The sequence below is a fragment of the Hordeum vulgare genome, chromosome 5H (genome assembly GCF_904849725.1).
Source record: "Hordeum vulgare subsp. vulgare chromosome 5H, MorexV3_pseudomolecules_assembly, whole genome shotgun sequence".
In the NCBI taxonomy this organism is placed as follows: domain Eukaryota; kingdom Viridiplantae; phylum Streptophyta; class Magnoliopsida; order Poales; family Poaceae; genus Hordeum; species Hordeum vulgare.
Window position 1 is genome coordinate 541750970 of NC_058522.1, and position 72089 is coordinate 541823058.

General features: G+C 45.8%; 3 protein-coding genes across 3 annotated transcripts; 2 read left to right on the forward strand and 1 right to left on the reverse strand.

Moving 5' to 3' along the window:
• Positions 1-23844: 23844 nt before the first annotated feature.
• On the forward strand, positions 23845-26400 carry LOC123452580 (peroxisomal membrane protein 13-like). The gene is made up of 5 exons (XM_045129256.1): positions 23845-24017; positions 24761-24997; positions 25078-25346; positions 25738-25830; positions 25924-26400. Exons 1-5 carry the CDS (start codon positions 24011-24013, stop codon positions 26128-26130), a joined length of 813 nt encoding a protein of 270 aa, XP_044985191.1. The 5' UTR covers positions 23845-24010; the 3' UTR covers positions 26131-26400.
• A 1017-nt stretch (positions 26401-27417) lies between these two features.
• LOC123452579 (peroxisomal (S)-2-hydroxy-acid oxidase GLO1) lies at positions 27418-34368 on the forward strand. Its single transcript, XM_045129255.1, has 9 exons — positions 27418-27526; positions 28100-28278; positions 32308-32432; positions 32703-32749; positions 32846-32923; positions 33005-33196; positions 33283-33415; positions 33516-33721; positions 33818-34368. The coding sequence occupies exons 2-9, from the start codon at positions 28136-28138 to the stop codon at positions 34004-34006; spliced, it is 1113 nt and encodes a 370-aa protein (XP_044985190.1). The 5' UTR covers positions 27418-27526; positions 28100-28135; the 3' UTR covers positions 34007-34368.
• A 34639-nt stretch (positions 34369-69007) lies between these two features.
• Positions 69008-71146, reverse strand: LOC123452582 (pathogenesis-related genes transcriptional activator PTI6-like). The gene has a single exon (XM_045129258.1). It carries the CDS (start codon positions 70310-70312, stop codon positions 69440-69442), a length of 873 nt encoding a protein of 290 aa, XP_044985193.1. The 5' UTR covers positions 70313-71146; the 3' UTR covers positions 69008-69439.
• Positions 71147-72089: the final 943 nt, after the last annotated feature.

Genomic DNA, 72089 nt, shown 5'->3' on the forward strand with positions numbered 1-72089 from the left:
CTTTACTCGTTCCGTAATACAAGATCCCGCAACTTACACTAAGTCACATTGCTTGCAAGGCTTGTGTGTGATGTTGTATTACCGAGTGGGCCCCGAGATACCTCTCCGTCACACGGAGTGACAAATCCCAGTCTCGATCCATACTTACTCAACGAACACCTTCGGAGATACCTGTAGAGCATCTTTATAGTCACCCAGTTACGTTGCGACGTTTTATACACACAAAGCATTCCTCCGGTGTCCGTGAGTTATATGATCTCATGGTCATAGGAACAAATACTTGACACGCAGAAAACAGTATTAACAAAATGACACGATCAACATGCTACGTCTATTAGTTTGGGTCTAGTTCATCACATGATTCTCCTAATGATGTGATCCCGTTATCAAGTGACAACACTTGCCTATGGCCAGGAAACCTTGACCATCTTTGATCAACGAGCTAGTCAACTAGAGGCTTACTAGGGACAGTGTTTTGTCTATGTATCCACACAAGTATTGTGTTTCCAATCAATACAATTATAGCATGGATAATAAACGATTATCATGAACTAAGAAATATAATAATAACTAATTTATTATTGCCTCTAGGGCATATTTCCAACATTTAATGGTGCCTTAAATATCAGAGGTTAACTTATTACTATTGGTTGAGGGATTTCCATAATAATTGCCATAAGACTTGCCCTAACCATAGAGGAGTTATCGGGATATGGCCTAGCATTGAAATTACCTCTATAGGCACTGTCATTAGAATTATTTCATGAGATAAAATTCACATTAATGGAATTGTCACTTTGATCAATAAAAGTATACAAGGGAATTTCATTATTATCAATACGAGCATTTTATTAGCAACCAAATTCATAAGATTATCAACTTTTTCACTCAAAGTAGCGATTTCCTCAACATAGTTTACCTTCTTACCAATTGGAGCTCTTTCAGTATGCCATTGAGAGTATGTGGTAATGATGTTGTCCAGAAGTTTGGTGGCGTCTCCTAAGGTCACCTCCATGAAGGTACCACCTGCGACGGAATCTAGAAGATTTCTAGATACAAAGTTTAGTCCATCATAGAAGTTTTGGATAATCATCCACAAGTTTAAACCATGAGTAGGGCTATTTCTAATCATCATTTTCATCCTATCCGAAGATTGTGCAACATGTTCATGATCATGATGTTTAAAATTCATAATGTGATTTACAAGGGAGATAATCTTAGCAGGAGGAAAATACTTGGTAATAAAAGCATCTTTACATTTATCCCATGTTCCAATCCTATTATGTGGTAAAGATGAGAACCAAGATTTTAGTTGTATCTCATAAATAAAAAGGAATAATTTTAATTTAACTATATAATTATCCATGTCCTTTTTCTTTTGCATATCACAAAGTTCAACAAAGGTATTAAGATGAGCAGAGGGGTCCTCATTAGGACCTCCCGAAAATTGTTCTTTCATGACAATATTAAGCAATGCAACATTTATATCGTAAGCCTCCACACTAGTGTCGGTGGTATAGGAGTACTAATAAAATCATTGTTATTAGTATTTGAGAAGTCACACAACTTAGTAGCATCTTGAGACATGGTGACCGAGCAAGCAAAGTAACAAGCAGGACAAATAAACTAGCAAGTAAAGCGAGTAAAGAAGTAAACTAGCAACTAGCAAAGATAAATATTTTCGTTTTTTATGAAGCAAGAACAATATACAGAAAATAAAAATAAGAACACGTGAATGATAATTTGTGTGAAGTTACTTGATAGTAGGTTGATGATACTCCCCGACAACGGTGCTAGAAATCCTTCCTAATGCTTGTGATTTGCGTTAGGTTTTCCTTAAAGAGGAACGGATGATGCAACACGATATAGGTAACTATTTCCCTCAATAGAGAACCAAGGTTTATCGAACCAATAGGAGTAACAACCCATCCCCGGTTGCAACGGATACACACAAAAGAGCAAACACTTGCACGCAACGCGGGCAAGAGGGTTGTCAATCGCCTTGGATTCGTTATTTACAAACTAGTAAGTAGTGTGGTTGGTAGTAGATAATTGTAAATTGTAAAATAAAATAAAGAGTAAATAATAATAGAGAGGTATTGTAGCATTTGTAAACCTATAAGTGAATAGGCCCGGGGGCCATAGTTTTCCCTAGTGGCAACTCTCGTGAAAGTAAGCATACGGTTCGTAAACAAATTACTGTTGACCACTTGATTGATAAACACATAGTTATGTGATATTCACAGCAATGATCATGTGTATATAGGCATCACGTCCATTAGCAAATAGGCTGACTGTTGCCTGCACCTGTTACTATTAGTCCACCCATCGACCGCTATCGAGCATGCATGTAGAGTATTAAGTAAATAGAGAAGTGCGTGGAGAACAATGACACGATGTAGACAAAGAGAATTCAATTAATATGAACTAATCCGATCGTTTCATCCTTAGTGGAAACAATACAAAGACGTATATTGTCCCTTTCTGTTACTAGGATAAAGAAATCCATCACATTGAACCCACTATAAAGCACCCCTCGCACTAAAGAAATATCAATCTACTTGGCCAAAGCAAATCAATAGATCAGAGAATTTACGAAGCTATAATGATCATGCACATAAGATAGTATTCAGATAAGACTCGAATATTTATCATGTATAATCTGAACATAACCCACAATTCGTCGGATTCCAACAAACGCATCGCACGAAAGAATTACATCGGATAGATCAAAGTGAAGATGCGATCATCATTGTATTGAAGATCATGAGAGAGAGAGAGAGAGAGATAGACAGATAGACAGACAGACAGACAGACAGATAGATAGATAGATAGATAGATAGATAAGAGAGAGAGAGAGAGAGATAGCCATCTATGTACTAACTACGGACTAGTAGGTATGTCGTGAACTACTCACACATCGCCATGGGAGCAACAAGGATGATGTAGAGTCCCTCCGTGATCGGTCCCCCCTCCGGTAGGGCATCGAAAGAGGGATCCAGATGGGCACACGGTGAAACGAAGACTTGCTATGGCAGAAAAAGTGTTTCGGGTTGCTCTCTAGGGTGTTTGGAATATCTATGAATTTATAGGACGAACAGGTACGCGAGGAGGCAGCCAAGGGGAGCACGAGGCAACAGGGCGCGCCCTACCCTCCTGGTCGCACCCTATTGGTCCGTGCCTCCCTCGTGAGGCCTCTGTCCTCCTAACAAAGTTTCCAGGTCTTCTTTTGTCCAGAAAAAATCATCAAAAGTTTCATGGCAATTGGACTGTGTTTCATATTGTAAACCTCAAAAGCCCAAAACATGCAAAACAGAGCAATTAGCACTTGGCGCTAGGTTAATAGGTTAGTGCTCAAAAACAATATTAATTGGTAAATAAAATCCCAAAAAGTATATAGAAAAATAATATAATAGCATGGAACAATAAAAAATTATACATACAGTGGACAGGTATCAATAGTCAAATTGATAGATTAATTATTTTATTTAATTAAATCAAATGGGCGAACTAGGGGAGTGGGTTCGGATATTAGTGGCTCAGGATTTAATCTAAATGCTACAGTAAGCGGCCCCACCTCTGAGTGGATGTTTAGTAGCTAAGCTAATTAGTTAATGATCGGGCCTACATGTTAGCGAGCAAGCCGGTTCAAACGCGGAGGCGTGTGCTCCAACGACCAAAATAGCGATCACGTCTCACCGGAATTGTTTGTAATCGTGCCATAGTGGGTCAAAATGAGCATTGCGGGGGTCGTTCGAAATTTGCCTATGTAGTGCGTCGATCTATGGAAAGCTTCGCGAGCAGGGGTGATCGGAGGTGACCCAACAATGATGAGATGCTATTTAAATTCATAATGTGATTCCTAAGGGAGATCATCCTAGGCAATTGATGACGAGATCGGTAATCATTCTTGCAATTTTATATGAGGGCGACGCATGAGCTAACATACTTTTCGTAGTTGGAACATATGAAATTATGATTGGACCTCTAACGACAATTCGAACTACTAGAAATCATTAAGGTAAAACCCAACCACAGCCTTAAGTATCAAGTCCTCTTTACTCCCATGCGCGCACAACTCTCTAACTCGGATGTAAGTTTCTGTCACTCTTGCCACCCATTATAAGAGATTCATGAACATATTGCAACAACCTTCAGTGTGGATCTTTCACGTGTGCGCCTCACGGAAAGCACCTTAGTACAGCACCATAATAAAACATACACTCAAACTGATCAAGATCATCAATCAACCCAAAGAAAAACATCGATCTACTCAAACATCATAGGATAGCAATCAATCATTGATTAATACTATGTGGCATGAAACACCATGTTCAAGTAGGGGTTTACAGCGGGGTGTGGGAGAGTGGACCGCTGAAAATACATGAGGAAGGTGATGAAGACGGTGATGTTGATGAAGACGATCTCCGTGGCGATGGTTCCCCCAGCGGCAGTCCGGCACCACCGGAAAAGAGGGGGAGAGAGTCTCCCCCTTTAGGCTTCCTCCTCCATGGCCTCTACCAAGATGGGGAGAGGTTCTCCCCTGTAGTCCTTGGCCTCCATGGCTCCCGAAGGGGCGAGAACCCCTCCAGGATTTGATCCCTCTCTATGTTTCTCTCCTATTTGTGCTACTGTTTTCTCCCCAGATTGGTTTTTCATCGATACAGAGAGGTGAAGTGGAGGAACTTATCATCTAGAGTGATTTCTGGAGGTTTCTATATTTATATGATTTTTGGGCATTGGAATCACACCAAGATGGGCCACGAGGTGCCCACTAGACATCAGCCCACCAAAGGGGGGCTGGCATGGCCTGGTGTCTAGTGGGCACCAGGGGACCCCCTCTGGTGGTTCTTTGCTCGAGTACTTCTCTTTTGCTCCAAAAAAATCATCAAAAAGTTTCGTCCAATTCCGAGAACTTTTATTTTTGCACAAAAAACAACACCACAGTAGTTCTACTGAAGACAACTTTAGTCCGGGTTAGTACTAAATAAATCATATAAAGTGAAGAAAAACCATATAAAAGTATTGTAAACATAGGCAAACATGGCATGAATACTTTTTAAGTTATCGATACGTTGGAGACGTATCAACATCCCCAAGCTAAATTCCTACTCGTCCTCGAGTAGGTAAATGATAAAAGAAAATTTATGAAGTGTGAATGCTAGCATAGTGCATAAGTTTGATCAATGATAATTTCAATCACTTTTCCTAGCATCATAACAACAACTCTTTCTCATAAAAAAAATCATGATAAAGTAGCAACCGATTCACATGTTATGGTTCAAAGAACGCAGTCTCTTGAAACTTAACAACCCATGTTCTTAGTCACTAAACAATTGCAATTCAACTTATTCTCAACAAAGTCTAAGTAAGAGCTCCACATACTCAATCATCATATAGCCTTCTATGAGTGCTAGTAGTCAAAGCATATTTTTAGAACAAATGGCATCCATCAAATACAGATGAAGATAGGGGCTTAACATTTTGCCTCCCAATAATAAGTCATGATCAAATATATTTGACTGGCCATATGTGCCTAGATCTTTCCCCACCACATGATGCTTGTCAACTAGAGAATAATTGAGGTTGAAATGAGAATGCATACTATTGACTCTTGCATAAAAGTAAATACTAAAAGGTAAAAGATAGGCCATTCACACAGGGAAGAAGAGGTTGTCATGCGCTTTTTGGTTTTGTATGCACAATCTCTTAATGCAAAAGAACATCACGTTATATTGTCCCTTATGATAGCAACATTTGTTATGTCGTCCGTTGCTTTTATTACTTTGCCATCACATGTTCGTACAATGCTCAATTTTCTCTTACACTAAATGATCAAACACATTTAGAAGCAATTTTTATTGCCTTCTTGCACCGATGACAACTTACTTGAAGGATCTTATTCAATCCATAGGTAGGTATGATGGACACTCTGACAAGAAACTAAGTTTAAGGGTTTTTGGATGCACAAGTAGTATCTCTACTTAGTACGAATTTTTGGCTAACAAAAGATCCTAAGCAAACACCACATGTTGGAGGATCCATAACAATATAACTTCTATGCAAATATACACAACCATAACTCATTACGTTGTCTTCTTGTCCAACTTCAACTAATTTGCTCAAGTTTGAAAAAAATTAATAGGTATTCACAATCATAGAACATGTCCAAGATAATATATTTATATGTTAAAGTTCTCTTCCTTATACCAATCATTCATGAATTAATTGTATGACCAAAATTTTGATTTACAAGCTTCAAAAGATTTCACTTTCTAAAAACAATGTGAGGCTAATATAGGCATGGCATGAACATATAATTTCAACTTCATGTTACTCAGTTCATTCAACAATTTACTCATAGGATATAAGTGAAGCACAAGAGCAAACAATAAAACTACTCTCAAAAGATATAAGTGAAGATCAATGAATAGTTAAACAATAAATTAGCTATGTGAGGACTCTCTCTCAACAAAGATTTTCAGATCTGATAATTTTATTCAAACAACAAACTAACAAAAATGCATTTCAAGAATAGCACATATCATGTGGACAAGTAAAAATTTAGGCTCAACATAGGCTAACCGATAGTTGTTGATTAAGAGAGGTGGGATGCGTAGCATCCCCAAGCTTAGATGCTTGATACTTCTTGAATTTTTTTACTTGGGGTGCCTTGGGAATCCCCAAGCTTGAGCTTTTGTGTCTCCTTAATTCCTCTCATTTCATGGTTTCACCTAAGTCTGAAAAACTTCATCCACACAAAACTTTAAAAAGAACTCGTGAGATAGGTTAGTACACATAAAAGTAAATCAACTCTTTATGTACTTCCAAGACAAGTTGCATAATAATTTTCTAACATTCGGTACTGTATACTATCATTTCCACAATTTATATCTACCAATATAAGCCATGGAAACTATAGGATTAGTAGATAACGAAACTATGACAACAATCTGTCCAGCTAGAATAGTGTGCAGTAATCTATATAAAAAGTGTACTCTGTAAACATGATAAATAATTCGTATGACAATACTGTGTAAAAATTTCAAAACTTTCCATGTTCCAGTAAAATATGACAATTCAAATACTACATCATAATTTTTTGTTTTTGTACATCATACATCACATATGCATATCAAGCATTCTAAAGGCAATTCTTGGAACTTTTAATTGAAAATCAAGATTATAAATGACATCCAACAGAGAACAACAAAATAAAATAACTCCCCAAGCAAAACACATATCATGTGATGAATAAAAATATAACTCCAAGTAAGATATACTAATATTGTTGGAGATGAAAGAGGGGATGCCTTCCGGGGCATTCCCAATCTTAGACGCTTGAGTCTTCCTCGGATATTATCTTGGGGGTGCCTTGGGCATCCCCCAAGCTTAGGTTCTTGCTTCTCCTTATTCTCCCCATATTGGTATCTCACTCAAAACTTGAAAACTTCAATCACACAAAACTTAGTAGAACTTCGTGGGATGGGTTAGTATGATAAATATAGATCATTCCCTTAGGTACTATCAAGACAAGATTCATATTTATTGTCACATTATACCTACTATATTATATCATTCCCATAATTTATATCACTAAACATAAGCTATGGAAACACTAAAACAAGAAAACTATGCATGCAAAATAGAATATGTGAAAAACAGAACAGTTTGTGAAGATATGCATTAAAACCAGACTTACCTGACTCTAACAATTCTGAAAAATTATGAAAATGTAGATAATTTGCATACAAAAACTATGTAAAAATTTCAGAAATTTTGACGCTCCAGTAAAATCAGAGAAATTATAGACCGGACGTAAAAGTTTCTCTTTTTGCACAGATTCAAACAAGCAAGTATCCACACTATCCCAAAGGCTTTACTTGGCACTTTATTGAAATAAAATCTATAAAACATGATTAACACAGTAGATTAATCATGTGAACACTCAAAAACATAAAGGGTAAATATTGGGTTGTCTCCCAACAAGCTATTTTCTTTAATGCATTTTAGTTAGGCCTGGTGACTTCATTGATGCTCACATAAAGATAGTAGACGAAACATGCAAAAGAGCATCATGAACATTATTTTTATGGTATAATGGTATTTTCAAGGATATAATTATTTTTATCAGAAACTTTCATGAAATGTTTTACATTGTTTCCATGAGCATGAACACAAGTGTTCAAGGTCGACCCTCACTTTGCCAATGCACAACTTTCCAACCGCTTCTCTTATAAAAGGCAAGTAATTTTTTATGTTTCAAATTTTTAAAAAATGTTTGGTGCACCCACAAATAAATAAATAAAACAATAAAACATAAACAAAACAAAAACAAGTTATACTTATGATAGGAGAAAACAAGCATACACGAAAATATTAACTCCACGATATTGCTCCCCGGCAACGACGACAGAAAAGAGCTTGATAATCCCCAAGTGCAAGGAATCATCGTAGCACTTTCCAAAGATGGAAGTGGTAAGTATGGAGTGTAGAACCCACAAGGAGCTAAAGATAAGGTCAATGTTCCCTCAAGTTCTATCTGCCACCGATACCACTCTTTGTACACCAAGTGTTTGCTTCTATCTAGTAACGAGAAATAAAATTACGTTGTGGGCATAAAGAGATAGATTTGCATGATATTGAAGAACTAAAATATGAAAATATTTGCTGCATTATATAGATTTAGAATATATTATAATATATTAAAAATAGCGAGTGTGAAATAATGATGGTATGGTATGCGGAATCATCATAGGTCATTGATGACGAGATCGGTAATCATTCTTGCAATTTCGTATGAGGGGGATACATGAGCTAACATACTTTCTGTACTTGGAACATATGAAATTAAAATTGGACCTCTAGCAAGCATCCGCAACTACTAGAAATCATTAAGGTAAAACCCAACCATAGCCTTAAGTAGCAAGTCATCTTTACTCTCATACGCACACAAGTCTCTTACTCGGGTGTAAGATTCTGTCACTCTCGCCACCTGATGACCCACAAGTGTAGGGGATCTATCGTAGCCTTTTAGATAAGTAAGAGTGCCAAACCCAACGAGGAGGTGAAGGTATTGACAAGTGATCTTGAGCAAGGAATAACTGCAAGTACTGAAAGGTAACTTTTTTTGGGTTTTCTAGTATAAGTAACAAGGAAATAAATGCAAGTAAAGTAAATGGTGTCGAGGTGCAGCAAGTGGACAAGTCCTTTCGAACACAAGGGATAAGTCGAGGGACTAAACTTACAAAGACTAAGGCGTTCCTGAGGACACACGGGAGAGATAGTCAAGTGCTTTCGCCATACTCTGTCTAGTACTATGTTTTGTATTGATAAGTGTTATGTGGGTGGATCTTAACTAGTGCACCATCTAGGCTAAGACAAGTACACTCTTATGATTAATCCCTCCTGCAAGCATCCGCAAATACAAGAGAGAAATTAAGGCAAAGCATAACCATGGCAATAAGCTTTAGGATCCAGTACTCCCTCATGCAAAAGTATGCAAACTGGGGTTCAGGTTTCTGTCACTGTGGCAACCCACCATAAGCATTCTTTATACACGATGCATTCCCCTAGGTCCTTCAAAAGGCAAAGTTTTATGTAGTCGACGTTCACATAACACCACTAGAAGAATAACACCATAACTTAAATATCAATCAACACATATTACTTCAACATCATATGACTACTAGCATCTAGACTTTTCCCATGTCCTCAAGAACTAACGGAACTACTCACAAGACATAAAAGAGATCATGATCAGAGGTGATGAAAATATGATTAACAATCTGGTCATAACAAGAATCCTCCAACAAAACTCAATAGCATTCACCACAAAAGAGTAATCAACACCGGTAGAGTAGAGGGGATGAATAGTGGAAGCTACAACTGCGATTGCAATGGTGAAGTAGATGGGATGAAGGTGGAGATGGTGTTGGTGTTGCTGATGATGGTGATGATGATGTCGATGATGCCCGTGACGATGGTGATGACAATGAGGACGATGTGCCCTTCCGGGAGGAATTGTCCCCGACGGAATCTGCCCGTCGGAAAGGTCTTTTATTCTGTGTAGGTTTCCACCGCACAGCGGCGGCGGAACTACGAAAACTTTTCTATTCCCGTAATTTTTAGGTCAAGAGGAACATAGAGGCCGAAGGAGAGCACCGGAGGCGGGACCCACCACCTAGTCGGCCTCTGATGTCAGCTGTGCTTCCCCGGCAACGGCGTCAAGAATAGTCGTGCCGACGGCACCAGGAATCCTTCTGCTGCGGCTACGCCTTAAGGGACTTTCTAGGCAAATATGCAAAGGACTTCCCCCGTGGCCTTGGAGCCTTGCGTTGGTGTTCCCTCGAAGCGGAAAGGGTGATGTAGCACAACGGTGGTAAGTATTTCCCTCAGTTTGAGAACCAAGGTATCAATCCAGTGGAGGAGTATCACAAGATCCTGCACAAACACAAAAAGCTTGCTCCCAACGCTATGAAGGGGTTGTCAATCCCTTATAGATTGTTCGCCAAGTGAGAACTAAAAGCAAAAAAGAAACAAAGCAAAGTAAAAGCGGAGGTGTAAACGATGGATGTGAATAGACCTGGGGGTTGTAGTGTTTACTAGTGGCTTCTCTCATGAAAGAAAGTAGACGATGGGTGAACAAATTACCGTCGAGCAATTGATAGAACCGCACAAAGTCGTGACGTCATCTATGGCAATGATTATATCTATAGGCATCACGTCCAAAACAAGTAGACCGATACTGTCTGCATCTACTACTATTACTCCACACGTCGACCGCTATCCAACATGCATCTAGTGTATTAAGTCCAAAAGAACAGAGTAACGCCTTAAGCAAGATGACATGATGTAGATGGACAATCTCATATCAACGACAGAGCCCATCCTGTTACCCTTGATGGCAACTACTTAATGTGTGCCTTGCTGCCCCTACTGTCACTAGGAAAGGTCACCACATGGTAGAACCCAAAACCAAGCACTTCTCCCATTGCAAGAATCATAGATCTAGTTGGCCAAACAAAACCCAAGACTCGGAGAGACTTACAAGGATATCAAATCATGCATATAAGAAATCATCAAAGACGCAAATATATATCATAGATAATCTGATCACAAATCCACAATTCATCGGATCTCGACAAACACACCGCCAAAGAAGATTACATCGGATAGATCTCGATGAAGATCATGCAGAACTTTGTATTCAAGATCCAAGAGAGAGAAGAAGCCATCTAGCTACTAACTACGGACCCGTAGGTCTGAAGTGAACTACTCATGAGTCATTGGAGGGGCCATGCCGATGATGAATAAGCCCTCCAACTCCAAAGTCCCCTCCGGCAGGGCGCCGGGAAGGGTCTCCAGATGAGATCTCGCGGAAACGGAAGCTTGCGGCGGCGGAAAAGTATTTTCGAGGCTCCCCTGATTTTTTTGCTGTATTTTAGGGAATATATAGGCCAAAGATCTAGGTCAGGGGGCGCTCAGGGAGGCCACAAGACCTGCCACCGCCGCCTCCCCCTGGTGGCGGAGTGGGGGCTTGTGGGCTCCCTGGAGCCCTCCTGGCTTGGCCCACAGGCCCCCTGATCTTCTTCCGTTTGGAAAAAAATCATTTCGGGGATTTTATACCATTTGGACCCCGTTCCAAAATCAGATCTGAAAAGAGCCAAAAACACAGAAAAACAGGAATTGGCACTTGGCACTGAACTAATAAGTTAGTCCCAAAAAAATATAAAAGGTACATAAAACATCCAAAGATGACAAGATAACATCATGAAACCATCAAAAAATATAGATACATTTGAGACGTATCTGCCTCCTGGCGCGGCCTAGGGGGGCCCGCGCCATCAGGTCGCCTAGGTGACATGTGGCCCCCTCCGACCCTTCTTTGGCATGTCTTCGGGATCTGTTCAGAAACTTCTTCCCTCAAATTTTCAGCGCAGTTGGAGATGTTTCGATATTGCAACTCTTTGTGCTATTTTATCCGCTGAATTCTGTGTCTGCTATTTCGGCACCGGAAAGTTGTAAACTCTGTAAAATAAGCCAAAACACTATAAGTACATCGTCATGATGTGAAATATATCAATGAATAGAGACAATTTATGATACAAAATGGTGATGCATTTTGGACATCTCAACTCCCCCAAGCATAGACCTCGCTTGTACCCAAGCGAACTCTGAGCTTGGTAAACCTGTCCACAAGTTTAGAGAGTGAAGTGTCGATAAATAAGAATACGCACAAGAAGCATCATAATTTATCTACTAAACTCAACCATCCTCAACAACAATCTCAACTCATAAGGCCCTTATGAAAGAGTAATATCAATTACAATCAAAAGTAGAGCTAAGAAAACTCATCAAACCATGGCAAACATGTCCTTGGTCAAAGAACAACTAGTAACTTTTAACTTCTGCTCTTCCTCTTATATTTTGATAGGATCAATTGAAGCTTTTTGAAAGAACATGTTATTAGTCAAGAAGTGAAAATGCTAACACAAAGGAAGAAGTTTGCTTTAGCTAAGCTTTAACAAATAACTTACTAATCTTAATGATAACATCAACAAAGGTGTAATATGACAACTCTCAACGAAACAATATAAATGCATGCATCTTTGTCAACATAAAGTGTCTGCTCTTTTCAGGATAGAAAGAAGTAGGTTTACTGACTCAACATAAAAGTAAAAGATTGGCTCTTCATAGAGGGAATTAGGGAAAACTCATGTGCTAGAGCTTTCTTAGAAATTTTGAAATCAACAAGATTGTAAAACAAGCTTTTGAGAGGTGCATAATTTGTCAATGAATGCTAGTAGATAGCCCAATACTTCTCATGTTGGACAAGTTTTGAGGAACGACTCCCATAGTGGGGATGATCACATCCCCTTAGTCTTCTTTGTTTATCACTACCAAAGTTTTCTGATTTCTCATCAACAAAGCATCAAGGAGGTTTTGTTTGTTGTTATTATCTTTTACGAGCTAGGCGGGCTCATGCCAGTCCCTCCTCGTATTAGGGGTTCGCAGATCACATGCGAACCCAAGATAAAACTTGTCCAGTATGAGAAGATCATGAATTATCTACTACTTCCTCATGAGCTAAAACAGAGGCACAAAACAGGGAGTAATATTTGAAGGTTTAAAGATAGCACGTGAGTAATATACTTTAGGAGTGGCGGTGAAATACCGCGTATAGGGAAGGTATCGTGGACTCTTGGGAAGGTTGAGGTTTCAGGGTATGGATGCACAAGCAGTATTCCCGCTTAGTGCACGGGTTGGCTAGCAAAGGCTTTTGAGAGCAGACAAATAATGTTGACTTGCATGCAAAACAATATACAGTTTAACATAAAGAATTGGCATAAAAACATCAAGTTGTCTTCCTTGTCAGCATAACACTTCAAGCATAAGAACATAAAGGTTTTGGCTAAGTAGCTACTAGGAAAACTCATGCTTGTTGTTATGACCAATGCTATGTTTGCCAAGATTAAATAAAGTTTTCAAAGCCATACCTGATATGTAAGATCAATACTCCCCTAAGAATCAACATATAAGATCGATTTCATGAAGATAATACCAAGTGCAGGCGTGCAGCAAAGAAACCAATAGACTACTCATTAATATTCCATCATAGACATTGCACGCTCACGGATGCAAGACTCTCCACAAAGGAGTGATAGACCTCAATGCAAACACCTATTTCATAAGATAACTTCCTTAGACATGATACGACACTAAACTTGACCATCAAAGGTAAAGGATAAAAAAAAGATATCGGGCACTTCCCCAAGCTTGGAACAAGCTAAGGGAATGCCATTACCCATGAAGATTTCACTCTTAATCCTTGTTCTTGTTCCTCGGGTAATCCTTAGCGGAACGCTGATGACCCACAAGTATAGGGGATCTATCCTAGTCCTTTCGATAAGTAAGAGTGTCGAACCCAACGAGGAGCAGAAGGATCTAACAAGTGGTTTTCAGCAAGGTAATATCTGCAAGCACTGAAATTATCGGTAACAAGTGATTGTATGGTGAGGTGATTCGTAGCAAGCAACAAGTAACAAAAGTAGCAACCATGCAGCAAAGTGGCCCAATCCCTTTTGTAGCAAGGGACAAGCCTGGACAAAGTCTTATAGGAGGGAAAACGCTCCCGAGGACACATGGGAATTTCTGTCATGCTAGTTTTCATCATGTTCCTATGATTCGCGTTCGTTACTTTGATAGTTTGATATGCGGGTGGACCGGCGCTTGGGTACTGCCCTTACTTGGACAAGCATCCCACTTATGATTAACCCCTCTCGCAAGCATCCGCAACTACGAAAGAATAATTAAGACAAAGTCTAACCATAGCATTAAACTAGTGGATCCAAATCAGCCCCTTACGAAGCAACGCATAAGCTAGGGTTTAAGCTTCTGTCACTCTAGCAACCCATCATCTACTTACTACTTCCCAATGCCTTCCTCTAGGCCCAAATAATGGTGAAGTGTTATGTAGTCGACGTTCACATAACACCACTAGAGGAAAAACAACATACAACACATCAAAATGTCGAACGAATACCAGATTCACATGACTACTATTAGCATGACTTATCCCATGTCCTCAGGAACAAAAGTAACTACTCACAAAGCATAATCATATTCATAACCAGAGAGGTAATGAGTAGCATCAAGGATATGAACATAAACTCTTCCACCAAATAATCCAACTAGCATCAACTACAAGGAGTAATTTACACTACTAGCAACCTTACAAGTACCAATCGGAGTTGTGAGATGGAGATTGGTTACAAGTGATGAACTAGGGTTTGGAGATGAGATGGTGCTGATGAAGATGTTGATGGTGACGAGTCCCCTCCGATGAGAGGAGTGTTGGTGATGACGATGGCGATGATTTCCCCCTCCGGGAAGGAAGTTTCCCCGGCAGGATCGCCCTGTCAGAGCTCTAGATTGGTTCTGCTCAAGTTCCGCCTCGTGGCGGCGGCGAATCCTCCGAGAATCCCCCTTCTGATTTTTTTCCGGACGAAACCCTTCATATAGCAAAAGATGAGCGCCGGAGGGGCAATAGGGGGGCCCACAAGCCCCCAGGCCCGGCCAGGGGGTAGGTCGGGCCTGGCAGGCTTGTGGCCTCTAGGTGGCGCCCCTCTGGTACTTCTTCCGCCCAGTATTTTTCATAAAATACAAAATAATTCCCCGTTGATTTTCACGGCTTTTGGAGTTGCGCAGAATAGGCATCTTAAACTTGCTCCTTTTTCAGGCCAGAATTCTAGCTGTCGGCATTCTCCCTCTCCAAGTAAACCTGGCAAAATAAGAGAGAAGGCATAAGTACTGTACCGTGGAGTGAAATAACAGCCCAAAAAGCGATAAATATCAACATGAAAGCATGATGCAAAATGGACGTATCAACTCCCCCAAGCTTAGACCTCGCTTGTCCTCAAGCGAAAGCCTGAATCGATAAACATGCCCACATGTTTAGGGAGAGAGGTGTCGACAAAACAAGATACGAACATGCAGGCATCATGATCATGATTAGAACAGCAATACCAATATATAATCTCTCATGCCAAAGTGACAATTCCTTCATAAAGTAAAGCATGGATCAAGAACCTTACCGAGAATCAACAACCGATAGCCTTTAGTCATTGAAGCAATTGCAATTTATCACAACATCAGAAAGAGTCAAATAAGAGCTTGTAAAGCAAATCCACATACTCAATCATCTTTTCGTTCTCTACAATTGCTACCACTCACGTGGTACCCACGAGATCAAAGTTTTAGCTGGACACAGAGAAAGATAGGGGCTTATAGTTTTGCCTCCCAACTTCTTACCTCAAGGGTAATGTCAACAATAATAATTCATGAATACTTACCTCCAAGTTGATATATGAATATATATCTTTCCCTTGCATATGACGTTAGCCAAGATAAAGGCGAAACAAGGAATTGGTGAAGATCACCATGATTCTTTCAAGGGAAAAAAAGTAAAGGTACAAGATAGGCCCTTCGCAGAGGGAAGCAGAGGTTGTCATGCGCTTTTGAGGTTTGGATGCGTGTCCTCTTAGTGCAGAGGAATGTCACTTTATATTGCCTCCTGTGATAAAGAACTTTATTATGCAGTTCGTACAAAGCTTATTTTCAACACACTAATAGATCATACATATTAGGGAGCAATTTTTATTGCTTGCACCGATGACAACTTACTTGAGGGATCTTATTCAATCCATAGGTAGGTATGATGGACTCTCATGGCAAAACTGGGTTGAAGGTGTGTGGATGCACAAGTAGTATCTCTACTCGGTGCGGGAGTTTTGGCTAATATGAGGTGGAAGGAATCGTCACATGCTAAGGGATCTCTAATCATATAACATTGTTTGGAACCAAGCAAACACAATTCATTATGTTGTCTTCCTTGTCCAACATCTACTTCTAGGCATGTAATAGTTTAGTGAGTGTTCACAATCATAGATGGTGTCAAGGATGATATATTTATATGTGAATCTATCCTTCTTTATCACTTCCAATTAATTGCAACAATGACCAAGGTCTACGTTTGTCTACCCTCAACAAGTTTCAATCATCATCCTTTTTATATGTGAAGCCATTACTTCCCATAAGATCACTACATGATCTTTCATGCTTTTGTTCTTTCTCAATCTTTTGATCATGGCAAGAGGCAAAGCCCTTCAACTAAGATACTCTTTATTATATGGCTCACGAGCTCGAATACAGGGGGGGTGACACAAAGCAAAACTCAAGCCTAAAACACTAAGACTTTTATTCTACTAGAGAAAGAGAAAACTGAAAAGGAACAAACTAAAACAAAGGTAAAGGCAAAAGATATGATGGTGATACGATACCGGGGCAACTCCCCAAAGCTTGGCACAAGCCAAGGGGATTGCCCATACCCCTGCTCAGTTGTCTTCCTTTGGAGGTTATGGTGGTGGAGTTGTTGCAATCTTTGATTCCAAGAGGGCCATTAACCTTTGATTTATACCTTGGAGATCTATGATATGTTTCTCCAGCAAAACAACTTCACGAGTGAGATAAGTATTGCGAGCATGAGTTGTTTCACAAAACCTCAAGAGTTCAATCAAGGATGGAAACAGTAGGTGGAGGTAGGGTTGGAGGAAATCCACTTCTTCAACTTCTTCCTTATTGAGCATAGATTGCACTTCGTCCCATGCCTGACTCTTCTCCTTAGTTTTGCCCTTGGTTTCTTTAGGTAGCCTTTCCCTGGCCTCCATGAATTCCATCCTTTTCAGATCAGCATATACTTCTCCATAGACTTGAGGGAGATTGTTCTCCCCCACAGATTCCTGAGACGACATCTTGCTTACGGCAGAAAACAAGCTCGAAACAAAAACAGAGGAAATTTACGTGATACAGAGGTCAGACCTTTCGGGAGAATATATAATGATTTTTTTCCAAACCAGAAGGAGTACTTGATGACCCACAAGTATAGGGGGTCAATCGTAGTCCTTTCGATAAGTAAGAGTGTCGAACCCAACGAGGAGCATAAGGATCTGACAAGTGGTTTTCAGCAAGGAAATATCTCCAAGCACTGAAATTATCGGTAACAAGTGATTGTGTGGTGAGATGATTCGTAGAAAGCAACAAGTAACAAAAGTAGCAACAGTGCAACAAAGTGGCCCAATCCCTTTTGTAGCAAGGGACAAGCCTGGACAAAGTCTTATAGGAGGAAAAACGCTCCCGAGGACACACGAGAATTTCTGTCATGCTAGTTTCATCATGTTCATATGATTCGCGTTCGTTACTTTGATAGTTTGATATGTGGGTGGACCAGCGCTTGGGTACTGCCCTTACTTGGACAAGCATCCCACTTATGATTAACCCCTCTCGCAAGCATCCGCAACTACGAAAGAAGAATTAAGACAAAGTCTAACCATAGCATTAAACTAGTGGATCCAAATCAGCCCCTTACGAAGCAACGCATAAACTAGGGTTTAAGCTTCTGTCACTCTAGCAACCCATCGTCTACTTACTACTTCCCAATGCCTACCTCTAGGCCCAAATAATGGTGAAGTGTTATGTAGTCGACGTTCACATAACACCACTAGAGGAAAAACAACATACAACATATCAAATTACCGAACGAATACCAAATTCACATGACTACTATTAGCATGACTTATCCCATGTCCTCAGGAACAAAAGTAACTACTCACAAAGCATAATCATATTCATGACCAGAGAGGTAATGAGTAGCATCGAGGATCTGAACATAAACTCTTCCACCAAATAATCCAACTAGCATCAACTACAAAGAGTAATCAACACTACTAGCAACCTTACAAGTACCAATCGGAGTCGCGAGACGGAGATTGGTTACAAGTGATGAACTAGGGTTTGGAGATGAGATGGTGCTGATGAAGATGTTGATGGTGACGAGTACCCTCCGATGAGCGGAGTGTTGGTGATGACGATGGCGACGATTTCCCCCTCCAGGAAGGAAGTTTCCCCGGAAGGATCGTCCTGCCCGAGCTCTAGATTGGTTCTGCTCAAGTTCCTCCTCGTGGCGGCAGCGAATCCACGAAAAAACTCATCCCTGATTTTTTTCCAGACGAAACCCTTCATATAGCAGAAGAGGGGGGCAAGTGGGCCAGTAGGTTGCCCACAAGCCCTCATGGCGCGGCCTGGGGGGGTGGCCGCGCCGTGCAGGCTTGTGGCCAACCCGTGGCGCCCCTCTGGCACTTCTTCAGCCCAGTATTTTTTATAAATAAGGAAAAAATCCCCAATGATTTTTACGTCATTTGGAGTTGCGCAGAATAGGTATCTCAAACTTGCTCCACTTTCAGGCCAGAATTCCAGCTGCCGGCATTCTCCCTCTTAATGTAAACCTTGCAAAATAAGAGAGAAAAGGCATAAGAATAGTACCGTGAAGTGAAATAACAGCCCAAGAAGCGATAAATATCAACATGAAAACATGATGCAAAATGGACGTATCAACTCCCCCAAGCTTAGACCTCGCTTGTCCTCAAGCGAAAGCCTAGCTCAATAAATATGTCCACATGTTTAGGGAGAGAGGTGTCGACAAAACAAGATACGAACATGCATGCATCATGATCATGATCAGAACAGCATACCAACATATAATTTCTCATGCTCAAGTGATAATTCCTTCACAAAGTAAAGCATGGATCAAGAACCTTACCGAGAAGTAACAACCGATAGCCTTTAGTCATTGAAGCAATTGTAATTTATCACAACATCAGAAAGAGTCAAATAAGAGCTTGTAAAGCAAATCCACATACTCAATCATTCTTTCGTTCTCTACAATTGCTACAACTCACGTGGTACCCATGAGATCAAAGTTTCAGCTGGACACAAAGAAAGATAGGGGCTTATTTGCCTCCCAACTGCTTACCTCAAGGGTAATGTCAATAATAATAATTCATGAATGCTTACCTCCAACTTGACATATGAATATAGATCTTTCCCAAGCATATGACGTTAGCCAAGATAAAGGCGAGATAGGGAATTGGTGAAGATCACCATGACTCTTTCAAGGGCAAAAAGTAAAGGTACAAGATAGGCCCTTCGCAAAGGGAAGCAGAGGTTGTCATGTGCTTTTGAGGTTTGGATGCGTGTCCTCTTAGTGAGGAGGAACGTCACTTTATATTGCCTCCTGTGATAAAGAAACTTTATTATGCAGTCTGTCGCTTTTATGTCTTCCTCATCACAGGTTCATATAAAGCTTATTTTCCACACACTAATAGATCATACATATTAGAGAGCAATTTTTATTGCTCGCACCGATGACAACTTACTTGAGGGATTTTATTCAATCCATAGGTAGGTATGGTGGACACTCATGGCAAAACTGGTTTGAAGGTTTATGGATGCACAAGTAGTATCTCTATTTGGTGCGAGAGGTTTTGGCTAATATGAGGTGGAAGCAATCGTCACATGCTAAGGGATCTCTCTAATCATATAACATTGTTCGGAGCCAAGCAAACACAATTCATTATGTTGTCTTCCTTGTCCAACATCTACTTCTAGGCATGCAATAGTTTAGTGAGATCGCTGCATTTATTATTTTGAATGATGGTCCAGTAGTAGGATAGGTGGTTAGGCATCTAGTCCTATTTTTGCCGGTTGTGGCATCTTTTTTTATTATGGATTATTTTGCAGCTCTTAGTGAGCTTGTATGGAACCACATACTATTTTATTGCTTTTATTAATAAAGGGGCCGCATCCATCTTTTTGATGCAGAGGTCGGAGGTAATCCTCCTTTTTCTAATAAAGTGTTTAGCATGCGATTCGATCTGATGAGTGTGATTATGTGATACGTCGCACAAATTTCAGTATGAGAAATGATTGGTTGCCTTAAACGTTGCCTTTCATGCCCGCCCCTCTCTCTCGTTGTACAGACGGCCCCATAGGCAAATTGGTTCATCTAACGAATATTTTAAGTGTCACTTGGCCTTGACAGGTGGGGCCGCCCTTTCATAAGATCCATCAGAGAAGAGCTACCTGTGGGCCACGGGGCAATATGGCGCGACCACCCCCTAGTCGCGCCCTGTTATGTGGTGGTCCTCATGTGGCTCCGTTTGGTGTGTTTCCAACGCTGACAAATCCTATATATAAAAAACCCTAAAAAATAGAAGAGAACTTCCGCTCCATTGCGGCAACTCTCTGTATCAAAGGAAAACCCATCTGGAGCCTTTCTAGTACCCTGCCAGAGGGGGAAATCATCTTTGGCAGCCATCTTCATCATCCCGGTGGAGGCCATGACGAGGAGGGAGTAGTTCACCCTTAGGGCCGAGGGTATGTACGAGTAGCTATGTGTTTAATCTCTCTCTCTCGTGTTCAAAAGATGGCACGATCTTGATGTATCGCGAGCTTTGTTAATATACTTGCATCATATGGTGTTCTTTCCTTGCTATCTTGTTGTGATGAATTGAATCTATTCTCTTTGAGATTTTGTTATGTCAGATTGAATATTGGATTTGACAACACTTGATGTATGTCTTGCATGCGGATACCCGTAGTGGCAATGGGGTATTCTATTGATTCACTTGATATATGTTATGACATCAACTTGTGGATTCCGGTGACCTTGACGATCTATGCATAGGGGTTGATTGCATATTTTTATACTACGTTCTCCAATAGAAATCTTAGAGTACTCTTTGAAGTTCTTTGTGTTGGATTGAATATGACGAATCTGAAATTGTTTGGTGCATGTCGAATAATTAACCCACGGATACTTGTGGTGACATTGGAGTATCTAGGTGACATTAGGGTTGATTGATATGTATCATTGGTGTTAATTTAGTACGAACTCTAAGATTTTTTTTGACACCTATAGGAATAACCCAATAGATTGATGGAAAAGGATAACTTTGAGGTGGTTCTACTAACTACAAAAATTTCTTCTTATGTTCTCCGCTAGATATGAACTTTGGAGTGGTTCTTTGTTGCACCTTGAGGGGTGATCACATGATTGTACTATGTTAGCATTGTTGAGAGATTGCACTAGTAAAAGTATGAACCCTAGGCCTTATTTCCAAGCATTAATATACCATTTTTCTCGTTGTTTTCCACTTGCTACCTTGTTGTTTTTATATTTTTAGATTACAAAAACCTATTTCTACTATCCATACTACACTTGTATTACCATCTCTTAGCCGAACTAGTGCGCCTATATAATTTGTCATTGTATTGGGTGTGTTGGGGACACAAGAGATTTCTTCTATTTGGTTGAAGGGTTATTTGAAAGAGACCATCTTCATCCTACATCTCCCAAGGATTGATAAACCATAGGTCATCCACTTAAGGAAAATTTGTTGTTGTCCTACAAAACTCTGCACTTGAAGTTCCAACAAAGTCTGCAAGAATAAAGTTGCGTAATAGACATCAAATCTCTAGCAGACCCCATTACCGGGCGGTCCGCAAAACTTGTTTAGGGCGCTCGCAAAACGTTTTTGCGATGCCACAAGTGCTTCGGCGGAAAAGATCACGTAATCCGTCCCGCAAATATTTTGCGGGCACGTTTACGGTATCTGTTTTGCCGAACGTGCGCGACATCGTAAATTTTGCATAGCATCAAACAAATTAGACATTTCAATAATATGAACCGAATGGACCCGTAAATTTTGCATAGCATCAAACAAATTAGACATTTCCATAGAGTTGCCACCGATGCTCGATAAGATCATGTTAGAATTGGTGGTGCGAATCACGACTCTCGATCTTTTGGTCGGACTCAAGAAATGCAGTGATCTCATCCGAGTCCAAATCCAAATGCTAAGAGGCTTCACACGGCTACCAACATTTCTATTATTGTACTGCAAGTCCAAATTCCTTTTATCCTTGACGATCATGTTGTGAAAAATTACACAAGCAGTCATGATATATCTGAGGGACTTGAGTAGGACCTCGAACAATGCCAAACTAAGCTTGCAAGACACTAGATGCCATCTCAATATGGATATATGAATTCAAATATGAAAGACTCGAATGCAGAGTTACAAATGATCGTATAGGGGTCGGATTTGTAAGTGAGGTTGTAGATGCTCTTAGAGCATCTCTAGCAGACCCAGTATTTCTGTGACCCGCAAAAGTCGTTTACAGTGACGAAGCGGGGTTTTGCGGGGCGAAATCTTGCGCCGCAGAATAGACCCCGTATATGAAAATGTATAATTTTAAAAAAACTTTTATGGGAAAAATTGCAACCACAGTCATTCATAATTCATCACATACTACATGATCATAAATACTACATTCTATTCTGCACAACTACTAGAGGAGGGTAGAGCTAAGCTAACCCTACCGGAGCTCACCGGAGCTAATAACTACCCTGCCGCACTACGCAAAATTGAGCTCACCGGAGCTCGTGCGGTAGTAGATGCGGCAATGCACACTCGGAGGAGAGCTCGACGTAGATGCGCTCATGCGCAGTGGCTTCGCGGCATCACTCCTCCACCTTGTTGCTGAAGGCAGGGCCGACGCGACACCCTGCTCGTAGAGCATGGTGTCGATCTCCTCGTTCCTCTGGCGGCGCTGCCGGTCCTCTTCCGCCTCCCGCGCACTACGCGCTAGCAGCGCAGGCAAAAGGATGTCCGCCTTCGCTGGGGGGAGGAAGTTTTCCGGTCCGACGACGCCCCCGACACGTCGCTCCGGCCTCGCCTCGGCCTCCGGCTCCATTTTCACCGACGGGAGCCCCTCTAGATCTCTCTTCACCGGGGGGAGCGAGGAGTGCAAGCGTCGAGCTCGACGCCTCGGAGGAGCTACCGAAGAAGAGGCGACCGCACGCACGGTCGTACTCCTATATCTCGCGGCGGAGGAGCAACACGCTCTAGTGTATGTACCGCAGGGCGGCGCGCTTCCACGCGACGTGCCCTCTCGGGGTCGTCGTTGCCACGTCCATCGGAGTTGGCCATCTTGGACGGTGGATTGGAGCAGCTAGGCGGTGGATTGAAGGCGCGAGCAGCGAATCTAAGGCGCTGGTGGTGACGGGTGGGGATTTTTTCATTACGTCGGAAGGATAAGGTTTGGACCCGTCTCCAGCAGCCTAATCCGCATATATAGTGCCCGCAGGGTCTTTACGGGTCATCGCAAAAATTTACAGGTCGGACCTCGTTTACCGTGTCTATTCTAACAATAAAGATGATCAAACTCGTACAATCACCTTTTTCATAAAAAAAGACTCATATAATCGTCGAAATTTTACAACTTCGATGATCATACGGAACGTGTCTCTGAACCGATAGAGGAGAAAAGGTCTCGCAATGGTCTCGACGGAGGCCCACAAGCAAGTTAAACGGTCAAGTCTGAACGCCGCCGCATTCGACCGCACGTGTCTCCAACGCGTACGCGTAAAAAGCCCAGAACCGGAACCAGAACGGTATACGTTCCGTCCTGACCCGAGGGCAGACTTTGTTTTCTCCGGCGACGGCGGAACGAGCGAGAGAGTCCTCGGCGCGGCCGACCACCGCCTACCGGATCCCGCGATTTTGCCGGCAAGAAGGGGCGCAGGCCTATCCGCACCGCAGCGCGCGCCATGGCAGGTTCGTCGCCTCCCCGCCCCGCGCGTCTTGCGCCCCACCCTCCCCCTCCTGAGATTACTTTTCTGATGGTTGGCCCGATCAGGCCACCGCGAGAGGAAGGGAGGGATCGATCGTGTTGGGTGCGATTTTGGTGCTCGCGGTTGGTCTTCGGCCGTCGTTTGGTTCGCGATGGATCGGGTTGGGCGTGGGAAGGGAAGTATCCGATCGATTAGGTAGGGTAGGTGGGTGGGTGGCGATGTTCAGGAACATCTTTCAGGAAGTGCTGCAAATTCAGGAGCGATAACATATAATTGTGCTTCAGGAAGGTATATAGTTTGGGGTTGAAGTTGAGATGGCTCTTGACTTCTTGCGTATTTGTCATGTGAGGTCTTATGCCAAACCTTCATACATGTGTTTAGCTTAATTAGCCCCTGTTCTTATTCCAAAAAAAAGGTACAGGTGTTTTAGATGGTTTCGTTCCTGCACATTTCTTGCAGGTTAACTGATACTAGTTCCTAAACGTTTTCATGGCTGGCTGCAATATCTGCCTTCTAGTATAGCGCTCTGCCCGCAAACATCGAACTAAGATTGCTGTCCAGTGTGGAAGTAAAAGCATGGTTCCTCATAGTTATAGGCTTAGAGCAATTTCTTCATTTCATTAGTCACGAATGTGCCAGCTCAGATTGCTTTACATTGTGCAAATAAAATCATGGCTCTTCATAGTTAGAACAATCCCTTCATTCAGTCTTGCATGTGATTTGCAGGTAATAACCCACCACCAAAGCCATGGGAACGTGTTGGCACTTCATCTGGCCCAGCCCCTTTCAAGCCCCCATCTGGAGGCAGCACAAGCGACGTTGTTGAGGCCTCTGGGACAGCAAAACCTGGGGAAGTTGTTTCTGCTGCACAGAGCAATGCTGCTTTCAACGTGAACAATACAGTTGCAGGGCCTGTGCCCCCGCGTCCCTGGCAGCAGCAAGGATACGGAAACACTTATGGGGGTAATCAATAATTTGTGCAGCGTTCCAGCAATTACATGCTCTTTGTGCCTTGAAATGATAACTTTTCAATCAAAATGCAGGTTATGGTGCCAGTACCTATAATTCATATGGTGGATTTGGTGGGGCTTATAGTAACGGCGGGCTATACGGAAATAATAACATGTATTCAGGGTATGGAGGTGGTTACGGCGGTTCGTACGGGGGCTCTGGAATGTATGGTGGGTCAATGTATAATAACGGGATGGGAAATCCATACGGTGGTATGGGCATGGCTCCATACAATCAGGGTCCTAATTCATTTGGCCCTCCAGCACCACCCCCAGGTTTCTGGGTGTCCTTCCTACGAGTGGTAATGCCATTTCTACCTACTGAATGTTGAATTAGATATTGATTTGTATCCTCCATACAGTTGACATGATTCAGCTTTGTACAACTATGTCCTTCATATGGTGATTTCTGTGTTTAATCTTTTGTGGATCTAAGTTTACTTGTTTAGCCTGTTTGAGCTGCCTTGTTTTGATTATCGTGATGAAGTGCATACCTTCTTTATGTATAAAAATTAGTTAGCGGAACAGGTTTCAGGTTTGGCTACAAATCGATGATCTAAATCTATGGCGTGGCTATTATCGAGCGCACAGTTTCTTCCTTGTATCATGTGCATTCAGAAAATTAATTAATACTTTTCTGTTTTAAATGGGGACAAACAACATTTTATTTACTCTGTTTCTCACTGATTGCAGATGCATGGGATTGTGAATTTCTCTGGGCGAGTTGCATTCCTTATCAGCCAAAACACTCAGGCATTCCACATGTTCATCACAGCTCTTTTGCAGGTATCATTTGACGCGTGCCTTTCGTTTTTAACTCTTTTCAAGCATGCTTCTTAAGTTCTTCTGAATTCTGATCCAATGATATTATTGCCACAGCTCTGTGATAAGTCTGGAATGCTTTATGGTGAGCTTGCGAGATTCACATTCCGTTTGCTGGGGATCAAAACCAAACCAAAGAAGGGCGGAATTCAGGGTGCACAAGCTCCACCATTTGAGGGGCCAGGCCAGCAGTTCGTTGAGGCACCAAAAGCTAACAAGAACTCCTGGGAGAACGTATGGAGCGGTGATGCTAGGGGAATGTGAGGTGCTATAGGTGTGCGGTTACAGTGACAGGTTTTGTTAGATGAGGACGATGAGTTTGCTTATGGCTACTGGGAGAAAGGAAATCTACTGACTTGTGTTCGGATGCTTTTGGCATTTGAACCAGAGCAAGGAAACCAAGTAATCTCTGATTCTTGTGATTTCTTTTCTTCCCTAGTATATGTGCACTTCTGTTCCGAAGAGTTTGCTGCTGTGAGAAATGTGAGCTTGTAAAGTATGGCTTTCCTGATAATAGAGTAAATATTACCCCAATACATTGTCCGGAGAAGGGGTGCACAATATTACTGGTTTCCATTATATTTTTTCTAATGATAATTTTTTATCTTTTTATTTTAGTACAGGAGTTTGCTGGTGCTCCTCGTGATAGCAGCATGGAATTGTTATAACAGTTGTTTTCGCCAAAAGGCCGAATGATCATGATTAAGCAACAATATCCCTTCCCTTTGGAACAGTTGCTGGGGCTGATAAAATTCTTCAGCTCTTACAGAGGGTAGTGCTGCTACTCGTAAATGTTAGTTGTGTGGTGCCTGAAACTGGTGTGAAGTTGAAATGCGCCCTGAGCTCTGAAGCCGAAGCGTGTTGTTTCTGATCCTCCGTGGGTACCACAAGGGTGCCTCACTGCCGTTTATGCCGAGCATGCTTTGTACCATAGCTCTGGGCTCTTTGTCTTTTGAAAATTGGTTGACATGGGAAACTGCTGTAATAAAGTCTAACTTCTTTATGTCCATGTTAGTAATATCCTGTGTCTCTGACCCATATTTGTGTGGCATCCTCTTGTCAAGATGCAGGTTGCCTAGTTGCAACAGTGTCTCTGACCAAGATGGAGCAGCCAAACCAAACATGCCAAAACACAATCTCAATGAGATATAGCACTATGAACTTTCTGAAAACACAATTACCCTGCTTGTATTGTGTGAATGAAGTTTTTAACCACCGAAGGGCAAGGATCACCCGGGCTCACCGAAGATAACTCAGTCGCCACGACATCTCTTACAATTTTCCGCGACAAAAGCCCGGGAGGAGATAATCCGCTGCTGCGACTGAACACCAAAAGAAAACGAAAAAAAGGGAGAGAAACGGGTATGTTTTATTGTGCTTCTCCGTTGGCTTGGGTGGTGATGATGATGATGTCAAGTGGATGAGGAAGCAGTGTAGGAGGAGGCACCCTTCATCCCAACCTCCAATAGCTCATCCGTAACCTCCCCCACTTCCTTTCCCCCTCAACAATCTCCACGTCTCCCTGCAATCTTTGTCTCCATGCGCAGCTGAAGCCTCCCCCCTATCTGCTATCTCCTGGCTACTATATATCACTTGCACTCCCCACCACTCCCTCCCGTTCGTCTTCCCACCTCGCCTGGCGCCTGCGTCCTCCTCTAAGGTAAAGATGCCAGCCATTCAATCCATGTTCTTCATTCAATTGCTTCATCATGTGCCCCGGTTTCTTCCCGATCCAGCTCCGTCCGTGTTCTTCTCGATCGGGTATTGTTTTTGCAGCTGTCTTTGTTTCCGATTGCTTTGTTGTTTGTTTCTTTGTTCTCAACTTTGCGCTTGCCGATGTTCCAAAGTTCCATTGCTAGCTTCACCATGTTCCTTTATCATTTCTGCCGAAATGAATTGCGCGTTTGTCTGTTTCGCTGTTTTCTCCTACTAGGAAATTCTTCCTCGGTTTTGCTTTCTGCTGAAAGAGCAGTATTTATATCTTTTATGCAGAAACAAAATGGGCATCTGCATGCACTCTGCAAGAAAGGTGTCCTTTTTTGTTTCTCTAGCCGTGGAACGTGCCATCATACTAGTGTTTTTTCTGGAGTAGCTCGATTGGCTTGTTGCTTTAAAGGAAAGGACGTCCACACTTGCATCTTCCAAAGTTTTTTGCATGTAAACGACGGCCGCTTTGGGGGAAGATCTAGCTCTACTGTCTAACACGCTCGTCCTGTTGTGTTCTTGGTTGCAGAGTGGTGAGGGGCTCGGCGCTGCTAGCGAGGCAAACATGGGGGAGACGATCACCAATGTATCGGAGTACCAGGCCATCGCGAAGCAGAAGCTTCCCAAGATGGCCTACGACTACTATGCATCCGGGGCGGAGGATGAGTGGACCCTCAAGGAGAACAGGGAGGCATTCTCCAGGATCCTGTAAGCAATTTATATTTATTCTGTCCATTTTAATTTGGTTTAACAATTGTATGACATACACCTTCCGTTTCAAAATAAGTGTCTTAAACTTAGTACGTACAAAGTTGAGATTTTTATTTTGAGACGGAGAAAGTACTAGGTAGACGTGCATGTGTGGGTCGAACGAGTGTGTGGGTCGAACGAGTTCTCGCACTTTTCAGTTCCAAACCAGATTATCATAAACATTTAGCGCAGTGATGATGTAAATAGTGGTCATCAGATTTAACCTGATCATAAGTATTATACTGGCCTTGCAATTATAAATTGCTCTGGGTTGTTTTATTGGACACTTTTGAGGAACTGTACAGATTTATTAAACTGTACAAACCATTCCATGCTTGCACAAATTATTGTAAATAGTTCAAAATATGTGGAGGGAGAGAGAGAGAGAGAGGGAGGGAGAGAGAGAGAAACACTTACACCAAATGTTGTGCTTTGAGTCCATTTCGTTATCCTTATTTTTTGCGGGGGAGTCCATTTTAGTACCCGAGTCTGTATATTATGCAAGCAACAGTTATAGTGTTGGTACTATTCCTCCAAGCGGCTATCCTTTTCTATTAACTAAAGCAGATTCATCATTTCCTTTTCCGATGAAACTGGACTTGGAAACAACATTTTCGTGAACTAAAAAATACTCCGTTTTTTAATATAAGTTTTTTTGAAGATTTCACTATGAATTACATACGGATGTATATAGACATATTTACAGTGTAGATTCACTCATTTTGCTCTGTATGTAGTTTACAGTAAAATCTATAAAAAGACATATATTTGGGAACTGAGGAAATACTTTCTTTTGCAATGAAAATTGTAAACAACATTAATGGTTGAATTGTCCTCTTATGTGCACAAGAATACCATTTTGGCATAGGTGCTATACAACCAGGCACGATTCTAAGGGGGGACAAGGGGGGCTAGACCCTCCCCCCCCCCCCCCCTTAACGAATTGGTTTTTCTATTATAATAGTAATTGTTGTAGCCAAAAAATTTCATTTCATATAAACTTTGCCCCCTCCATGTATAAACTTGCCCCCCTATGTTTGCATGCTGGCTCCGTCCCTGTATACAATGTTGCGATTTCATAGTTACACTTGTTGCTAGTCGGTTCACAGCCTAGCAAAAGTTGTAGTTAATATATATCATGATTTCGATGAAGCTTTTCAGCAAAAGTTGCCAAAATTGTGCGAACATATTCACACAAACGTTTGTAGTCATTGAAGCCACATCCAACCATTATGGTCACCTCTAACATATAATACATAGAGCACCTCCATACTAACCCTAACTTGTCTCCCTCTCATCCAAACGTCGCCACACATTGGGCATACTCTCTTCCTCCACCCTCTTCTACCCCTAGCATTGCCTTTTTTCCTATTTGCAACAAACTTTGTGTTGCCAATCTTCCTTCTCTTATACGATGTCCTTGATGGCACCTTCCAGTGATGATTGATGACCTCTTTGGTGAATACCCATATAAGAAATAAGAGAATGAAGGAAGAATAAGTTCGGTCACTATTCTTCAATTAGATTTACTTTGTGGGTGAATTGAGAAGACACTTTGGCCCTCATGAGTCACTTCTTGAAGGAAAAAAGGAGGTGGGATGACCATGTTGTAGCAGAACCAACCAAAATTTAAAATAATAATTTTTGGCAACTAAAGCATCTTAAATCCAAACCTCAAAACTATTCCAATATCGCGCACTCCCAAATCCTACACACTCATGCAACGTCCTAAAACCTCACCCGGGACTCTACTAGCACCACATCATGAATGATCCGGGTTGACTCAACTATTACCACCCTCATCACATGACACCCTCACCATGAGTCTTGCACAACTCCATTGTCCACTCTCGCCTATTCATGGATGTTGGTGGCTTCATTAGCTTCTCTTTTCGGTAGTCTAACGACTATTGTCGCGGACCCTCTTCCACAACAAATAATTGTTTGCTTGCGTGACATGGCATGACGAGTTGCCACCATCAACTCATTGATAGAATATATATTTTGGTGAGAGTATTTATAGAAAAACAACAAAATTACCCTAATCTGCACATAGGGACGGAGCCACGATTTTAAAATGGGGGGGGGGCGATAGTTTTTCTCTAGTGCACTGAAAAAACATTGAGCAAGTTGATGAACTAAACTTTAACTAAACGGAGAAAATTTATGTGAGCTATGAACAATTCAGTTTTAATCAAAAGTTTCTGCAAATCAAATACAAAAGGAATTCACATGTATGAATTAAATATTTCCGCTATAAAAGGGGATAAACAATGTAAAATAGTCCTTGATGTCAAATGTATAAATTAATCTATTTTTGTAATAAAATCCACGGACTGATGGACTAACTCAGGGATTTTTCTTACCTCGTTGCCCCTAATGCTCACTGTGCGGCCAGACGATTGGCCGGACGACCGCGGAAGCTGGACCACTATCACTACCTCGAACAGTTCCGTTAGATTGGATGCTACACGGTCGATGGATACGATTGCGACTAGGCAAGGCATGGATTGTTTAGCCGCCACAAAAGCGGAGTCTTTGCACATGCGTGCATGACGTAAGCCCCTTTTTTCCTTTCACGCCGGCTTATTATTTTCTTTTGGGCTTGGCGTACAGTCTACTAGGCTAGTAATTGGAAGTTCTTCACGCACTTAACAGATAGGCAGAGGGACAGCAAAAATAATTAACACACAAAAGGAAGGGGGGATGGGGGCAAAATACAAAAGAGTGGACCTGATTAGCCAAAATCTTGGTAGGATAAGGCAAAACAATTTATGTGTTCAGCGATGGGTTAAAAATATATCATTATACATCTATTTATATTGAATTTTTTTACTCTGACATAACTTAGCTAGTCATTTATACATTTTTTTATTAATATATTATTTGATAAGTTATATGTACAACAACTTTTTTCTGGCTATAACTAGCATCATGAACAATTACTTTTTTTTATCATTTATATTGATGTGCAGAAATAATTCCTGCATTCACCATTAGATATACATTTTTTGTGCTATACTAAAAATATATCTTGTTACAAAATTTGTTTGTATTGTTTAGTTTATAGCGTTTAAACTATAATTTGTTGTATTAAAAACATGTTTTACAATGTGTTTCGCAATTAAGCAAAGCAAACCAATAATTTCACGTTGTTACACCAAATTACTTATGCCCCTTCATGTATTTATATATGTCGTTAAATATCTATCGAACTTGGTAGAGTGTATTTTAGTTATACAGATTTAACGAATAACTTGAGAAATCTGAAGTTCAAGACTATGACGCTTAGATGCAACTAAACAGATATTTCTAAAGTGTGTGAAGTGTTAAGTCGCAGTATGTCTTTTTCTTCTTTTAAAAGACCCTGTGGGTGATCTAAAAGATATTATATTGGTTTACCCAACATATCGAGAACCCCTCTTTGTCTCTCGCCTTGACTTATCAATTTTAGAAATAGACTTCAGTTTGTGGAGAAGTTAGCTCTACCACAAATGCAGAAACTCCCTGCCCCTCTCGAGGTGTTCTCGAAAGAATTTTTTTAGCTCTACCACTGGATGCCAACTTGACCCCAAACCCTCCCTTTCCACTCTTTCTCCCATGCAACAAGAAACTACGGTTTCACCTCTTCGCCGCTGCCTCCCATCAAGGGTGGAGATAGGACCCATGCCCTAGGGCCTGGGCCGTGGGGCCCAATTCCTTCGTTGACTACGGCGATCACTGTACCTACATTACGGACCTAGCTTCGCAACTGCCTCCCATCCCCTCCCTCCTCCGCCTCACGGTCTCTCCCTTAACCATATCCTTTATCGCCTACGCGTGTACCGAGCTTCTACGTCAGTAGATTGGCGAGTTTGAACCCATCAACCCCACCTCGCGACCTTTTATCTTTTATAGAGAAGGGGTAGTATATGAATTAGCAAGAATACTGATATTTCTTATTATCAAGGGTCCTCAATCTAACAAAACTAATTGATGTGTGGCTAGGTTTCGTCCTCGCATACTGATCGACGTGTCGACCATCGACATGACCACATCTGTCCTGGGAATGAAGATATCCATGCCCATCATGATTTCCCCCACCGCCTTTCAGAAGATGGCTCACCCTGAAGGTACTTGTTACTCAACTCCAATACTCTGTCCTCGTGTTTACTTTGCGATTAGCTGGTTTCCTTAGATTGGAATTATGCATCTGGCCCAAATAATATAGCACATTCAACAAGAAACATCAGCTTCACACACTGATACTGCAGTAAACCATACCGATACAGTGAGACAGAGTTAACTAGTGAATAATTGTCAAACCAGAGTTGATTCTGCAACATACGTATGTGCTATGCTTGTCCAGCTACTTGAGACCCCTCGTGTATTGATTATTTCAGGAGAGTACGCAACAGCACGGGCAGCGTCAGCAGCAGGAACGGTGATGGTATGCTCCTGCCAGTCCAGCATATACACGTATGTGCGTGCGTGTGTGTGTAAGATTCTGAACTGAAAAACACTTGGCTCTCTGTTTGTCTACCAGACGCTGTCATCGTGGGCTACCTCGAGCGTGGAGGAGGTGGCCTCGACTGGGCCGGGGATCCGCTTCTTCCAGCTCTACGTAAGCACCACAGCCATCTCACTTGCCGTGCTCGTGTCAGGCAGATCGATGCATGACGACGATGGGTGCTTTGATTTGCAGGTGTACAAGAACAGGAAGGTGGTGGCGCAGCTGGTGAAGAGGGCCGAGAAGGCCGGGTTCAAGGCCATAGCGCTCACCGTCGACACCCCGCGCCTCGGCCGCCGCGAAGCCGACATCAAGAACAGGTTCGTGCTGCCGCCGGGCCTCACGCTCAAGAACTTCGAGGGCCTCGACCTCGGCACCATGGACCAGGTTAGTTCACTCGCGCTCCCCCGTTGGTTCGTTGGTTCATTTGTTCCGGCGTTGCATATCTTTCTTACCATCTCGATCGGTTGCAGGCTAATGATTCCGGGCTGGCGTCGTACGTCGCCGGCCAAATCGACCGCACCCTGAGCTGGAAGGACGTCAAGTGGCTGCAGAGCATCACCACCATGCCCATCCTCGTAAAGGGAGTCATCACCGCGGAAGACGGTAACCCATCTCGCCGCCTTCTTCTTCTTAGCTTTGATTTGAGAGCCAGAGATGTAAAGATAGGCTGACATCGTCGGTTTCCGTGGATATCCGTGCGCAGCTCGGCTGGCCGTCCACTCCGGCGCGGCAGGCATCATCGTGTCCAACCACGGCGCCCGCCAGCTCGACTACGTGCCGGCCACGATCAGCGCCCTCGAGGAGGTGGTCACGGCCGCCCAGGGACGCATCCCGGTGTACCTCGACGGCGGCGTCCGCCGCGGCACCGACGTCTTCAAGGCGCTCGCCCTCGGCGCCTCCGGCGTCTTCGTAAGCCATCCATGGATCCTTCACCAGCCACACTATATCGCTTAGGTAAATATAAGACACTGAATTGTTACTTGTAAATGCTATGTATGCTTGCAGATTGGGCGGCCGGTGGTGTTCGCGCTGGCGGCGGAGGGCGAGGCCGGCGTGAGGAACGTGCTGCGCATGATGCGGGAGGAGTTCGAGCTCACCATGGCGCTCGGCGGGTGCACCAAGCTCAGCGACATCACCCGCGAACACATCTTCACCGAGGGCGACCGCCTCGGACGCCCGCTGCCGAGGATGTGATCAAGAGCCAACGACACACGACGCGCTCATCGCCGTCTCGACGCACGGCCGGGCATATGCATGCTAGCCAGTATCCACCGCAACGCAACGCAACGCAACGCACGCAATAATTACAGCCAACTCTATATCTACGACGCCGTCAGCGCCAAGATGCTAGCCGTGTGTGTCCGGCCGGGGACGGTGAGCCGTAGTAGATAAATTTTTGCGTACTTGTCGACCGGCACGTCTCGCCATTTCCACCATATTTCGCACCGACTACACCATATTGTATTTCCATGTCCTATTGGGTCCGCACGTATACACTCATCGATTCTGTATTTATCATACATTGTCATCGAGTAAAGCCTATTTGCATACTGGTATTATCTGGATACACGTTGAGCTAATTAAAGTGCAAGCTCTACTGCAAGGTGGGCGTCTTGTAGAGAAATCCCAATGTGGCAGCAACTCCTAATGTTTTCGGTTTTTTTTTTCCGAGAAGAAGGATCGCACCCCCTGGCCTTTACATCAATTAATTCACACGATCATATGTTATTAATTAATTAATAAACTATATCAAGCGAAGACTAACGTCGATGTATAACCAAATGATTTGTAGAAAAATGAAGAAAGAGTACTAGAGGCCGTCCCAAACGGGTTTGCAACCATTAGGCCGGCTACACAGTACACACTAGCGGAGCTATGTGCAATGCCACACCCCCCAGCCTTAACTAGTTTGTGAATAATTTTTTTGAAGGGAGGGCTGACATTGGCCATCGCCATAACAGCAGCTTGCTGCTCTCGCTGCCGGCCATCCTCCCGCTGCCCACAGTTGGCTGTCCTTGCCGCTAATCGCAGCAGTCTCAGATTTCCTGCAAATTCATGCCTCCGTTTTGCTACATTATGCCCCTCACCGGTCACCGCGACCCACCATGGATGTACACAGCCTTATCGCCGTTCGTGCCACCGTGGCAGAATTCTTGTCTTTTGGATCGAAGGACGTAAGTCTCATCATCCATAGCATCAATAAGAGAGTATTGAAAACATGCAATAGGAATTAGTCCTTTTGGAGGATGATCCTCACAATACATTAACAATCATAAAGTTTTAACCAGATAATTTTAAAGAAGTAATCAATTTCAACAAGAAAAGTGGAACGCGAGCCATTTTTGTACAACTCTAATAATTCAAATTACACTTAGACAATGTTCATAACTAATTGTAGTTAGTAACTAAACAATTTTAACTTTAAAGTGTTCTCGCACTTAAATTAATATTTTTCATAATTGATATTGAGTGATTCAAGACTTATGTCTCAATTCACTGATGCGTACATAACTGATGACGAAAAATTCAACGGTAGGCAAACTTGCCAATCACATTTCTGTGGGACTCTTATTATTTATTTTTTGATGATCATGTTCCAAGTTCAAGACGATCCTACCATGAACATCAAGACAACCAAGTGATCTTGTTGTGAGGTTTGACCTCCTATAACGCAACAACCATGGTTGCTGAGGGAATTTTTCTTCCAGCTCGACTTCTTCCTATTTTCATATCATTACCTTAGATAACGAGTTTGATTTCTTTAGTAGGTACCCTTCTCACACAGTAAGTGATGGGGTTATAGTCCCAGGGTAGGGTCATAGGCCTGCCCTATAGGTCCTACCCAAGGACTACCCTTCATAAGGGACAAGGCCCTTAGTCAGTTCCGACTGAATTAAGGACTTCCCATCATCCAGTCGGTGACGATTCTTTCATCATCCAGTCGGACATGAGCATTCGGAGCGTATCAAACTTACCGACTGGATTCCACTCTGTATATCGTAACCCCCTCCTGGAGGGCAACGGTCATACGTTTTCATGTGCCGTTATTAGCATTTAAGACATACGTTACCTGTAACATAGGCATTTATTCGCCACTACTCCACCCCTGTGCACCAAACCGTTGTGAAGGGCAGCGCACTCTATATAAGCCGCCCTTCTCCACTGGTGTAGGGGTTGGCTTTTCACTGTAATCCATATTCCATTCGACATCAAGCTCCCAAGAGCACTGAGACGTAGGGCTTTTACCTCCACCGTAGAGGGGCCTGAACTCATACAACCTCGCCGTAGCTAGGGCTCTGCCCATCCTTTCGTACCCTACACATCTACTGTCAGACTTATACCCACGACAGTTGGCACCCACCGTGGGGCAGGCGTCTAAGCGACTTCCGACGAGTTTGCAACTACATCTTTTCGTCATATCATCCGGTGGAGATTTGTGCATGGGTCGTGAGATCCTCTTCGGCGCACTCTCCTTCATCGTCGACGATTCGGCATGGCTTCGGGATGCGCCTCTCGACGTCGAGGCGCTCCCCAATTGCGGGGCTACGCACTTCCGTGCCAGCGCCCGCGGCATCCTTCTTCTCCACCAGTCGGCTCCGGTGTCGATCTTCGCTCCCGTCACGCGCCGCAACAAGCGGTCTCGCCGTCCGCGGCTCCAGCGTTGGGTGCGACACGCCCAGGCGCGCCAGAACGCGTCCTCTCAAGTGGCGGTCCTCGAGTCGGTTGTGGTTGCGCCGCCGTCCCAGCGCTCGGACTCAGTTCCGACTGAGTTGCCTTCCGAATACTTGGGTCGCGGGCCTGCAGCCGAAGTTCACATGGCCAATTCCCATGAAAGTCCCCGCCAAACTGGTCGGAACGAGCACGAGGTCGGCGAGACATCCGGTGCTCGCCGTCAGCCCCGCCGTTCTGCCAGTCGACGCACTCGTCAGAGCAACGTGGAGGTGTTCCGCACACCCGCCCTCAACTTGGCTGCCGCCGCCAAGATAGCGGATTCCCTCTAGCCGACTGATTCAGAGGCTGGCAGAGGGATGGAGCAGATCCGTGCCTTGTTGCACACGGCGCAACAGCAGAATTCGGCGGTCTCCCAGTCGCACAACAGGATCCACATCCACAACGGTTCTATTCACGCGAACACGCATCGGTCAGTTTTCAGCCCCGATTCTCATCAGCGACACAGAGGAGGCAACCGTTCCATGAATCCCGAAGATCGTCGCCGTTCACGCACCCCTCCGTGGGGTGGGCCCTACGGGCCCCGACATCATGATGATCGGCGTTCGGTCGGTGACACTTACGATCCAAGGTCCGACGCAAGAGGATACATCGCCCAGAGGAAGGTCGACAGGAGCCGAGCCCACCGTGATGGTCACGATAGAGACCGTCCGAGTGGAAGCAGGACCATCGTCTCTGGTCTCGAGTGTTTCAGTCGGGCCATCCGTTCGGCTGACATCCCTCCCAACTTCTGATTGGCGACGGGGATCAACAAGTTTACAAGAGAATCCATGCCAGAAACGTGGCTGGACGACTACGGAGTGGCAGTCCAGATCGGTGGCGGAGATGACCAGGTTGCCATGAAACATCTCCCCCTGATGCTCGACGGCTCGACACGGGCATGGCTGAACCAGCTAGCCCCTTCAAGCATCTACAGCTGGGCAGATCTGCCCGAGTCTTCATCAGGACCTTCGAAGGGACGTGCAAACGCCTTGCTGGTCTCGTGGAGCTCCAGCACTGTGTTCAGAAGCAGAATGAGCCCCTGTGCGACTTTATCCAGCGTTGGACAACCCTCTACCACATGGTGGAGAACGTCACAGAGCACCAAGCAGTCTGCGCTTTCAAGGCAGGCGTGTGGTACAGGGATCTGTACCTGAAGTTCGGTCGGACAGGCGACATCTCCATGAGCAAGATGATGGAGATAGCAACACGCTATGCCAATGGCGAAGAAGAGGATCGCATTCGTAGCGGCAAGCATAAAGCAGTCACCGATGGAGATGGGAACAACACTCGGAAGCAGAAGCAGAAAGCACCGTCCACTCCGCAGGTAGAGGCCGCAGCCGTTACCAATGCCAAATTCAAAGGCAAGGGGAAGGCTCAGTTCACCCCCAAGAAGAAGCAGTTCGGAAACCACATCCTGGATCAACCATGTCCAATCCACACGAAGATGGATGAAGAAGGCAACGCCATATTTCCGAAGCACACCACTCGGCAATGTCGCCTCCTGATCCAAGGGTTCGGCGAAGGGCAGCCGAGTGAAAAGGACAATGAACAGGATGAGGAGGACAAGGAGGATCCGTTCCCCCAAGTCCATGCAACACTGATGATTTTTGCTGACGTGGAAAGCAAGAGTCGACTGAAGCTGGTGAACAGGGAGGTGAACATGGCCACCCCAACCAACCCCACGTTCCTCAAATGGTCTCAGACTGCGATCACCTTTGACCAGTCGGATCATCCGGCACACATACCCACCCGAGGGAGGCAGGCTCTTGTCGTCGACCCGGTGGTCGAAGGAGTCCGACTGCGCAAAGTCCTCATGGACGGCGGCAGCGGCTTGAACATCATGTACACCGACACTCTCAAGGGGATGGGCATTCCGATGTCCAAACTTAGCGAGAGCAGCATGCAGTTCCACGGAGTCGTCCCTGGACGAAAGGCCAAGTCACTCGGTCAGATCGCGTTGGACGTCGTTTTCGGCTCCGACAAGATCTTCCGCAAGGAAAAGCTGACGTTCGAGGTGGTGGACTTCCAAAGTGCATACCACGCGATTCTAGGCCGTCCGGCCTATGCGCGTTTCATGGCCCGTCCATGTTACATATACCTGAAGCTGAAGATGCCAGGTCCCAAAGGTGTGATCACTGTCACAGGCAATAGACAGCGGGCCGAAGAGTGTGTGCAGCAGGGTTCGAGGATCGCCGATCAGCAGATGGCTGTCCTCGAGCTCGACGAGTACAAGAAGACAGCCGACCCCGCTGACTTGATGCGTTCGAAGAAGCCAGCTTCGGAGTCCGCATTCCAGTCGGCGGGAGAAACGAAGAAGGTCAGCATCCACCCGACGGACGACACCGCTGCCCCGACGAACATCTCCACCACCCTCGATCCAAAATAGGAAGCCGAGCTCATGCAATTCCTCCGTGAGAACTGGGACATTTTCGCATGGAAGCCCGCTGACATGCCAGGTGTACCCAGGGAGTTGGCTGAGCACCGACTGCATGTGGATCTTGCTGCTCGGCCTGTCCGAGAACGCCTGCGTCGGTCCGCCGTGCACAAGAGGAAGGCAATCGGAGAAGAGGTGGCTAAGCTTTTGGCAGCCAACTTCATTCGCGAGGTACACCACTCCGAGTGGCTCGCGAATGTTGTCATGGTGCCCAAGAAGGACAAATCTCTCCGAATGTGCATCGACTTCAAGCATCTCAATAAGGTCTGCCCGAAAGACCATTTCCCGCTCCCCCGCATTGATCAAATTGTCGATTCGACTGCGGGTTGCGAGCGTTTGTCATTTCTCGATGCCTACTCGGGCTATCATCAGATCCGTCTGTATGGCCCCGATGAATTAAAAACGGCCTTCATAACCCCATTCGGGTGCTTCTGCTACATCACTATGCCATTCGGTTTGAAGAATGCAGGAGCAACTTTTATGCGCATGATCCAAAAATGCCTCCTTGACCAGATAGGTCGAAATGTGGAGGCGTATATGGATGATATCGTAGTCAAGTCACGCAAAGGTTCCGACCTGCTGACTGACTTGGTAGAAACATTCGCCAACCTTTGTAGGTACGATATCAAGCTCAACCCAGCCAAGTGTTCATTCGGTGTTCCCAGCGGAAAGTTACTCGGTTTCTCCGTTTCCGAACGAGGGATCGATGTCAACCCCGAAAAGATCGGGACCATCGTCCGAATGGAGCGGCCGGTCATAATACACGATGTTCAAAGGCTCACAGGTTGCCTAGCGGCTTTGAGCAGGTTTATTAGTCGACTCGGCGAGAAGGCACTACCTCTGTACCAACTCATGAAGAAATCAGATACTTTTGAGTGGACAGACGAAGCCCAAATCGCATTCGACGACCTCAAAGTCCTACTTTCCACCCAGCCGGTTCTTACTGCTCCGCTCAGTAAAGAACCCCTTCTTCTGTACATCGCGGCTACAAATCAAGTCGTCAGCACTATTCTCACAGTCAAACGCGAAGAAGAAGGCAAAGCATACAAGGTTCAGCGGCCAGTGTATTATGTCTCCGAAGTCCTGACTCCTTCCAAGCAGAGGTATCCCCACTATCAAAAACTTATTTACGGGATTTACATGACTGCGAAGAAGGTGGCTCATTATTTCCAAGACCACTCGGTGTCTGTCGTTTCTGATGCTCCGTTGTCGGGAATCCTCCACAATCGGGACGCATCAGGCCGAGTGGCGAAGTGGGCAATGGAGATGTTATACTGCGACATCAAGTTCGAGGCCAAGAAAGCTATAATGTCTCAAGCTCTGACTGACTTCATAGCAGAATGGGTAGAACAATGTTCTTCGATGGGTCCAAGATGTTGAATGGCTCTGGCGCTGGCGTTGTGATCATATCGCCAAAGGGTGACAAGCTCAAGTATGTGTTGCAGATACATTTCGATTCCTCCAACAACGAGGCACAGTATGAAGCTCTCCTTTATGGATTGCACATGGCCATCGCACTCGGCGTCCGTCGCCTGATGGTCTATGGCGATTCAGATTTGGTGGTTAATCAAGTGATGAAGGAGTGGGACGTAAGGAACCCCACCATGACTACATACTGCAATGCGGTGAGGAAGCTCGAGAAAAAGTTTGAAGGTCTGGAACTCCACCATGTTCCGCGACTGAAAAACCAAGCAATTGATGAATTGGCGAAACTTGGATCCACTCGGAGACCAGTCCCGAGTGATGTCTGCCTCGAGCACCTACACCTTCCCTCAGTTAAAGAAGATCCCTTCACAGAGGAACCAGTACAACCAAAAAGCTCGACAGACCCGACTGAAGTCGAGGTCCCCGCTGTGGTTGATCTGATCATGGAGATTCTCGCTGTCATCCCCGATTGGACTGTGCCGTTTATTGCGTACATCCTAAGGCGAGAATTACGAGAAGATGAGTTCCAAGCCAGACAGATCGTCCGCAGGTCGAAGTCGTTCACCGTCATTGATGGCCAGTTGTACAAAGAAAGTGTTTCAGGCGTCCTTCAACGATGCATCTCCCCTGAGGAGGGGCAGTTAATCCTGGAAGAAATTCACTCGGGAACTTGCGGTCATCATGCCTCCTCAAGAGCAATCGTCGTCAAAGCATTCAGAGCTGGTTTCTTCTGGTTGCAGGCGAATGAAATGGCGAAGGATATGGTCGACCGATGCGAAGGCTGTCAATTCTACTCGAACAAGTCTCACAAGCCAACATCCGCGCTGAAGACAATCCCTCTTGTCCGGCCGTTTGCAGTATGGGGATTGGATACAGTCGGTCCATTCAGGACAGGCCAAGGGGGATTCACACATCTGTTGGTGGCAGTCGACAAGTGCACAAAGTGGATTGAAGCCAAGCCCATCAAGAAGCTCGACGCCCTTACGGCCATCAAATTTGTCAGGGACATCATCTCCAGATTCGGAGTACTACACAGCATAATCACTGACAATGGCACAAACTTTGACTCGGACAGATTCAAAGGTTTCTGTGCAGGACAAGGTATCCGAGTGGATTTTGCATCTGTGGCGCATCCCCAAACAAACGGGCAAGCAGAGCGGGCGAATGGACTTATTCTTCAAGGGTTGAAGCCTCGACTCCTGCGAGAAGTGGGACATGCTGCCGGCGCATGGGTCACCGAGCTGCCTTCGGTGTTGTGGGGTCTCCGCACAACCCCAAATAGATCTACAGGGCGATCACCGTTCTTCCTCGTTTACGGAGCAGAGGCAGTCCTTCCGAGTGACTTGCTTCACAACGCTCCACGAGTCGAACTCTTCTCCGAAGCCGAAGCAGAGCAAGCCAGGCAAGACGGAGTGGATCTTCTAGAAGAAGAGCGCGAGATGGCACTGACTCTCTCAACCATTTATCAACAAGATTTGCGGCATTTTCACGCGCGGCACGTCAGGAGTCGTACATTCCGAGCAGGCAACCTGGTGCTCCGAGTGGATCAGCAGAGACCTCACAAGTTGGCTCCCGCCTGGGAAGGACCCTTCATCATCTCCAAGGTGCTGAACAACGGTGCATATCGACTCTAAAACCTCGACAGGGAAACGGACGAGCCTCGAGCATGGAACGAAGATCTCGTGAAGTGCTTCTACACATGACCGCCGAATGGAGCAATGTAAAGAACAAGTATCATTGAAGTAATACAAAGCAGATTGATTTTTTGCAGATTCAAGATTCTTCCGCGTTGGCACACTCCGGTCTAAAAAAAACTTTCTTCGAATGTGCACTCCACGTCGCACTCGGGGACTTAGCTGCGATCCAGAATCGCCTAAGTACAAACTTTCTCCGAGTGTGCACTAAACGTCACACTCGGGGACTTAGCTGCGATCCAGAATCGCCTAAGTACAAACTTTCTCCGAGTGTGCACTACACGTCACACTCGGGGACTTAGCTGTGGTCCAGAATCGCCTAAGTACAAACTTTCTTCGAAGTGTGCACTCCACGTCGCACTCGGGGACTTAGCTGCGATCCAGAATCGCCTAAGTACAAACTTTCTCCGAGTGTGCACTAAACGTCACACTCGGGGACTTAGCTGCGATCCAGAATCGCCTAAGTATAAACTTTCTCCGAGTGTGCACTACACGTCACACTCGGGGACTTAGCTGTGATCCAGAATCGCCTAAGTACAAACTTTCTTCGAAGTGTTCACTCCACGTCGCATTCGGCGACTTAGCTGCGATCCAGAATCGCCTAAGTACAAACTTTCTCCGTGTGTGCAACAAACGTCACACTCGGGGACTTAGCTGCGATCCAGAATCGCCTAAGTACAAACTCTCTACAAGTGTACACTAAAAGTCGCACTCGGGGACTTAGCTGCGATCCAGAATCGCCTAGTACAAACTCTCTCCAAGTGTGCACTAAAAGTCGCACTCGGCGACTTAACTGCGATCCAGAATCGCCTAAGTATCAACTCGCTCCGAGTGTGCACGAGATGCCGCACTCGGGGACTTAGCTGCGATCCAGAATCGCCTAAGTAAAAAGCTTCCTTCGAGTGTATCCTCGAGATCCACTCGGAGGCTTAGCAGACCCTCATCGAGGCTCATGTGGATGTCAAGACAACTGACAACTACATGAGTATCAACTCGCTCCGAGTGCGCACGAGATGCCGCACTCAGGGACTTAGCTGCGATCTAGAATCGCCTAAGTAAAAAGCTTCCTTCAAGTGTGTCCTCGAGATCCACTCGGACGCTTAGCAGAACCTCATCGAGGCTCATGTGGATGTCAAGACAACTGACAACTACATGAGTATCAACTCGCTCCGAGTGCGCACGAGATGCCGCACTCGGGGACTTAGCTGCGACCCAGAATCGCCTAAGTAAAAAAGCTTCCTTCGAGTGTATCCTCGGGATCCACTCGGAGGCTTAGCAGACCCTCATTGTGACTCATGTGGATGTCAAGACAACTTACAACTACATGAGTATCAACTCGCTCCGAGTGCGCACGACATGCCGCACTCGGGGACTTAGCTGCAATCCAGAATCGCCTAAGTACAAAGCTTCTTGGTGTCAGAAAATGCCAAACAAAAACCACACGCTCAAATCGTGTCAGAAAATAAACTTGGCGAAAGAACAGCAAAATATTCGATTCGAATTCAACGTTGGATCTACGATAGTCGGCTCGGTGTGGATCAAGCTTATCCACACCGAAGCACGAATGTGACGGCCAATGGAAGTGGCCAAAGTTTGATACAAATACCACTCGGCATACCGAAGTTAAGTTTTTCAAGCGTCGTCAGGACTGGCATTGGGACTGGCAGGCTCCACGAAAGTGTCGAGGTCGATCCCGTCTGCGATGCAAGTGGCGCTCTCAAGGAAGGTCTCCATGAAATCTTCGAATCGAAGCTTCTTGGTGTTGGCGACCTGCAACGCCTTTAGCTTCTCTTCACAAGCTTCCTTGAAGTGCACTCGGACCAGCGACAGCGCCACGTCCGCACCACAGCGAGCAGCAGACTTCTTCCACGCCTGCACTCGGTTCGGGACGTCCTCCAGCCGAGTCATCAACCCTTCTATCTCCCGCCGGGACTCGTCCTCGGGCCACAGCTCCTTGTCGATTCGGCCAACGACCTCTCTCAGGCGACCGATGAAAGGTCCCACTTTGCCAAGGCGAATGTGCGCTCGGAGCATGTCTCGATTGGCGTCGTCGCCGAGTGGGATGTTCGGAATAACCGACCGCTCAACATTAGCTGCTTCAGCCTCAGCGTCCATACAAAAATCTACAAAGACAAGACGAGCAGAAAGTAAGCGCAGAATGAAATCCAAAGTCAACAAGCACTCGGAATAAACTTACCACCGAGCAGCGCAATCATCTTCCTAGCCCAGTCACTGACGTACTTCTCCTGTGATATGCATCGACTATTCATCACCTTCATCTGACCCATCAGCTCAGTTCTTTGCTTCCCCATTTTCTCAATTTCGGCCACAAATGCCTTGTTTGCCTCACGGGACTCCTCCAAGGACTTCTCTCGTTCAGCAAGAGCACCCTTCATGCCAGCTAAGTCATACACAGCTGCCTCTAGTTCCGCAGCAAGCTGAATCTTTTCAACCTTCAGAGCGTTGTACGATGATCCCATCTCGCAAGTCTTCTGCAAATCAGCGCGAAGAGAAGATCAGACAAATTCAACAAGGAAAACAATAAAACCTCAAAGTTCTTCAGACCACTGCCGACGCAAGCAGTCGACAGCGGTCTCGGGGACTACACCCAGTGGGTTCACTAAGAATGACCCCACTGGCATGGAGCTCAAACAGGTCCGCCCTATTGAGCTACGTAACAAAATAAGCCTATGAGGCCGCTACTACACGACCTGAGTAAAATTACTCTCGAAGACTACTTCCAGTAGGTGCACTCGGAGTGCCCCCACTGGCACCATTTGGACAGATTAGTTTTCACCAGATCAAGTCAAAGACAATGTATATAAAGACAACTGCCGGTGCAAGCACTCGATAGAAGTCTCGGGGACTACACCCACTGGGTTCACTCAGAGTGAACCCACTGCAAAATAATCCTATTGTATCCTAGTGTATCGCTTAAACCCCAAGTGGGTTACAAGAGAAAAGCAAATACTTACTAGCGCACTTACTCGGATATCGTCCCGGAGCTCCAAGCTTCTCTTGTACAAAGATGCGATGGAGTCGTACGCCCCCTTCGCATCACTCGCCATCAACTCCACCTGCACCATAGCCTCCTTGGCGGCTCCCACTTGATCTTCCGGGAGGTGTCGGGCGTCGTACTGGACAGTCCACGGGCCCGACACCACGGGAGACTCCTTGGGCATCCCAAGTCCTGCTCCAGTCGGTTCAGCCGCGACGAGCACCATTTCATTCGACGACATCGTCTCGGTTGGTGGCGCGTCTATGGCGGGAGCGGTAGCAGATGGAACGACCTCAAGGATAGGCACCGAAGCTTGCTCGGACCTCTTCTGATCGTCCTCCTCCAGATGAATCACCTCTGAAGGAAGCCCGACTGAACGACGTGAGACCACAGAAAAAAGGGCAAGATCAAAGACAGAATTCGCGAAACAATAATGTAAGCTCTCGGAGTCTTCACGACGTACCTTGCTGGGAGGTGGCAATGTTGTCTGTATCCATGGGATCGTCTTCCTGGCGTGGTGGAGAAGTGGCGGAGGTAGCAGCTCTGTCGAGTAAAATCCACTCGACCAATAAGCATGAGTCCAATCAAATACTGAAAGAAGATAGGAGAGCAAGACACTTACGCTGAGGCAACGGGAATGGCGATCCTCATCCGAGGCAAAGCCTTCCGAGGTTTGGATCCACTCAGTTTAGCCACCTTGGGAGGTTGGCCCGCGGGCTCAGCAGCAGCGTCCCTGGTCCTCTTTGTGCTCCGAGCACTCGGAGCCACGGGAGTAGCTGGCAAGGCACTCGGAACCACGGGAGGAGCTGGCGGGTCATTCGAGGCTGCTGGAGGAGCCGACGGAGTCACGGGTTCGTGATGGCGCTTAGTTCGAGGCTCTGATGGTGGGGGTGGCGAGCTCTGCTCCTCATCTTCCCCCTCCTCTTCGGACTCCTCCTCCGTCTCCCCACTGTCGGAGACGTACTCGGCGCTCTTCACGCTGCCCTCCTGGCTGCCTTCCTCTTCCTCAGCCGGATTCCCGTTCGAGACGGGAGAAAACCAGTTAGTCCACGCCTGCACGAGATACAGTCGACAACATCAGACGTCAGACAGTGATGCAAGAAAAAGCGATAAATCTAAGAGAATTGTAAGCACTCAACAAGATATACACACCTCATTCGGAGGAGGGTTGTCAGCGCGGAACGGCTTCACTCGCTGGGCTCCTCTGGGGTTATCACAGGCGCCTGTGATGCTGCGGACCCACGCCGTCACAACCTCCCCGGTCACGCACTCGGGGTGAGTCCGAGTGGAGTCCGCAGGCCCCGTGTAGTGCCACAAGGCATGGTGTCGAGCTTGCAAAGGCTGGATGCGCCGACCCAGAAAAATCTCCAGCAGATCCGTGCCGGTGACTCCCTTGCGGACGACATCTATCAGCGCTTCGACCAGAGGCTGAATCTGGATCTTCTCCATCTTCGTGAGCGCAAGCTGCCTGGGCGGAGCCGGACGGTCTAGGCTAAAAGGTGGCAGTCGAGTCGCGGCATTCGGGCAGGCAACGTCCTGGCAATAGAACCAAGTCGACTGCCAGTTCCTAACGGACTCAGACAACTGGAGAGCGGGATAGCTACTTTTGGTTTTCTTCTGGAAGCCTAAGCCTCCGCAGAGCTGGAGGATATGAGTTTTGTCGTCCGACTGCCTAAGTCTTTTGACGGTTTGGGATCTAGCGGAGAAGATGTACTTAAAGAGCCCCCAATGGGGAGGACAACCGATAAAACACTCGCAAAGCACGACGAAGGCAGAAAGATGAGCTATTGCGTTGGGAGGAAAATGGTGGAGCTGCGCCCCGAAGTGGTTCATGATACCTCTGAAGAAGGGATGAGGAGGCAGAGAGAAGCCTCGGTACACGTGACTGAGCAGCAAGACGCGCTCCCCCTCCTGGGGCGCCGGCTCCTTCTCGCCCTCCGACGGCAGCCTCCACGACTTGTTCTCGATCATACCTTGCTCCACCAGCTCCAGCATGTCGTTCTTCGTCACCGTGGAGGCGAGGAAATCCCCCTGGATCCAACCCGCCGGCAGTGCCCGCTGTCGCCGCTGAGCAGGAGCCACCTTCTTCTTCTTCTTCTGCGCCTCGAGCTTGCTCGTCTGCCCCTTCGTCATGGTGGAGGTTGCAGATCCGCGGGGGAAGAGAAGAAGGAAGGATCTTGGGGTGCGTAGGAAGCCACGGGAGAAGCGGGGCGAGTGCAAGTTATCACGCGAGCGCAACGAGAAACCCTCACTTGGGAGGTTTAAATAAGGTTCCGACTGGGTCACTAGCAGGTGGCCCCAAAATCTTATCCCCCGACCGGTTGCTGCGATATTAGTGGAGGAGATGAAGGCGCGGTAATCGAGGCGGCAGAAACTACTCGATGACGACGTCGTCATCCCCGCTGAGCGCGCGGCAGCCAAAATTTGAGGATCCCAGAAAATCCGCCGCTCTCAGTTGACCGGTCACGTCCGAAGATTCCGCGGAAGCACTCGGTCTCTGACGGTTCGTTTCACAGACAAATCCACTCGGATCACTGGTCAAGAGGATAAAATGGATCGAGGCAAACAACGCCAAAGTAGCATCCATACCAGTCGGATCTGTACTCCAAGCATCGCTTCGTCGTTCCAACCCCGATCCATTCGGGGACTAATGATGGGGTTATAGTCCCAGGGTAGGGTCATAGGCCTGCCCTATAGGTCCTACCCAAGGACTACCCTTCATAAGGGACAAGACCCTTAGTCAGTTCCGACTGAATTAAGGACTTCCCATCATCCAGTCGGTGACGATTCCTCCATCATCCAGTCGGACATGAGCATTCGGAGCGTATCAAACTTACCGACTGGATTCCACTCTGTATATCGTAACCCCCTCCTGGAGGGAAACGGTCATACGTTTTCATGTGCCGTTATTAGCATTTAAGACATACGTTACCTGTAACATAGACATTTATTCGCCACTACTCCACCCCTGTGCACCAAACCGTTGTGAAGGGCAGCGCACTCTATATAAGCCGCCCTTCCCCACTGGTGCAGGGGTTGGCTTTTCACTATAATCCATATTCCACTCGACATCAAGCTCCCAAGAGCACTGAGACGTAGGGCTTTTACCTCCACCGTAGAGGGGCATGAACTCATACAACCTCGCCGTAGCTAAGGCTCTGCCCATCCTTTCGTACCCTACACATCTACTGTCAGACTTATACCCACGACAGTAAGTGTGTAAATCTTTGTTTCGTAATAGATGGCGCAATCCGGAATAGCACTTTCAACTATTACTGGACTTTCTCGCAGGGAACTAAGCCATAGATGGATGCAGAGATCCTTGTTGGCAGAACACCACTGGGATGCAGTCCAGGTACGTTTCTGTTCCGGGTCACTCACTAGCTTGGATCAGGCAGAAAGAACTCAGGATGCAAGCGGCACCAGTTTTTGCAACACATCATCTACTGCCTATCCCGAATGAAGGAGAGCATCTAGCAAAAGATGTAATCTCAGGTTGCTAGGTGACTGTTCTCCTCTCACAGCCCTTGTACAGGCCCTGTGTCGATACCAGTTGGTTGCACAGCAGAGCGCCTCGCCGCTGGTAACAACACAACTACAGAACAACTAACGGTTGGGAGAAACGCGATTCTCCCATGCACGGGAGGTCCGGTTGGTGCCTCCTACCTGCCTACACGCCTTAACGCAGCTAAAATACCTACCACTGCACCGAGTATCAATAGCGTCAGAGACAGAGAGTGACAGACTAATTAATTCAGGTTTACATTACTCCAACCCGCACAAGGCTGGAGTACTCGACAATAAACTGGATGAGAATTATCACACAAAAAAGATTGCAAGTTAATATGAACCCTTGCGTTCCCTCAATACATCCACCCGCAACTAAGCGAGAGGAGATGAAGTGTGGATCACATGGGAACGGGCACGGTCACGGGCGAAGGAGTAACGCTGGGACTTGTGCCGGATCATGCGGACCCTCATCGGACACCACCTCCACCCCGGCGGGGTTTTTCACTGTTTTGACCTCCTCGGGTTAAGTTAATCACGCAACGAACTCGTTTTGAATGAATTTTATGTTTTGATCCTTTTGAAACGCCGTAGATCGTGGCGTTCCAGCCCTACATACAAACGGCACTCTAATGTGGCGTTCCTGGACATGCACAAAACGCCTGTCTATTGTGGCATTTTTGGCCGTGTGAAACGCCAGCCGTTGTGGCGTTGCAGGCCTGACATGAAACGCCAGGCACCCTGGCGTTCTTTACCTTTATAATTTGTCAGCCCGACCCCGTCGGCCACCAACCTCCTTTCTCCTCTCTCTGGTTCGTTTCTTTGGCGAAAAAAGAGAGTCTCGGCCTCCAGATCCCCCTTCGATCTCCCTCCTCCCTCAACCGTTTTGTTGGTTCTTTGGGACAAATCGAAGAGGCCGGTAAGCTCCTCCAATCCCTCCAATTCATTTTTGCAATGATTTTGTATTTGTGTAGTTTTTTTTTCCACTAGGTGTAACGTATGTTTTGAAGTAAAAACTATTCTGTGATGGTTAATAGGTGTAGTTTATTGTGGTTCTAGGTCTAGTTTATGGTGGATGTAGGTATAACCGAGTTGTACTTCATATTATTGATATTAGATGAATGCCTAGGTTTAGTTCATAATAGTGGCATTCGGTGAATGTCTAGATTTAGTTAATATTAGTGGCACTAGGTGAATGCCTAGATTTAGTTCATATTAGTGGTAGTAGGTGAATGCGTAGCTTTTTTGGCACACTAGTTTAATGCCTAGATTTAGTTCACACTAGTTTAATGCCTAAAAGAATTTTGTTCATATTGTGTAGGATGTTTCAGCCGGATAAATATCCGGGACTTGATGAGTTCTACGAGCAGAAGCATCGTGCGGTGCTAGTTGAAAGAGGAGAGGTAATTATGATGGTCTTGATGATTATTTTTCTATATTCCATGATTTTCATATTGTGACAAATTATGCGTTTGTTGATTTAGGTTCCTCCAGTACTTCGTTTGAGGGGGCACAACCCGAATGAATCTCTGCTATATGACCCTCGGTACGAGCCTTATTTTAGAAGAATGGATCTTCTTCAGTTTGTGCTCAACTTTAAAGGCACACCATCAAGGTTGAACGCCACAACCCTTACCGCCCTTACGGACCGTTGGAGCCCGGAGACACACTCTTTTCACCTTCCTCTTGGTGAGATGACAATAACTCTGGAGGATATTGGTATGATCACCGGGCTTCCTATCGAGGGCAGGGCTCTTACAGGGAAGGTTAGGTCCAATGGATGGCGACAACGGGTTGCAGCATTGGTTGGTGTGGAACCCGAGCCATGGACTAATGAAGCCCGGAAGGATCTTAGGCCATCCGGTGTGTTGTTCTCTTGGATACAGAGATATTTTCGCAAGTGCCCAAGGGATGCTAGTCCGCTTGTTGTGGAGAGGTTCGCCAGGGCTTACCTCTGGAATCTTTTGACCCAAGTGGTGTTTCCGGATGGCACGGGGGACACAGCGTCGTGGATGTTTTTGGATCCTCTTCGTGACTGGGATGTCAAGTGGAGTTGGGGTTCGGCGGCACTAGCCTTCTTGTACCGTCAGGTACGGTTTAATATCATGCATTTTTGTTTTATTCAATTGGTATATGATGCATTTTTATTATATTAAATGGGTATATGATGCATTTTCATTTTATTAAATTTGTAGTTGGATGGATCATGTATGAGGAGCAAGCCAACGTCCACTCTTGGAGGTTTTGTTTGGGACCTACAGGTTTGGATGTGGGAGCGTATGCCTGTTGGTCGTAACCTCAGCCTTCCTCCGGAAGAACCTTGGATGTACCCGTTTGACGGAGATGAGGAGCGGTACCCCACTATCGCACACACATGGGCTAATGTCCAATGGACGAGTATCGCAGCTATGGGGCGGTATAAGGCATACATAAGCGAGCTAGACATGCTGACTTATGAACAGGTAAATGCTTTCGCAAATTTGTCTGGAAATTTTTCATGGATGGTCGAGTGACTTGTCGTTATGTAGGTGAATTGGAGGCCGTACACGGTACTTAGGCAGTTTCCTCTAAGCAACATGTGCCTTCGTGACCAGCATCTTTGGCGTGTGCGGTGCCCCATGATATGCTTCTTTGCGGTGGAGTGGCATCTTCCTCATCGTGTTTCAAAGCTGTTCGGGGTACAACAACGCACCCCGCCGGATTACGTCGAGACAAGTGTGCAGCTACATAAGTGAGTATGTTGTATCACGTGTTTATCCTGTTGATCAATGTCTAACACAAAAAAATGGAAGTGATGTAGTATTGAACTATTACTTTTTAGGACAAACCGGCAAACCAATAAGAGTGTCATCAATTGGGAGGAGCACCACATGATTTGGGTGGACATGTGGAATGCTCAGAGACATGCTCGAGTTGAAAATGATCAAACACCCGACACTGACGAGGCGGCATATTTAAGGCATTTGGAGTGGATGCGTACAGAGTATAGAGTTATCCATAAGGCAGCATGGACTCATCCCGATTGCTTGGACTTACTGCCGAGTGAGGCTGCTAATGCTGCATTCAACAATTCTATTAGGGAGACAGTTGGAGCGCATCTTGACTATGGCCCTCTTCATGACCGAGTGGTACGTTTATTCTTGAAAATATGAACAAGTGTCATTTATTCGTGGGTGGTATGTCACATATGTTTTATCCAGGGCACGGAGCTATGGAGATGTATCAACGATAGTAACGTGGCCCTTGGTCGTGCCCCATCTTCACAAACGGACGGGTTTGTTAGAACTACTCTGTAGGTTAGATGCCTTGTTAACCTTTGTTTTAGTTGTCGTAGCTTTGTTAGCATATTAACATGTCATTATCTTTTCCTTGCGCAGAAGGTCGCCAATCGGTGTCGCACACTAGCGGCTTTACTTTCTTGCCACGGTGTTTCATCCACCGATGTGAGGGCACGTGCGCAGTACACGATGGATGTGCAGTCTTCCGCTCGTCCGTCTGCCAGCCGTCCACGGGCCTCTTCCGCTCGTCCGTCTTTGAGTCGAGCACGTGCTTACTCTAGCCGAGCACATGTTGAGGAGTTTGAAGAACAAGAAGAGGAGTCAAACAACGAGGCCGCAGATCCGGACTTCATCGAGTTTGGGGCTTCGCAGATGGAAGATGCTCCGCAGCCAAGTCAACCCACTCAGGCGACAGAAGAAACACGTCGAGCTAGCTCAAGGAACGTCCGACGTCCTGGCTGGCAGAATACTCCAGAGGGCTACATCACTAAGGGCAAGATGGCTGCGAAGAGAGGAAGGAAATGAATTATGAACTATTTGTGTCATGTCATGCTAGTATTGAACTTGTCTTGGATGTTTTATGTACTTTGAAGTTTGAAGTAAGAACTTGGGTTCTTGTAGTTTTAAGTAGTTTGAAGTTTGAAGTATCAACTTGGTTTATGGAATTTTTAGTACTTTGAAGTTTGAAGTAAGAACTTGGGTTATGAAGTTTGAACTATCAACTTGTCTTGTCATGCTAACTTGGGTTATGAAGTTTGAAGTATCAACTTGTCATGTCATTCTAACTTGGGTTTTATAGTTTGCAGTTCAAAGTATTCATGGAAATTTTGGTACTGGACTAAGGAAACGCCGCAGAGACTGGCGTTTCTTGTAGAGCCTGCAACACCATCAGGCCTGGCGTTTCTTGTAGGGATGCAACGCTGATGAGGACATGATATTTGCGGTAGTGGACTAAGGAAACGCCACAGAGACTGGCGTTTCTTGTAGAGCCTGCAACGCCATCAGGCCTTGCGTTTCTTGTAGGGCTGCAACGCTGACGAGAACATGATATTTGCGGTACTGGACTAAGGAAACGCTGTAGAGACTGGCGTTTCTTGTAGAGCCTGCAACGCCATCAGTCCTGGCGTTTCTTGTAGGGCTGCAACGCTGACGAGGACATGATATTTGCGGTACTGGACTAAGGAAACGCCGCAGAGACTGGCGTTGCGGGTCCAGGCTGAAACGCCAATGAGGCTGGCGTTTCACATACATGATCTTGCCCATTTAGCACTTTCACACACACATCATACATACCACATTTAGCACATTCACACAGACAACATACAAATGACATATGCAACTAAGAACAAAGAATACACACATCATATAAAGAATACACACAACATAGACCATATAAAGTACAAACATCACAAAGAGTTCCCATTAAAGTTCAGGTCGAAAGATGCATAATAGGTTCTTAAAGTACATAATAGTGGATATAGTCAAATAGCACGCAAGCGAACAAGGTTCAACACATAGGGTTCAAACATGAAAGCGTGCATGAAAATAGAAGCCTCCGGCTCTATTGTGTCGAGCAAGGCCCCTTCCCCTTTTTCTTCTTCCTCTCTTCATCCTCTTCGTCTTCCCTTTTGCGCATTTTGAAGCCTCTTCCAGCACCCTCTCCATGAAGAGTTCATTCTCCCGCTCTCTCTTTGCTGCACCCTCTGCCATAGCAATCTTAAATTTAGCTGCCCATTCATTGTGACATTGCTCCATCACCTTCTTGTGATGCTCCTTCATCTTTTTATCATAAGCACGTTGCTCAAGAAACATTTTCAGGTTCTCCTTCCTCCTTGCTTCATTCTCCTGGTACTGGCGCTCCCTGTCCATCTTCTTTGCTTCGGCTGCGTCCTGCTCTCTCAACTTCTTTGCATCCCTCTCCATCAACCGCTGCTCCTCACTGGCTGCATCCTTCTCCGCCCCCACTCCATTTTCTCCTTGTTGGATTGAGACGCCGCCATACCTACATAAAAACATCAAGGCTCATAGTTAATACAATAACATACAAAGTAGCATGAAAAACAACATGATAGATAAACTTACGGAAATGGTCCTCGTAGGTAACCGAACATTCCTCTACCACCACCCGAACCTCTACCCATAAAACCACCACGTATACCACCACCACCGGATCCTCGTCCCATAGCAAGGCCACCACGTCTACCACCACTGGATCCTCGTCCCACAAAAAGGCAACCACTTGAACCACCACGTCTACCACCATCGGATCCTCGTACCATAGCAATGCCACCACTTGAACCACCACGTCTACCACCGCCTGATCCTCGGCCCACAGGAAGGCCACCACTTGAACCACCACGTCTACCACCGTCGGATCCTCGTCCCATAGCAATGCCACCACTTGAACCACCATGTCTACCACCGCCAGCAGTTGAACCACCTCTGCCCCCCCCCACATCACTAGTAGATGCGTTGTTTCTTTTGCAAGTCCTCTTATTATGTGTCGTTTCATTGCAATCACCGCATTGATTCCTATCGTGGCTCCATGAAATGTCCACTACCAAACTCTCTGGTGCTCATCAGGTCATCCATATCATTCCTGTATCGTTTTGTTCTCCTTCTACCCTTCGATTGAACCATCATCTCTGGATCCGGCCTAATATTAGGGCCGTGATACTCTGGCCACTATGATGGGTCAAGAAAAGGGTGGAATCTCGACGCCCATGTTAACTGATGAGTTTGCAAGTTGAATTCATGCAACCTCACAACTACACCATCAGAGAAGGGCAAATTCCTCATGCGACATGCCGTCATCATGTGCGAGCATGTCCAGTGGTACTTACTAGGCCGCTCACAAGTGCAATGCCGCGTTCGAAGGGAAACCATAAATGAGCGACCACCATATGATTGCCCATCTCTCGTTGTACCGCCTAGCTCATCCACTTGGTATTTCATTTCAGCGTTATCAAAACAAGTGGCTCACTGCATGGCTGACTTCTCCTTTTGAAACTCTAGCCACTCCGCAACCTTCTTCGGATAGATCTCATTGGGAGGCTTCTCACTCTCACCAATCAACTTGTCAATTTCTTCGGAGTGCTTCAGAAAATACTCATTTAGCTTGTAAAAGGTATATTCAGCTATTGCCGTGACCGGCAACTGACGTGCCCCCTTCAAGACAAAGTTGAAGCAGTCAACAAGATTGCTTGTCATGTCGCCATATCTCATGCCTCCTTTGTCACATGCCCGTGACCACTTATGTCTCTCATCTATATTCCTTTGTAGGAATTCTTTCCCATATTCATTTGCCTTCTCATATATTTTGTTCAATCGTTTCGTGAACGACTCAACGGAGAAGGCCACACATGCGGAGTTAAGATCCTTCGCCAGATCTTTGTTCTTACAAGCCCTGTAAAAGTTTGCAACGAAGTGCCTCATGCACCATCGATGGTGAAGCCCCGCATGCCCTGGAATGTGAACATCCACGGCCTTCAATATGCCTTGGTGCCGATCGGATATGATGCATACCTCCCTATTGGGAGGAATCACCGTGTTTCTCACAAGTCTCATGAACCATTCCCAGTTGTCTTGGTTCTCCACTGACACCAAAGCAAATGCCACAAGCAACACCTTATCATTAGCATCATGTGCCATTGCTATCATTAGTGTTCCCTTGTATTTGCCAGTCACGAATGTTCCATCTATAGACAAAACCAGACGACAATGCTCAAAAGCTGCAATGCATGGGCCAAATGTCCAAAAGGCATGACGGAACACTCCTTCAATATCTTGGACATAGTGGTACATTTCGGGGTTTCTATAGGCCATCGCGCCCAGCAACCGGGGTAGCATGTTCTAGGCCTCTTCCCATCCATCGTACAACATTCTAAAAGCGACATGTTTGGCCTTCCATGTCTTCCCGTACTTGACCTTATATCCAAATCTCTCGAAAACCCAACTCATCAACAACTTCACTTTAATGGTTGGATCCTCAGCTATATGTTTCTGGTATTTATAACCGATGAATTCCGAGGTTAACTGACGGTGTGTCTCTGGTGCTTCATCTGTCGGCGGTGTGCATTGGTGAGTTGCAATGCAACTACTTATCTTCCACAAACCATCTTTCATGAGTCTTGCATTGACTTTCCATTTGCATTTTTCTACCTCACATTTCACGGTGTATCGCTTGTGGCAGTCCAAGTGCACAACTCTGAAAGGCCTGTAGTGTTTGACGGCATACTCACACAACCGCATCTTCAATTCTAGAATGTCCTCGAACATCAAACCTTTCTTTAGGTAAGACGTAGAAATCGCGTTGGGTGTGCTACTTGGGAACATTCTAGCCTCAATTGTCTTGCTCATGCCACCGTCGACTAAAGCCTTATCTGCAAGGCTAACATCACAAAACAAGGTAACTTTGTGATCCCTACCGGTGATTTTTGTATACCACTCCGCTTCTTTCTTAGTGAAGCCATCCTCATCCAACTCATTCACCGGGCCTTCATCATCCGGCTCATACACACAAGCACACTGATAAACAATGTCAGGATCCATGTCATCATGCCTTACTTGAGCCTCTACGTCACCAACAATGTTGTGTTGCCTCTCATACTCTTCGTCGGACTCATGACCATCATCTTTGATCGGTGCACTACCTCCAAACTCATATTGGGGATACTCATTGACTTGCACTTCTACTTTATGCTCAACAATAGGTGCCACACCATTATATGGGCTCAAATCATCTACTATGGATTGGTTCAAGTCAACATAAAGAGGAGCATTGAGCACCGTACTAGCAAACACTTCGAGTGACTTGTCTATCGAGGATGCAACAGCCTCCTTGTATGCAACCCAATGCAAATTAGACTTGATAGGCATTGTCTTCATTTGACACTTGTGTGCCGACCCAACATCACATCTTCCTAACAATTCTACTTGGTCACTTGGATCAACCCACTTCAATCTTATCCGAGTTTCTGCCACAACCTCTTCATAAGTAGGACTGTCAAAAAATGTCAACACTTCCTCATATTTGTCAACAATAGCAACATTTATGAATGCCTCTTTGTCGACATAATGAATATTCACAATATTGTCCATCTAAAAAAGGGGACAAAATTACCAATTCTAAGTATAACAAAACATTACCCTAACCATCTGCATCCAAATTAAGCATTAACACAAACCCTAACCCTAAACCTTGTCCATCCAAATTAGGCATAACACAAAACCTAACACTAACCCTAACCCTTGTCCAACCAAACTAGGCATAACCCTAACCATAACACTAAATCTCCTCAATAATAAGAAACCAACCAATACAATGCAACATAAATAGAACACCTAGTGCAAAAAAACTGCACAAATACAAAATCATTGCAAAAACTAATTGGAGGGATTGGAGGAGCTTACCGGCCTCTTTGATTTGCCCCAAAGAACCAACTAAAAGGTTGAGGGAGGAGGGAGATCAAAGGGGGGATCTTGAGGACAAGAGAGAGCTTTTTCGTGCAAGGAAGAACAAGAGGAGAGGAGAAATGGTGGTTGGTGGGCGAGGGGGTCGGGTGGCAGAATATAAAGCCAAGAAACTCCATAGCAACTGACGTTTTACCTCAGGCCTGCAACGCCACATTAGACAGGCGTTTCAAGGAAGGTCTGCAGCACCACAATAGAGTGGCATTTCCTAAGAGGGCTGCAACGCCACGGTCTATGACGTTTCAAGGAAAGGGTCAAAACATGAAATTCTTTCGAAACGAGTTCGTTGCGTGATTAACTTACACCCCTCGGGTCAACGGCGAGCACCATGAAATTATTTCTTGTGTCGTGCCGGTTCTGATACTCGTCCTCGTCCTTGGTCAGGAAGAACCTGGCCGTGCAGAGTCTCCCGAAGCCAAGCGGCACGAGGTGGGTCAACTTGAGCTCCTACTCTTTCGGCCAGAACCTTTTTTTTAATGTCGGCAGTTGAACTGCCAAATTCATTGATCAGAAGAAATTGTTACAAGAGTCCCAGAGAAGGAAAGCACCGTAAAAATACAGCGTAGAAAGAAAAGAAATAAAAGATCCATCGACAGCACCATAAACCCAAGCTCTACCATCAATTGTGTGCATCATCGGAATCCATCGTCGGGATCTCTAAGGTGACGCCCCCAAGAAGGAAACGATGTTATGGACACCGTCATCATCCAATCTGGCAACGCCTGATCTTAGCTTTTCACCCGGAGATCTCCCACCAGTTGGTGAGGAAGAGCAAATGGCTCCACAATTGTACCTCCAAGGAGGGAGGTTACTTCCATGGATGTCGTTATCGCCAGCAACGACAAGGTCAATGCAAGATTTTCATCCGGAGCCGAGCCTTCCACCAACAATCCTAGGATTCGAGGTCACCAGTGCTATGGAGCATCACGACCCCGAGCAAACACTGCCAAAGATGAAACTATCAAAGCCACACGCAGGAACTCGACAAGCACACGCCAATCTGGCTAGTCCGCATCGCCGCTCGCGGACCTTGGGCGACCAAGCCGGATCATGTCGTCCTCTACCTCCATGCGTAGATCTGGGTGAGCCTCCGCACCGCAGCACACAAGAAAGGTCGAGGAACAGCTTGACCTAGCCGGTCCGCACCGCAGCGCACAAGAAAGGTCGAGAAACAGCCTGACCTAGCCGGTCCGCATCGTCGCGCGCAGGACATGGACGGGAACCAAGCCAAATTGCGTTGCCCGCACCGCCGCACGCAAGAATAACAAAGTTCGTGTTGGAACTGGTCTATGCGAGCCTCCTACAGCACCTGGCAAACTAGATGGCGCCGCCGCTTGAGAGAGCCGGATGTGGACGCGCTTCAAGAAGAGACCACCAGCAACCCCGACTCCACCGCTACTGCCTCCACATGGCACAACGCAGTCGATCCAGGCGCGGAACTCGGCCATCCAACGTGCCGGCTCGTGTCGCCAGACCATCCCACTGGGAACGGTAGACGACCAGATTTGGCCACCCACCCCCGCTCCAAAGGTGTCAGAGGCCGCCTCACCGAGCATCAAGCCGGCAGAGGCCAGATCTGCCCCGGTAGCCTGCAGCGGCAACGTGCCCGAAGGGTGCGTGACCTACTCGCGTCGGCGACGCGCGCACGCTGAAACTCTCCGCCAAGGCGCGTCGGGCGCACACGCCGCCGCCCTCCACGCCATGTTGGACAGGCCAGCGGAATCACCCCGCCACCGCCTTCCTCGGGGCTGGCCCAAACTTTACGGGCGAGCGTCCTCCGGCGGCGGCCAGACGGTGGGAGGAAGGGGGGAGGGTGGCGGCGCTAGGGTTTCTCCCCCCGAGCCGCCAGAGCGAGGTGACGCTGGGGTGGGGGTGTTTTCCCATGTGGAGGGCAATTTGATTATAGAGATACCCGACAACAGGTTCTGCCAGAACCTAAACCCCAGATCACTCCCCAGGTTCTGTCACACAGGCCCGGTCCTGGGGCAGGGCGAGCGGGGCGGCCGCCCTGGTCCCCAGAACGAAGGGGGGCCTCCCGGGCATGTACTCAGACGGCCCATCTTATTCCGCGTACGTAGAAAAATTAGAACAAGAGATGATGGCCCTGGACCATGTTGGCTTGTATAGAACTAGATGCCGGCAGCGGATGCTCCATGAGGTCCACGACCTGGAGGGGCATCGCCCGAACTCTGCTAGTAGTCAATTCGACCAGGATGCCGATGCCGCCAGGTTCATGTACATTTGTTCGTCTTTTTCTCCGTAGCGGCCTCTTTGTTTTCTAACCCTTGTCTTTAGATTTGTTTGAGTGTGCCCGTTCTTTCTAGTCAGGGGCGGAGACGGGGGACGAGCAGAGGCCTGGCCCCTATAATGATCAATGAAACCTAAAGTATATAGTGTATATTTTACTAATATGAGCAAGTACGTATGTATTTGGTCCCACTACCAACGGTCATATCCAAATCCTGGCTTCGCCATTGTTTCTAGTACATAGCTTTCGTTGACCAATTTGCGATCGCTCGCTAGTGGTGTCACCCACGTGACGATTTATAGTCGTCCCTCACAACAAGAGGCCACAGGCACATGATGGAGAAGGCCTTTTTAATTAATCCAACATCTTCATAGCTTTATGCTAAATTTTAAAACTATTTTCCTTTTTAACTTCAGCACTGCTATGGCACTTAGAAAGTATGGATTCAGCATTAAGAAAACAATAATGAAAAAAGAGGCAATTGAATTGATAGAATCACATAAGGGATCCATTGATTTTACTGAGGAGAAATTGTTGGATGAGACTAATTTTCATACTAGCATTATCATTAGTGATTTTGCATCTCAGAATGTTACAAAAATATTAAAGCAATATGTTTAGATTATTTGATATATGCATATTTTGAACGCACATTTTCTTTATAGAAGTTATATCAACATTTTTTTGAGACGAGATTATTCTTAGTTAGACTTATATCACTAAGGGTCCCGAATCTTAGTTTCGCATGGGGTCCCCGAAATCTTCCAGAGCAAAGGCTTTGGATCAGCTTCTCCGACAAAGGCGAGCAGGAGGAGCTGTGCGCGTACGACCTCGCCATCACCGCCGTGTCCGGGCCGGTGGCTCGGTCCAAGCTTCTGTCTTGCTCCTTACGCGAGCCACAAAATTTGATTATGATCTTCGATTGAGACAATTTTTACATCAAAATTAATCATCTGGACGAGATGAACAATCCTTCCATTGATCAATTTTCCAAATAAGATCATCTTGAATACTCCACGAGGTCATCTTTAACTTTCAGTCGGATTCGGTCATGTGGCTGACTGGGTTATCCGTGTTTTGTCGCAATTTTGCAGGTCGTATACTATCTTAGATTATAATGACTTCAAAAGCAAAGTTGGCGATACGCACAAATTCTGTGTTGAACACTTTTCTATCCGAGTCCATCTATAAAACTTTTTGAGCCCATCTTCAACTTCTCGTCGGATTGGCCAACAACATTAGGATTTGAATTTCTTCACTCGGACATTAGGATCCTTCACTCGGATTGCAAGATCATATTTTTCATGTGGATGCAGGTTTTTCATTTGAAAAGCTTTTTACTGAGCCGACAACTTTCCACTTGGTCGACAAAAGTTTTTGCTCGGATTTCCCGACTGAAAGTTCACCATGATCCTGTTTTGCCTCTCGAGGTTGCATACGACCTCGAATTGAGGCAATTTATATATCAAAATTGATTGACCCACGAGACGAAACTTTTTCATGTTGCAAGTTTTTCCATTCAAGGCCGCCTTGAGGGCCTAATAGCTCATGCGACCCATCATACATCACCTAGGTGGTTGTCTCATCCCTCGTGCCACTTTTTGCCTTGAGGTAGGGACGCACTCTGATGGCTCTAACTTTTACATATGACCCAGAATTGATATGATTTTTAAATCAAAATCGATCGTTTTGACGTGATGAAAACAATACATATAGAATATTTTCTCACATTAGGTCGTCTTGGGGGATTAATCGGCCGAACATTACACGAGAAGTTAAATTCTAACACTTCGAGTACAATTTCGGCTCTTAAGATGAGGTTGAAAATCGATGACCTAAACATCAAAGTTGTTCCATTCGGCGACATAAAACTTTTTCAAGTTGTACACCTTTCATTTGAGGCCATTTTAATTGCGTTTTTTATCGAATACGCATGAGTGTGCATATCATATATTAAAGGCGAAAGGGTGAAGAGCCCTCCACAGTTATATTACAGGCTACATCATGTATTACAAAGACTTACATCGCGCTCCGCCTATGCACTAAGCTGACTACTCGCCATCGGCCCACTCCGGTGCCGCCGTGAAGGCCACCGCTAAGTCTCCTCGCAAGATACCCGCCTGCATCCAAACCCCACTCTCGCTTGCGATTCGGTCCATAAGTTGTGCAAGGCATACTATCGCCCCGTCGAAGACTAAATCATTTTAATTGTGTTTTCTATCATGCCAAAATCAGGTGTCAACACCAAGGAAAAAAATCAAGGATTTCCCGTGTCAACTCTTATGAAGACAATCTAAGATCAGAAGCGGTCTAGGTTTGTCCAAACACAAGAGAGTGTTAGGAAGGATGTAGATCACGTTTTCGATTTGCTCCAATCTTCATGGGCTATTGTCGGCACCCTGCTAGAACACGGAGTGTTCAGAAGATGTGAGAGGTGATTTTGTTTGGGTGATCATGCACGACACTATCATACATGACGAGTGTGATGACAACATCTTCGACCAAGGGTTTGATTTTCAGGCTGAAAATGTTAAGTCTAAGTATGGACCGACAATGTTTGCATAGTTCACCTCATTTTATCAAAAACATGCGTAATTGGACAACACACATTCAACTTTAAAATAATTTAGTTAAGCATATGTGGAGTCACCTAGGCAACCAATAGATATACGAGCTCCTTTTTTATTGTATTTGTGACCATTTCAATTTCATTTGGTTGTAAACTATGAGATTTTTATTTGGTTGTAAACTATTTATTGTGTTTGTAAAATTATCTGACTTTTATTTTTTTCATATTAATAGAATGTAAAATGTTAAATTTGGGGAAAAACTTGTTGATATATGTGATCTGTGTTGGGTTTCCGCAAAGAGGAACGGGTGATGTAGCACAATATAGATAAGTATTTTCCTTAGTGAGAACCGAGGCTATGGAACCAGTAGGAGTAACATGCAACCCCCGTCTTTAACGAACGCACACAAAAAACAAACACTTGCACCCAACATGGGCAAGAGGGTTGTCAATCCCCTTGGACTTGTTATTTGCAAGCAAGCAAAGTGTGTAGATAATAGTTGATAATTGTAAAAAAAATGAAGGCAAGAAGATAATTGTAGTGTTTGTAAATATATTAGTGAATAAATGCGGGACCATAGTTTTCCCTAATGGCATCTCTCATAAAGTAATCATACGGTGGGTAAACAAATTAGTGTTGGAAAATTGATATAAAAGCGCATAGTTATATGATATTCACAACAATAATCATGTGTATATAGGCATCACGTCCATAAGCAAGTAGACCGACTCCTGTATGCACCTATTAATATTACTCCACCCATCTATCGCTATCCAGCATGCATCTAGAGTATTAAGTAAAATAGAATAATGCTTGGAGAACAATGACATGATGTAGATAAAAAGAACCCAATCAATATGAATTAACCCCATCGTTTTATAGTTACAGTCAACAATACAAAGACGTGTCTTGTCCCCTAATATATCACTGGGATATAGTGCACCGCCAGATTGAACCCACTACAACGCACACCTCTTACTGAATAAAGATTAATCTAGTTGGCCAAACTAAATCAATAGATCAGAGAGATTTACAAAGCTATAATAATCATGCAAATAAGAATCAAATATAGAATTCAGAGAAGACTCAATTTTTTTATCATGAATAATCTGAATATAAACCCACAATTCATCGGATCCCAACAAACGCACCACAAAAAGGAATATATCGGATAGATCAAAGCGAAGATGGGATGATCATTGTATTGAAGATCAAGGGAGAGAGATAGCCATCTAGGTACTAACTACAGACTCGTAGGTCGGTGGTGAACTACTCACACATCACCATGGGAGCAGCAAGGATGACGTAGAGTCCCTCCATGATCGACCCCCCCCCCTCCGGCAAGGCACTAGAAAGGGGCTCTAGATGGGCACACGACGGAACGCAGACTTGCAATGGTGAAAAGGTGTTTTAGGAGGCTCCTTAAGGGTTTTGGGATTTATTAGAATTTATAGGACGGGGAGCGACGTCAGGAGGTGCCAGGGGGGCTCCCACCACACAATAGGTCGCGACCCCCCCCCCCCCCCCCGTGGTCACACCCTGATATGTGGTGGCTCCCTCATGTGGCCTTCGATCTCCTCACGAAGCTTCCGGATTTTCTTTCGGTCCAGAAAAAATCATCAAAAAGTTTGTAGGCAATTGGACTTCGTTTGGTACTTTAAACCTGAAAAGCCAAAAACATCTAAAAACAACAACTACCACTAGGCACTGGTTAATAGGTTGGTGCTCAAAAATAATATTAATCTTTAAATACATACCCAAAAAGTATTCTAGAATGATAATATTATAGCATGAAACAACCAAAAAATACAGATGCTTTGGAGACGTATGAGCATCCAAAGCTTAATTATTGCTCGTCCTCGAGTAGGTAAATGATAAAAACTAAATTTTCAATGTGACAGGCTACCCAACTTGTAATCTAATGTAGGTATGATCATTGAGAAACGATGAATCAATAAACATAAACTTAGTAATATTCATGAACATAAGAAACATAATCATCAACTTTCAAAATATATGATCCTTAAAGATTGTTCATCATATTCATTTTATCATATTAGCATGGCATGGTTCCATCTTCACAACATAAATACTAATGTTCAGCACCATAGTTTCAAGCCAGATAATTGAATCATAATTTTTAACGCGCTTTAGATTTTTATTACTCATGCAATATATGAGCATGAACCATGGATATAGCATAAAGGCGGAATAGAATATGGTGGTAGGTTTCAAAGGGGTGAAGGTGGAGAAGAAATTCCTGCATCAAATAGGCGTATCAACGGGCTATTTAGATGTCCGTCAATAGATATCAATGCGAGGAGTAGGGATTGCCGTGCAATTGAGGCATTAGAGCTATAAGTGTATGAAAGCTCAACTGAAACTAAGTGGATGTGCATCCAACTTGCTTGCTCATGAAGAGCTCGGGCATTTGAGAAAGCCGGTCATCGGAATATACAAGCCATGTTCTATAATGAAAAATCCAAAGGAACCTGGGCATGCCAAAGAAAGCGTGTCAAATCCAAAGATCATGTGATGTAACTGCTTCAAGAATGATGGTGGGCTTCTTAACATGACCCTGATATTGCCCTTACAAATCCTTCACACATTTATTCCATTTCCAATGCATACAGTCAAGAGATCCAAGCAAACCAGGTCACCCCTCTTACTTCTGAGATTTCCAAGAGCCTCTCGGATTCTGCCACAATTGGTTCTCTGAGGTATTGAGGTCCAAACACTTCAACCATGATAGTTGCAAACCTGACCATGGCATCTTCGCAGGTGCTCTCAAACATCTGTAGGTACTCGTCCCACAAATCAGCAGTTGTGCCATATGCAAGCATCCGGAGTGCGGTCGTGCACTTCTGGTAACCAGAGAAGCCAATCGTTCCCATGACATCCTTCTTCAGGATGAAGTAGTCATCGTATGACCGGGCGCCATTGTACCAATGATCCAAGACAGTCCTGCACATTTGAAAACGTTGGTGAAAATGGTCAACAAATAGTGCATCGAGGGCATAGTAGTCGACCATCCATGCAAAATGCCCGCGCGGGCTGTTGCGGTTGAGCACTCAATGACCCTTGACCGAGCCCCTGAAATTGAGAACATGCTCATCCGCATGCTCCACATCTTCAAGGACCACATGCACCATCGAAGTATTCCTCCTTGTTCGGCGAGCCGTCGGACGATGATAACCCACAAGTATAGGGGATCGCAACAGTTTTCGAGGGTAGAGTATTCAACCAAAATTTATTGATTCGGCACAAGGGGAAGCCAAAGAATATTCTCAAGTATTCGCAGTTGAGTTGTCAATTCAACCACACCTGAAAGATTTAGTATCTGCACAAAAGTATCGGTAGCAGAGTAGTGTGATAGCAACAGTAGCAATAGTAACCAGTAGCAGCAGTGACAGCAGTAGCGGCAAAGTAACGCATCAAGGATCAGTAGTAAAAGACTCATAGGCATTGGATCGGTGATGGATGATTATGCTGAATGTTATTCATCATGCAACAGTTATAACACTGAGAGATAAGTAACTAGCTCCAGTTCGTCAATGTAATGTAGGCACGTATTCCGTATGTAGTCATACGTGCTTAGGGAAAAGAACTTGCATGACATCTATTGTCCATCCCTCCCGTGGCAGCGAGGTCCTAATGGAAACTACGGGATATTAAGGTTCTCTTTTTAATAAAGAACCGGACCAACACATTAACACTTGGTGAATACATGAACTCCTCATACTATAGTCATCTCCGGGAGTGGTCCCGGCTATTGTCACTCCGGGGTTGCCGCGTAATAACACATAGTAGGTGACTACAACTTGCAAGATAGGATCAAGAACACACATATATTACCAACAACATAATAGGTTCAGATCTGAAATCATGGCACTCGGGCCCTAGTGACAAACATTAAGCATGGCAAAGTAGTAGCAATATCAATCTCAGAACATAGTGGATACTAGGGATCAATCCCCGTCAAAACTAACTCGATTACATGATAGATCTCATCCAACCCATCACCGTCCAGCAAGCCTACAATGAGATTACTCACGAACGGTGAAGAGCATCATGGAATTGGCGATGAAGGAAGGTTAGTGATGACGATGGCGACGATCTCCCCTCTCCGGAGCCTAGAACGGACTCCAGATCTGCCCTCCAGAGGAAGAACAGGAGGTGGCGGCGCCTCCGTATCGTAAAACGCGATGAACTCTTCTCCTTCATTTTTACCGGACGAAGGGGACTAAATAGAGCTGAGATTGGAGGCGGTGGAGCTTCGTGGGCCCCACAAGCCTGCCAGGCGTGGCCGGGGGGGCCCGCGCCTGGTGGGCTTGTGGGCTCTTAGCTCCACCCCTCCGGTTGATTCTTGCGCCAGTATTTTTTATATATTCCACAAAAATTCCCCGTAAATTTTCAGGTCATTCCGAAAACTTTTATTTCTACGCAAAAACAACACCATAGTAATCACTACAAGAAACGTGATAATCTGTGACGCACATTCTGTGACGATTCAGTGAAAAAACGTTAGGGAATCATCTTAATTTCATAAACTGTGACGTTTTTTCATTGAATCGTCACGGAATGAGCGCCACAAATTATCACTTTTGTTGTAGTGAATTCTGCTGAAAACAGCGTTAATCCGGGTTAGTTCCATTCAAATCATGCAAATTAGAGTCCAAAACAAGGACAAAAGAGTTTGGAAAAGTAGATACGACGGAGACGTATCAGACGACTCAACATAATGCTTGTACATGTACTCCAAATCAGAATCCATTGCTAGAAAGATGAAGGGACAACTATTTTCAGCTCCGGCAATTCATCGAACAGATGTTGGGCATGGTGAGAATAATATTAGTAGATGGTACCTGGCGTAGCGGTCGGAGGACAGGAGCTGCACGAAGACAGTGGAGAAGCGGCGGGGAGCCCTGTTGGAGCGTGTGAGGGTGACGGAGACGCAGAATTCCTGCAAGGATGTAGCGTAATGAACAGGGTGGTGGGGCGGCGACGACGACAATAAAGAAAGAAGGAAAGACAAAAAAATAAGAAGGGGGCAATCACACGGGTCCGAGAGGGTTTTGGGTGGGCCAAGGATAACAAATATCGACGTTTCTCGTGTCCAAACTCCTGCAAACCTCTCCACTTTTATCTCCGGTTCACGAGACAAATTATGGCAGAACCGACCCGCACACCGATACAGGACTGCGTTGAATGACTTTGAGGTCCGGACGAATGCCGAGTCCGCGGATCCGCCTCAAAGATGCCTTTAGCATACAATAAAAAGTTGTATATCTAAGCATAGACCGACGACGTTTGCACATTTCATCTAATTTCATCATGAAATACATGATTGAACAAGTTACATTCAACTACAAAATAATTTGATTGAGCATAAATGAACTCACCTTGACAACCAATAGATGTACCTGCTCTTTTTCTTTGAGTGTATTTGTGACAATTCAAATTTGGTATTTATTTGGTTATAAACTATTTATTATTGTGATGTAAAACTATGTGATTTATTTATGTGCGATGTTTGTTTTTAGTCAGATTTATATGTACGAATATCTAGAAAAGTACTTTATATGTTTATTTTTATAAGCATTTAAACAATTCAGACAATATTCAGAACAGTTCAATATGAGTTGTCCAAAATGTTTTATAAAAATACTGAAGGAGTATGTAAATATGGCAGTCTTCCGGCCGGGCGAACCACATGAATCGACCACTTGAGCAGAATTGCCAAGAAAACAAAGACACGCCCACATGACGTCTTTTCGATCGATCCAAATGGATAAAATGCTCACGAAATCCGCTTTCGGTTGGGTCGACGTTTTGGAGTGAGCCATAGGTCGCGCCAACTTATAACCTACTAGCAAAATAGCCCGTGCGTTGCAACGGGAGAAAAAAAATACCACACGCTTTTAATCTTTTTATAATTATTTTGATTTATTAAAATAATAAACTAACTAACTAATGTAGTTAGTCCTATCCTATTTTGTTGAAAAATCAACCCGTCCATTGTTAATTCCACCATAATGAGAAATTGAAGCGCGGGTTGAATAACAAAAATTACAGGGTTTTTTTTATAAAAATGACGTGGTGGGTTTTCTATTAAAGTTGAAATATTTATTTTGGGGCAAAGGAAGCATTGGATTTTTTTTATTTATTTTTATCAAAAACACCGTTATTAGCGTTGCAATAAGAAAGTGTATCCCAGCCGACCGGGACTCTCCGGCGACAGCGCTTCTCCCTGCCGATAGGACAGGGACACTAGCGTCATTTGACCACATGGGCAAGAAATGGCGCGAAAGGCGTCACGCTCGCTTGAGGCCACGCCAAGTTCCCGCCAAATCCACCCCCGCGGTCCCCACCGCCTCACCGGGCCGCACGAATAACGGCCGCGATGCCGCCTCGTGGCGCACCGAAGCACTCGTAAGCAGCAAATATCCGGTTTGAAAAGTCGACGAGGCAGGAAACGTGGCCATGGCCAGGTGGCTTTCTAGTTTCTACCACCATTTCTTCCTAATTTCTTGGCGAGCGACGGCGACACGGTGGCTGGCTACGCTTATTCGAAAACCTGCGCGCCTTTGTCGAATTGACCTCTCACAATCGGCGGCCCTACACACTTGGAAAATGGAATAGAAAACATTCGTTTTCTACTACTGGATCCTGTCAAGCTCATCACACTCCCACTTGGGCATGGATTTGGAGCTAAAGTTAAGATGATGTGCATGCCGGATTCGATTACACGAGCGAGCAATCACGAGCCAAAATCTTCACCACTTGGACGCCGCCTCGAGTAAACAACGCATAACGACGACGACCAAAGGCGGAAAGGCAATGTAAACAACAAGCACATGAGCTGACAACCACGAAGACAATCACCACCACGACAACAATTACAGTTTTTTACTCGTCATTACATTAGAGTAACACGCGGCCGGCCACTGTCGGCACTGTCGACGCGACCGCACTGCTCCGTTTCCACGCCGGAGACGTGCGAGTTAAGGCAGATCACGCACAACGGCGGGGCGACGGGGCCCCGCCTGCGCCGCCTGACCACCATCACCACCACCACCACCACAAGCAACAAACCATTCACTCCTCTGCTGCTGCTACCGGAGGAGTACCCACGTAGATGTAGTAGTAGTACTAGATCTAATTAATAAACGAAGTAATAGTAGTAGTGACAGTACTGAAACGCATCTCCCGCCACTGGCTCACGCGTCTGCCGCCACTTCCCCGCCCCGAGGGCGCGAAACGCCGCGGCAGCCGGTGGGGGCAGGGGCGTCAGACCACGCTGACGGCGCTCGCCGCCGGCGGCATCACGAAGTCCTCGCTCTCCCACCACGGCAGCTGCCAGTCGAACTCCGTCGCCTTCGACTCGCTCTCCCACCACGGCTGCTGCCAGTCGAACTCCGCCGCCTTCGACGGCGGCGCGGCCGAGGTCAGGTCGCAGAGCTCGCCGTACAGGTGGTCCACCGGGCGCGGCGCCTCGCTCGGCGCGCGGCGGAGGACGGGGTTAAGGGGCGACGCGAACGGGTAGAACGAGTCGGCGTCGTTGTCCTCGGGCTCGGGCTCCGACGGCGCGGAGGGGAGGATGGTCGCCGGGGCCTCTGCTGCTTCCGATTCCCCGGTGGGACGGAGCTTCGCCTGCGGCGGGGAGCGGGGCTTGGTGGACGAGACGTAGTCAGAGTCGGAGCTGGAGCTGGACGAGAAGTTGGTGACGGCGCGGGATCCCTTGAGGCGTAAGGCGGCGTCGTCGTACACGGCGGCAGCCTCCTCGGCGGTGTCGAAGGTGCCGAGCCACAGCCGCTTCCGCAGGCTCGGGTCGCGGATCTCCGCGGCGTACTTGCCCCACGGCCGCCGTCGCACGCCACGGAACGGCCGACGGTCGCCGGCCTTCGCGACGCGCCGCCGCGCCAGAGCCTGTCTCCGTGGGAAGGACGGCGCCGGAGATGTCAGAGAGGAGGCCTTCACGCTGATATCGATGATCTCCCGCACGCGCAGCTTGTCGCGCTTCACCCCTTCATCCCCCGAGGAGTCGGACTCGGTGGCGTCGGCGTCCACGAAGAAGACGCGGACGCGCTTGGGCCCGGGAGCGAGAAACCCGACGCGGCGGGTCCGGCCGGCGGCGAGGGAGTCGGAAGAAGACAACCCCATCTCCGCCAGCGCTACTGAGATTCCACCACAAATCTCATCCAAGAAACACCACCAAGAAAGCCTCGTCCAATTTGGGGAAAACACGAGACCAAAAAGCTTCTCCGAACTTTCCCCTTGCAGATACTCGCCGGAATCAGCGAAGAATGGCTGGGAAAAGGCTTGGGTGTGGGGATTGGAGCTTTTGCTGGGGCTCGGCGCTGAGATCTGCCGCTCCCAGTGAGCGAGCTCACACTCCAAGAAACGGGTCAAACAAGCAAAGGCGCCGGCGCGGCGCCAGGAATCCCCAACCCGATGCCTCGCGGCTAGACACGAGGCGCCGGATTTGGGCAAGGGGGGTCGCCTCTCGGCTGGTCCGGACGGATCGAGGCGAGGGGGAAAGTAATCTTGGGATGATTTGGGGGGTTTAGACAGGGTTCTACCGGGGGCGGGTCGGCGGGATAGAAGCAGGACTGAGGTTTGGTTGAGACAGAGCTTGGAGAAAGGTACTAGTAGTACCAGCGGACGGAGATGGTATAGATTCACTCACGGCACAGGTGGATGCCACTACTGCTCCTCCCTCTCGCCCTCTCGATCTTATCACCCCTCGTGATTTTACGCTGCTGCCCTCCGCGTGACCCGCTCCGCTCCGCTCTGCTTTTGACAGGGAAACGAACGCATGCAGTGGTGCAGAGGACTGGGGCGTACCTTTGGGGGATTTGACGACTTTGCCCCTCCTCCTCCTCGACTCTTGCCTGATTCGAATTCGAATTGGATGTCCATTGCACAGCATGCGACCAGGTTGAAGTGAGTTTTTTTTATAACAGGTTGAAGTGAGTTAAGCTCGTGCGTTGCTCTGTGTCACCAGGTTGCACAGCATGTTACAAGCAGCGTTCTTGCAAATTGTGTGCTTGGCATAGTTTTGGATGACTTGTTCACAAGAAAAGTGGATTGGAACTTACACTTTTGTTAGGTGTGTGACTCGATGGGCATGATATGTCTTGGCCGGTCAATGGCCGGTCAGAAAAAGCCAATCTAGACGCGTTTCTCGGACCGGCCCATACGCTCGGATCGACCGACACCTTTTAATTCAGTTTAAATATGGGTCTGATATGAGGACGTATGAGCACGTCATCGAACTAACCGAGGGGGAGGGGCACGATCATAACCGATGCGGAGCCTGATGAGAGGAGGGGGGCGGGGGCCAGGTCGATCTGGGGCCTCCTGCTTGAGGCTTCGTCATGACCCACGCGCTGACGGAGTTTGAGGTGGCCCAAGCGATGGAGCCATTCTTGAGTCCATCTAGTCAGAGGCCGCGATGGAGGCAAACCGTCGCTTCCTCCACAAGCACGGCGCAAAGCTCGATGAAATCTTTGTCGAGATTGTCCGACAAGGAGCTGGAGGTGAGGCGGGTGGCCATTTATCTGGAGGCACAGAGGTTGTTGTCATCTTCAACGAAGAGTATGTAGGCTAGCTAGGTTATCTATGTAGTATGCTGATTTTATTTTATTTTGCATGCTTTCGCATGGATTTAAGGTATTTAATATGAGATAGTTGGATGTATGGAGAAAAATAAAGAATGATCGATCACGGTCCACGAACACGCCGACGTGTGTTCATGGTCGAAAATCGGATTTTCGAAGTCCGGCCAAAGATGTTTTTAGTCATGCATTTTGGATTAACTAATACACCTACTACTTGCATGAGAATGATTAACGAGGTTACGTACTTGTAGTGTTCTATTTCAATAATATGCTGATTTAATAGTACTCCCTCCGTTTCAAAATATAAGACTTTTTAG

What these genes read in the sequence shown, in the direction of transcription:
- LOC123452580 (XM_045129256.1), top strand. An exon ending in ATACGGAAACACTTATGGGG is followed by an intron (nt 24,998 to 25,077) that starts GTAATCAATAAT and finishes ATCAAAATGCAG; the next exon opens with GTTATGGTGCCAGTACCTAT. An exon ending in TCATCACAGCTCTTTTGCAG is followed by an intron (nt 25,831 to 25,923) that starts GTATCATTTGAC and finishes TTATTGCCACAG; the next exon opens with CTCTGTGATAAGTCTGGAAT.
- LOC123452579 (XM_045129255.1), top strand. Translation starts at nt 28,136, where the DNA reads ATGGGGGAGACGATCACCAATGTATCGGAGTACCAGGCCATCGCGAAG. An exon ending in CAGCAGCAGGAACGGTGATG is followed by an intron (nt 32,750 to 32,845) that starts GTATGCTCCTGC and finishes TTTGTCTACCAG; the next exon opens with ACGCTGTCATCGTGGGCTAC. An exon ending in TCGGCGCCTCCGGCGTCTTC is followed by an intron (nt 33,722 to 33,817) that starts GTAAGCCATCCA and finishes GTATGCTTGCAG; the next exon opens with ATTGGGCGGCCGGTGGTGTT.
- LOC123452582 (XM_045129258.1), bottom strand. Translation starts at nt 70,312, where the DNA reads ATGGGGTTGTCTTCTTCCGACTCCCTCGCCGCCGGCCGGACCCGCCGC.